This window comes from Marmota marmota, unplaced genomic scaffold (assembly GCF_001458135.2).
Source record: "Marmota marmota marmota unplaced genomic scaffold, marMar, whole genome shotgun sequence".
Classification (NCBI taxonomy): domain Eukaryota; kingdom Metazoa; phylum Chordata; class Mammalia; order Rodentia; family Sciuridae; genus Marmota; species Marmota marmota.
In genome coordinates, this window is record NW_026000211.1 from 18,239,945 (window position 1) to 18,312,033 (window position 72,089).

Genomic DNA, 72,089 nt, shown 5'->3' on the forward strand with positions numbered 1-72,089 from the left:
CAGCAATTCCTATCAACATTTTTGCTCATGGTTTCATAAGTTCCGGTCTATGGTGTCTGTTGGTTCCATTGTTTTGGGGTCAATGGCAAGGCAATAAGTACATCATGGAGGGGAGCTCATGGTGGAGCGAAGCAGCTCTCCTAATGGCAGAAGGAAGGAAAGAGAAGGAAGGGGCCAGGATCCCAGCATCCCTTTCAAGGGTATGCCTATGACCACTAAGCCCCACATCCCAAATGTTCCACCACCTCTCAATAGCACCACTGGCAGGTGACCAAGTCCTTAACACATGAGTCTGCGGGGGGCACTTTAGATCCACAAACTGTAGCAATACATTAACAATTTGAAATTGACTTAATTCTATTAATAATATATGTTAAAAGATTAGAAAAATATAAATCTACTCCTCTTTTAAACATATATAAGCAACTTCTGCTCTTAAATGTTGCTTTTATCATCTAATAACTTTCCATGAAAACACACCTGAAGGTAGAAAGGGGTTTGGCATTTTCCTTGCATATCAGAGGAACTTAATGTTTGTTGAACAGAATAAAATGTTCTTTTACATAGAGAGGATGTCAAATCTCATTTTTGTTTAAAAAAAACAAAAAATTCTTTTAATCATTTTAAAAATACTGGTAATGGTAATACCTGGGAAAAATATTCATTATGTAGTATCTTATTATTACATTGTGCTCCAGTCTTACACTAAAAAATAAAGGCTTCTTCAAAGAAGTTTCAAGAGACCAAGAGCTTACTAAAGATAACTTTATTGTGATTATTACATGCATTAAATATACATTATAAATGGAATATGCTGCCCATCTGATGGAACAGAGTACATTAAGATAAAAGAAAAAAGTCACAGAATAGATGGATGATACACATTAAAAAAAAAACTCTTCTCAAATACCCCAAATACCTAATTTACATATGCCACAGGTATTTTACAACATTTCTTATTAAAAAGTTTGAAAGGATGGCTCCACAGTTTACTATTATGAATTGTGCTGCTATAAACATTGATGTAAAAGAAATCAGAATAAAGAAAAAAAAGTTTGAAAGGATTAAGTGTCAGATATTCTACAGAAAGAGAAAATATTAGCATCCTGGAATAATTTTTATTCCTGGACCATTTTCTGCCCACTGGAAAAAATTGCACTGTTTTTCTTTCTCAAAAGGACACACAAAAAAATTCTTTCCATTATTTGGTCCAATCTTCAGCACTGTTCTCATGATGGAGCGCCTGCCATGGTTGCAGAATGGGAAGGACAAATCTGCCCACTAGAGAAACAACAACAACAAAAACACAGAAGTGTAAACTTTATGAGCAAGTTACTGTGATGTACAGACCAGGCCAAGGCTCGTTTGATTGGTGTCATATTGGCTTCATTCCTATTGCTATTAATTTGATTGTAAAATAGACATAAACCATTACTTGTTGCCTTTAAATAAAGTTTCTATCCTATAAGAAGCATCTCTTTTACACATGTGTTTGAATCACACAGAAAATCGTCTTAATTATGAGCTTAAAGTTGCCAAATATCTAAAGATATAGAAACTCCTTCCCTTTATTAAGAATAATTGAAAACTATTAGAATCTTGTAATAAAGTAATCACTAGAGTCCCCTCTTATAGTTGAAGTTAAAAATCACAAGATCCAATATTTGTCATAACATTAATGCTAAACTTCCTGAGTCTCTTAGGAAAAGAAAGACTGCAATAGGAACATATCCAAATTAGGCAGGTTCCGTTGTATTATTCTTATTTGGGCCTCAAGAGGGGCATGAAGGAGTCTTATATTACTGCTAACATTATTATTATTTTTTCCATTGTATCTATTAAAAGCTTCTTGAGGAGAAAATTTATGGATTTAGGAGGATAGAGTTACATCCTGTTCAGAGGTGTAAAATCACTATCAAATTTTCCCTAGGAAATTCTTAAGAAGGAAAGACATTGAAGACAGATATTTTATCTTTTAATAAGCCCAACTAGAAAATTTTTGCTCCAGCACTGAAATAGGTCAGTATTTTCATTTTTCAGTTATATATCAGATGAAGAGTAACTTGGAAAAGTGTGTGCCTTTAAGGTTTAGATTCACACTATGCCTGTGAGTCTCATAATGAGAGAAATGCAGAAAGTGAGACTGAAGGAAATCCAGATTAGTGTCTCCTATTCAGATTCATTTTCAAGGACACAATCATAGACTGGAAAGTCATAAGGAATACAACAAAATTATTTTAGTGCTATCATCTTTTTCTTTTTTCCCCCTTGGTCAAACTTGTGTAGTGGTGTTCACTAAGGTTATTGTAAATTCAAGGCATGTACATTGTTTTCCTCATGTACCTCTGTCCAATGAATCAAAAAATTTGATAGAACACTGACGTCAGAAAGAGCAAATTCTTATTTTGGATTATTAACCACATGAGTATACCAGTACTTGTTAGTCAATACCTTTCCATCTTTGTGAACCAAGGGCAAAATTTTTATGCTAGTGATTACAAATATGATATACTCTGATAGTCTAATAGCTATTATTTCTCTACTATTATTATTATTTCTCTGAACCTCTTTGAATTTTAAATTATTCAACATTCAGGTTTTAGACTGAATACTAATATGGCTAAAATATAAAGGTAAAACTGAAAGAGCATTGCTGTTTGTTACATTTTAATAACCCAAATTCAATGACACCATAGTAAGCTTGATAAATCTTACACCTACTTCAAAAAATCCACATTGTGTTTCTCCAGGCAGAGGACAAGCATAAAACTGTCTTCCCTTGTTTGCACCATCTTTCCTCACAACTCGCAGAACACAGCGGAGGTTGTGTTTACTGCATCGAGGGCCGCCATTATTTAAGGTACAAGGACCAGCTGTCATATTTGTTTGGAGTTCACTGTAATGACAGGTCATGAAATAATTACAGCAAAAGTGGTAGGGGGATCATTCACACCATTCTACTTGTACCTGTTAGAACTCTGCTTATAGGAAAAAATTATATCAAAAAGTAGGTCACCATGAACTTTAGGTAATTGTACAAACTGCCTTTTAAATTGTTTTCCAAGGTAATTCTAATTCACTTCTCAAGCTACCTATGTATCTAAAGCACAGAAATTAAATTTCTGAAGAATAAAGACAGCTGAATTGTTGTGTATCCATTACATTAAATTTTAAGTTCTCTTTCTGATATTCAGTTCTTCTTTTACCCAGTATTCAGTGTGGACAGTTTTATTTCCTCTAAAATATTCTCAGGTCTAGCTGGCCCTTGCCCCATAAAGCAAGCAGAGTCACAATCTTCTCTAATTATTTTCTCATTGGTAGAAACTCTCATCAATGGCTCTGACAAGGCCAAAGAGACACTCTTTCTACTGTCCACTTTAAAGACAATTTTCTATGCTTTTCTTTGATCAAGGCTACTATAATAGTTGCAATCATATTCTAGCAAGAAACAGGCTGCCTAGGAGAGCAGAAATGTGTATTTTGTGAAGCTAGTAGGGAAGCTTTATCTCTCCCACAATTAGAATCAAGAGTATTTGGAGGTCATTCCTGTATTCGCTGAACAAAGCTGAGGAGTTGACCTTGTACTCTAGCTGTATAAGCAGAATTTTCTCTCTGAAAAAGAGCTTCGCTATTTTTAATTTTCTATATTTTGCATATTTTAAGTCATGCCTTTATAATAGACTTTTAATAAGCCAGTTAAAGAAAAAGTGTTCACATTGATAAAAACCAGGAGTTCGGGGTATAGCTCAGAAGTAGTGTAGATGCTTAGCATGTGCAAAGCTCTAGGTTCATTCCAGCACCCAAAACAAAACAAATAATCCAACAAAACAAAACTAAAAGTTTTTAACTTTTTAAGGTTAAACAGTACATCCTTTCTTATTTGGGGGGAAATTTCTAAAGAAAAACAAATATCATTCTTAAATTATTTAAAAAAAATAAAAAATCAGTTTTCTTTTTTACCTGCTTCCTAATGCATTTTTCAGATACCTGATTTTATAATAGTGCCTCAAGGCATCCTAATTGAAATGTTCAGAGAATATGATATTTTATTTCGGATAAAATTTGTTTAAACCTACTTTTAAAACTGATGCTTAAATATATTGCTTTAAAAATGTTTGCTGGGATGGACTTAAACGTTCTGAGAGCAGTTTTCAAACGTGTTCCTATGGCAGTCATTTGTAAACTTAAAGTAACTATGGGTAATACTAAGGAAACCATTACAGATATTTAACCAGTCACTACTTTGCTGGCATATTTTTCAGAGTAGGGGTGGTGGCTTATATTTGAGATGCATAATATCAAATTAGAAATAGCACAGCTGAGTTCAATCCCCAGGATGGAAAGAAACAAACAAAAAACAACAACAAAAACAAAGCTGAGAAGTAATAAGCTTTTCTTTTCCATAACCTTCCATTTGACAAAATGCCTCCAAAAGAGGTGACATTAAAATTTTAACTCGAAGAGAGGGTGAATATCTAGACAGTGTAAGAAAAGTAGAGAGATTTAAAAATCAAAGTGATTTCATAGTGTTTTTCTTTAAATTTAAAAAGAAAAACAATTAAGATTACTAGCAATGAGTGAAATGATGCTTATTAAAATATACATATGTAAAACATAGTTTTATATATAATTTTAAAGGCAGACATCTTTAACAACAATTAATTCAACATTTTCTAATCTACTTGCTTCAACCTGGATATCTCCAGGGTTCCACATACCCAAGGAAAGGCTGCCATTGTTTACTCTTAAAGCTTCTCTGAGGAGAGGGGCAAAAGTGGAGGGTAGGATTGAGGAGGAAAGAGGGGCCTCAAAGTCTTACCTCTGGTTCATTTCTGTCTTCCATTTTGTTTCCTCCTTGGTATCAAGTTGAAGGAAAAACTAGTCATATGCTATCCTAACCTTGGTACTCAGAGTGTGTTTCACTGCCCAGAAACATCAGCCTCACCTGGAGCTCCTTAGATTTACCAGAATTAACTGCCCCTATTCCAGAACCCTAAGGAATCAGAATCTACATGTTAACAAGTTTCCCAGGTGATTCATATGCACATTAAGTTTCAAGCATGGAGTTAATGTAACCAACATCCTGGATGCCACCTGCGATCACAATCACATGGGCTCTAAATATGCACAGCTAATCTTAATTTTATGATAGAAAACATTATCTAGGATAATTAAATATTCTGCTTAATTGAGGACATCTTGGTTCCTCTTTGCTTCAAGCATTATTTTAAAACTTTCTAAAATGTAGCTAAGCATTTTCATAGGTAAGTTTAGCATAGAGAATAGTTGATTTTGATGATTAGGTCTATCATTTTGAATATGGATGTCTAAATGGCATAATATATCAGGAGTGGCAAACCTTTTCTGGTAACACATTTTAGGCTGGTGGGTTTTGTGTTCTCTGTTGCAACTACTCAATTCTTTTAAAATTCATTTGCTGAATGTAAAATTCATTTAAATTTATGTTAATTTTTAAAAAATCCTTAGTTTTATATATAATTTTAAAGGCAGACATCTTTAACAACAATTAATTCAACATTTTCTAATCTACTTGCTTCAACCTGGAGATCTTTTTCAAATAGCATCTTTATATATAAAATTATATATAAATAAAGATGCTATTTGAAAAATTTACAATTAATCAGTGCAACTGAATGTAGATATTGTCATCTGAGATTATCTCAAGGATTAAAACAAACAGAAGATAAGTAAATGACTTATCCTGAGTTGTCTGTGATTCTGCAATCCTTAGGGAGAGAAAACTTCAAAGGATGACCTGGAATCTAGAAAGAGGTGTTAGTGCTAGCACCAGTGATTAGAGATAGACCTTCCACACCACTGATGGCAGTGAGAAAATGCTATAATTTTAACAATGTCATTTCACTCTTCTAAAGCATCCTTTGCATCAGTTCAGGAAAAATTTCAACCTAGAACACATGACGACTTTGGGAATATATCACTGTGTTTTGCTCTCTATTTACAATAATTGCATCAAAGATTTAAAATTGTTTATAGTAGTTATTCTTAACTGCTTAAAAATTGGTCAATTATCTAATTTATAATCCAGGAGCTGGATAACATTCAAGTACATTTAAAGACTAATCCAAAAATATGCCTCATCAACATGGCATGCATAGTAGGGTGATGAGACTAGTAATTAAGAGAACAAAAGCCAAATTAATTACCCTGTAATTATTAACAAAAAATTTAACTTGGTATAAATTCTGAGTGGACCACCTGCTTTAATAGTATTATGTAGTGAGCTTCTGCTAGGTGTCTTGTCCACAAGATGAACACTGTAGTTGCCAGACAAGGAGAAAAATGAAATAAATGACAGTAATTTGCAATTTATTCCTTGTAAAGTAGCTAGGTGCAGAAGGGCTGCTGGGTGAATTTATTTCATCACTTGACATTTATTCTGCTAGTTGATCTTGATTGATTGTGGAGTCTCAGTCCTGGTGTTCCTATATTCAATACATTCACATGGCTGCGGCATTTCTAAGTAATACTGTGTACTGTGATTAATCATGTAATTCTATTACTAATGGCTTATGAAGATATCATTTAAATTTAAGGTTACATTAATTTTTTTTTAAATCCATGATTCATTAGCTAAATTGTTTAAGATTTTTTTTTTAAAGCACTAAGGAAATAAAAATATGCCAAGATATTTCATCTGGGTACAACGAATGACACAATATTTTAAAATGATCACTTCTACTTCTTTTTACTTAAGCCACAGAACAGAAAAGCTGTTCAAAATTATTTTCTCCTACAGAATAGCTTCTCAATTCAGATATTCTTAACTAATTCCTCCATAATTTCCATCATTGAGGCACTAATAAAGGTTAAAGTGAAAAGATATTATATTTACCCAGCAAGTTAAAAATTTGCCCACTATAGCTTAATTGAAATGTAAGTATCATGGACAGAAGTTAAATCAGTTATCATAAGAGATTATGAATGAAAGTATTTTGAAAAACAAGTCAAGAATAAATCATTGGGATTAAGTGCTATAAATTTAAAGTTGTGATAGGAAACTTGATCTAAATGCATGTATTAAGCAAAAGCTGTCTCTGAAATAAGCTTTAAGAATTCCCAGACTTTGGTCTAGGAGAACCACTTATCCACTGCCCAGTGGAGGTAATCTTCCTATTAGCAAAGCACAGCAATCTTAGGAAAAGCTAGCAATCAGAATTCCACCCAGATTTACTTTAGATTCACCCCAAAATAATTCTGTCTCCCATTGCATGCGAAGAATATCCTGCATTCACAAGTTATACTCTTTATTTTAAAATGCTGGATATATGGCACCTGCTTTTTGATGAAAAAGAAGCAGTTTGGAAAACAAAATTGTGGGCAAATATCTCTTTCTGATGGAGGTATAAATTCATATCATGGTGGTTAGGAATCCCAGATAAAGGGAGGAAATGAGATGGGGGAAGGAGGGCCAACAGAAGATTGTCCCAATATTAAGGAGCTGCCACTACTGAGAAAAGAGATGACACTATTTATTCAAGTTTCTGCATCTTGGTTAACAGCAATTGAAGTTTTCTGGAAATGGAGCTGGTAGTCTCATAAAACACATTCAATCAGGTAGTATTTATAAATGGGAATTACAGTTTTCATTTCAGATATAAAAACAGCATGAATACTTTTTGGGACTTTTTGGATGAAACAGAATACCAACCCACATAGATGAGTGAGATACAACTACGTTCTTTAACAGAAACATCACTAAAGGTATCTCAGATTTCTGTTTCTAAAATAGAGGCCACTTATTAAACTTTTACAAAAGTGTCTTTTTCAGTACTACTTTTTCACTGTAGGGAAATTTAGATGGTTTTCAACTTATGATGGTTGCACTTAGAATTTTTCAACTTTTCCATGGTGTGAAAGCAGTGGGCTCTCAGGAGGAGCTATACTTCAAATTTGGAATTTTGATCTTTTTCTGGGCTGGTGATATGTAGCAAGACAATTTCTTTTGATGCTGGACATCAGCAGTGAGCGGCTCCCAGTCAGCTATACAACTGCAAGGGGAAACAACCAATACTCAGTGTCCTTATGCTGCTAGGCTATGATTGATGTTTAGCAGGTATATTAACTGCATTTTTGACTTAAGACATTTTCAACTTATGCTGGGGATAGCAGGATGTAGCTCACTGTCAGTTGAGAAGTATTCTATATAAAAAGATGTTAAAAGGGGTATTCTATATAACAAGATGTTAAAAGGGGTTATTGGTAACTGGTATTATTATGGGCAATTTAAGCATTTTTCTTTATGCTTTTGATATATTCTGTATTAAGCATGCACATGGTCATGGTGAAAAAAAAAACAACTTTTTATAGGTGTTGGAAATCTGTTTATTTCCTTTCCTTCTCTAGCATTATAAATGAGAGAAGTGAAAGCAGGCAAATTACTACAGTGGTTTTTCAGTGTTTGACTTATATTACCAAAATCAATTCAACTTTCTTAGCAATGGATGATTTTTCTGCCTTCTAAAAACTTAATGCAGTACAAATACCTCAAAGATTTCAAAAATACCTTAAACAAAGCTGAATTCAAATATCTTAAAGACAAGGGTTAGAAGCATCATACCTGTTAGAAAATCCAGGGTCGCAACTTTTGAGATCTGGTTCTGAGTAGTGGGTTGTTTTCAATTTTTTATGTGCTGGACTAAATAATTCAGACTGAGAGCAGACCAAAGGTGATATGTTTACTTTGTTAGATAGTTGAGTTATATAGTTTGTTCTCTCCTTGGAGGGGTGCTGTGTATAACTAAGACAAACGTTTGTAGGAAGAGAGTTTTGAAATTCCCCGTCTAGTATCTGGTTTTGGCTTCTTTTTCTTTCCAAAGTACTGGATTTATTGCTAAAATCAGTTAAGATGAGAGTTGTAGTTCCAAATACAGTTTTCCTGTTGATCTTTACTTCTGTATGTGTGTTTCCAAAGCTATTACAAGGATACTTAATCAAGTTGCTAAAGACAATGGTATTTTCTTCATTCTTGAGCACTGAATCTGAAAGAAGAGATAAGTAATTCTGCAGTATTCCTAAAAATATAATATATTGACTATTTGAAACATCTTTTTTCATTTGATTAGAAAATTTCGTTCACTTTATTGCAGTGAACTTATATGTAGAACTAATAAGGCAAAGTTAGGTTGAGCAAGTTATAATCATTTTCTGGTTAGGAAGTGAAGTTTTATCTAAAATGCAAAATATTAACAATCTATAGGGACCCAGATATGGAGTTAACAAAGATTTTTGTTTGCAGTGTTTTATATTTAAGCATTTAAAGGTTATACAGCTATCAGTTTTGTTAACATTAGACAAAGCATTAAAGCAGTAGTAATTAAGAGAAGATGTCTCATAAAGCTTTAGGTTCAGAAGACTCTGTAGTATGGACTACCAGTAACGTTTCTGTCAATGACAAGGCCAAGTAAAAGGTTTATTTAGAATAAGTAAACATGAATCACACAGACTTAATATTTATCAAATAAAACATTTCAACAAAATATCCTGGGATTCTGGAATTTGTACTATATTCTAAATTGTAGTTAAGGATATATGTCTTTCATACTCAGAAAAAATTAACACAAAAACAGTGAGATATGTAAAGGCATTTGAGAATGTTGAAATAATGTGGAGATCTAAGACTGGATTTCTGAGGGTGCTCTGCTGAATAATACTGAAGAAGGAGGGATGGAAATAGGAGGCGCAGTCCCTTCAGCTATTAGCAAAGCTGTGCAAGGGGTGATGCCTGCCTTGCAGGCCCAGGGAACAAAACACAATATGACAGCTAACACAATGTAGAGGTCTTTAAGTCAAGAATGAACTTTCTCATCTCTAATTGAAAGAAAGAAATAACACTTTGAGAACACAATAGAAGCTGCATCAATGAGATGGTTCTTAATCACAGGTTTCCTCTGAGGTTTTACATTCTCCGAACGCATGAAATTGTGAGCTATAAAGAGTTATTTTGAAGGATTTCAATGAAATCAGTACAATTGTCTGGGTAAAGATTTTAATAACAAGGGTAGGAAGGATAAAGAAGAGAAAAAATTCAGCATTTTTCTATTCCACCTGCAAAGATATTCTTACAGAAATCCTCCCTTTCAATTTATGAAACACTTGGACTGAATAACAAACTCGAAAGTTGCTGAAATCTGCATAAAACAAAGCTTTATTGAATAATTCATTAGAAACAGTAGAGAACAGATGTGATCATCTCAGTTTTTTGAGATACAAAGGCACATACTGTTTTAGCACAAGCATGTTTTCCCTCCCTATAAAAAATATTCAACAGAATATTGGCATGGTTTACATGCAGAGGACGGCAATTCCTTTAAACCTTTGAGAAAGAAAGCATTTGACTTAGTGATGGAATATCAAGATGAAGCGAGATACGTACCTAACTTTCTATAAATGACCCTTTTGGAAATGCAATGAACTAGAAATCAAAATTCGGTCTTACCAATAGGTCTTGAGGTCAAGCAAGCATCACATGCCTTAGCAGAGGGCTTATTTATTAGCGTACAGACTGAACATGTCCATTGCTCTTCGGATTTCTGAGCCACCAAGTCAATAAGATGATCCCTTCTGCTAGATGTCCAACTGACTACAGTATTTCTTGTTGGCAGTTTGCTATAAAAATTTTAAAAATTAATTACTAACATTATCATTGCCTTATTCTTATACATTCTGGGTATTTTAGAATCAATTACAAAAGTATGAATACCTATTCTTTCATTGCTTAGAAGTCATAACTGAGAGCTAGATGTCATAACTACATCTTGAACCATGCTGATTTGCCATTTAAGTCAGAAATAAAAGTTTTTATTTAGAGCCAAAGAGCTATTTTTTGAACCAGTAGGAAGTATTTCACAAATATTTTAAGTAATACTTTTCAAGGCAAAACTAAAATGTTATTCAAGTAAATCAGAAAAAGAAATATCATGCAGAAATTAGAGCACTAAACATTTAGTGAGAAATTTTACATTACCTCATGTACCCTAAAAAGAAAATTCTAGAAACTCTAGAATTTCTTTTTGGTATCTGCTAAGCAAGATATGGGTTAGTTGATCTATAATAATGAAAAGAGATATTTATCTTTGTGTTATTTTTCTTCATATAAACCACTTTATATTTTCAACTTAATTATTATTAGAATAGTACACAAGCAATAATACCAACCGTTTTTTTTAACCACAAATGTAAATCATGATTTTCTAAATGGAATTCTTCATTGACCATTTATATAACAATATATGTTGTTATATAAAATGCCTTTCTACAGCTCTGATACAGTCTCACTCTCAAATGCACAGGTGTAGGGCTATAGAACACATCATGTGGTTAAGCAACCACAGCAGAATCAGGGATTTGTCTCATTATTCCAAGCATTAATATTGAAAACTCTCTTCCAGGTGAAGGCTATGTATCTTACATTTCAGAACATGAGTTCTTTGACTTTCCAAGGTGACCTTGACTTCTGTAGCATTTTCCTCCTTACATACAATTATACCAGTTTTTAAATTCAAGCTTGTCTGGTAAAATAATAAATAGCATGAGAAAATCTGAAAGATACATCTCATTATGATTCTTTTATCTTTACTTACTTTGACTTTTAATGCACTTAGTATTTCTTATTCCTATGGAACACCAGACCTTCTATAGAGTTTGCTTACCTCACCTTATACCTGCCCTCTACTAATTTACACTGAAAGACAGTATGTTGCATTTGTTCATAATTAAGTAAACACAATTTTAATGCCCTTCAGACTTTCAGTATGCTTTCAACTTTTCATTATTTTCACCTTTTCTTACGGAAGTATTTGGAAGTATTCTTTCCTATACTGCCCCGTTTCTTAATCACCCACTATTAAATTCATCCCAATCTCCACTTTGGAATGTATCAGGAATCTCAAACTCACATGTGGTAGTAGGATGAATAATGGCCTCTTAATTGTATGAGGTTATATCCCAGGAAACTATAAACTGTTATTTTTTAAAGAAAAAGATCCTTTGCAGATGCAATGAAGGATCTTGACTTAGGGAAATTATCTGGACGATTCCTTAACCTATTCACAAATATCCTTATGAGAGGCAGAGGGATATGATTTGATTTACATAGGAGAAATGGTATTGTAAAAGTAGGCAGAAAAACGTCGTGGTGCAACTATAGTCAAGGACCTTGGGCAGCCACCAACAGGTCGATTCTCCTCTTGAGTCTTTAGAGGGAGCACATCCCTGTACACACTTTATCATTGTCCCAATGATGCTGCTGTTAAGCTTCTGGCATGTTGAGCTTGAGCAAATCAATTTCTGTTGCTTTAATTCACTAAATTTGTGGTAATCTGGCATAACAGTCACAAAAAAATTAGTACAAATAAAATTCATGGATCTTCCAATCTGTAACTCTCAGTAAATGGCATGAGCATGCCCTAATCAATCAGGCCCCAAACCTAGAAGTCATCCTTAATATTTATTTATTTTATATTCCACATTCAATCCATCAGCAAATCCTACAGTCGGCTGCAGAGTCAAATTTACCATAAAGGTAATGAAGCTTATCCTTTCATGGCTTAGTGGGTTGTTCTCTACCGATCAAAGTAGGGAACAGGGAGAATGGAACCAGTAACTCTAACTGCATGCTGGAGGCCAAGATGCTACCAGTGGTGGTAATCCTGGGGATTCCAGGTGAGACTTATGTGCTGCCAGTATCACCTCACATTTGTTCATCATCCAGGGACAATGTGCCCTGGTCACATCAAGGAGCAGGTAGATTCTGTCTTTATCCTTGAGTACCAGGATCTGAACAAAAAAAATGCTGCTTCACTCCTTGCTCATGAGCCATCATTACCCAGTCTGCAAGGTCCCTCAACCCACATACCACTCCAGTGCCCTTCCCTTAGCCCCCAAACAGCAGGGTCAAGAGGGAGGAAAAAAGGGCTGAGGTTCTTAAAGTAAGGTCCTCAGGCCAGCAGCGATAGCACCGCATGGCAAGTGGGACATGCAGATTTTTGGGCCGCTCTCCAGTCCAGACCTACTGAATCAGAAACTGTGGGGATGGCCCAGCAATCTGTATTTTGACAAGGACTCAGAGATTCTGATGCTCCCTAAAGTTTGGGAACCACAGATTCGAAGTATCCTTGCAGAAAAGAAAGAGCACTTGAGGAAAATATTATAAGAAACATTAGAGACACATTACTTTCATTAGCTAACTGTGGGATAAAAGAAAGTTTTCTAATTCACTGATAATAAAAATTCAGTATGATTGGTGGTCATGTGACAGAGAAATCAAGGAGTCTGTAGCCCAAACATGGAAGAGGGCAATTACATGCTGAGTCCGGCAGTGAAGGAATGATACTCTTATTTTTCTGAAGTTTCTGGTACTTAAAAATTGTAATCTGTTATGACTTCTTATTCTAAATATTCACATGAGAACCTAACCTTTTTTTTATTTCCCTGTGATGTCTGTGCTGGGGAAGAATAAATCTGGGCCTCAGGTATGCTATGCAAATGCTCTACTACTGAGCTACATCCTTAGTCCTGGACCTAACTCTATTCATATTTTTTTATTCTTTTTCATAGAGTAGTCCCCCTAAACTGTGTAAGTTTCAAGCCTTCCTCAAATTCCAAAAATATCTTAAATACAACCACTTTTTACCAGTCATCATTCACCACCTGCACTGTTATTGAAAGCTCCTGATGCTGCTGCTTCATTCCAATAACCCTGCAGTCACTTTTTCAGAGCAGCTTGAGTGATTCCCATAGAACACAAGTCAGTTCATATGGCCCCTCTGCTTCAAGTCTTTCAGCGGGTTTCTGAGCTCACTCAGTCAATACTTTTCAAGTTAGTGATATTCTAAAATATAAATGAGTTCATGCCTGTTCAAAACATTCCAAAGACTTCATGTTATACTCAAAATGAAATGGAAACTTATTTCCATGCCCAAGCAGGCTATGCATGATATCTGGTCTGTGTCTCCTTCCTTCTGCTTTGGTGAATCATCCTTGCCTTCTTTCTCTTCCTTAAGTCAGAGGTTCTTGATTTCTAGGCTACCTTCTTTAAAAACTTTTCTCCTATTCCCCTATCTTTACAAGTCATTAGATCTTTTCAACAATCTCTTCCTCAGGGACTTAATCTGCTTATCCCATCTAGAATGAACTTTCCTTTTTATTATCTGTCCTCTATTGTGTTTGGTATTTCTTGAGAGCAGTGATCACTACTTATCATTGCCTCATATTATACACACATGTGGACAGGATTTTCTTAGAATGATCTCCCCTTGTAATATAGTAATCTATATATTCCACAGAAAGAGCTTTCTTCAAGATCATCTTAATTTTCCAGCTATCAAATCAAATGGCTTATAGAGGGTACCATCCTCTCTAACTCAGTTGAATAACTCTCTCAAGCACTTCACCACTTTGTTGCTATAGCATTTATTCTTCTACCTCTTTCATGAGATCCTTTTTTTTCTTTTGATCACCAAGATAATTAAGGTAATCACAAAGAGTTATTCACAAGGATCTCTATTGGACCTTTTTGCCTCTTCTTTGTGCTTTGCAAATATTATCAAGTTCACTGTTACCTCAGATTACCCCCAAGTGGGGAATGGGAGGGGCATAAAGTACAAGTGGAGGATCTTTGCATTTCTCAAGGGAGAGAAGATACTAGCATGGGTAGCAACTGATTTTTCTTTGTCCAAACAAAATAGATTTTTTTAAAAATGCCAATATAAATGCTAATAAAACTAAAAGAAAGTTATGCAAAAGGTTGGTATAAAGGTTTGTACAAAAGGTTTGTATAAATATACAAAAGGTCTGTATATTTAAATGTTTGTATAAAAAGAACTTGCTACTCCTATTTCAACTGAATCATATGCTACTTCATTCCTTCTACTCTACATTTTTACTCTTATAACACCAACACTTCCTGGGAGCTCTCCAGAATACATTTCTTCTGCTAAAATCAGGGGGAAGAAAAAAAAAAAACACAAACACAAACACCTTATTATCCTAAGGTTGAAGTTAAGAAGCTTAAGCCGGAAGCAGCATGTCCTGTTTTTACTTCTTATATATATGTAGAACCTAGGTAAAGTCACCTTCATGGTTTCCTGTCCCTGAGGCTCTGGTTCTTACAGCTTTTGATTTATTCTCTGAATTACCCCACTATTCATTTGGTCGCATGACCCTTTTCAACTATGTTCTAAAGATGACAACTACGCAGTTAAACTTTCTTCCCAAAGCAAGCTTACTGTATCAAGACTAAACCATCACAGGTTGTTTCATTTCTTTTGTGCCCTCTCGTTGCTCCATCCCTTCAAATACCTCTGCAGGCAGGCCTGTGTTAAGATTTGGCTTGAATCCTATGTTCATATGTGAATATACCACCAGTGTAACCCTACAATATGTACAATCACAAGAATGGGAAGTTGTATTTCATGTATGTATAATATGTCAAAATACATTCTATCTAAAAAGAAAATTAAAAACTTTAGAAAAAAAGATTTGGCTTGCAAACAACACTAAATTCTCATTAACTGGCAACTAACAATCAGCACATTTCCAAACTAGATGGTTTTTAAGACCTAAATGTCTTTTTAAAGGAATAAAATATCCTCTCCACCTATGCATAGCTCTCCAAATGCAGTGTTTTCCCTCTGTACTTGCCCATGTGCTGTTTCTCTCCCAGGAAATCCTTTTCCTTCCTCATCTTTGATGAATTCCTACTTCCTTCAACAGGAAGCTCTAATTTTACCTCTCAGAAAGATTTTCTTGTCCTTCCCACATAGATTTTTGTGTTTTCTGCTCTATTCCTCCACTGCCATTAGTGTATCCATACCAATCCACAGGTTTTATTTATCTATTTAATCATTTACTTCTCACTTCAGATCTCGAGCAAGGTGGAGACTATTCAATTTTACATTGTATTCCTGTAGCTGGCATATAGTGAACCATAATAAATTAAATAATAAATTTTAAAAATTATAAAAAAAATTTAAAAAGATTATAAAAAAAATTCTTATCTTCTCTGAAAGAAACAATACTTACATACATTATGACAACTAGCATGTAATTAAGACTCAATAATAAATGATACAGGCATTTAAAATGTGGTATGATTAATAAAAACTGGAAAATTTGGGTAGGATTTATGATGGAGTTCAGTAAACTTTTAGCAATTGAAGGAATATTTAGGTCACTGCTATTGGGCCTTCCAGACTTCAAGTTAACTTCAAGTGACTTTAAAATAAAAGAAAAAAAATTTAGTTAAAAATTGAAAGTATTTAATATTCATCAAAAAGAGGCTGCCAGTTAATGACAATTAATTACCTTATTTAGATGATAAATAATATTTGATGATTTGGAAGAATAAGAATTTTTTTAAATCTGAAAAGCTATCAATTCATGAAAAATAAATATAGAACATTAATCACCTAGTCAAATATATAAAGGAAGTCTCTGTTTGCCAGACACTGTGTTGAGTGTATGTGGCCAAATGTATACCCATATTATGAAAAATAGTTTCTTGCTCATAAAAAAAAAAAAAACATAAACCTGTACAACAAATATAATTAATTATTTAACTATTTCAGATGTCTCTGATGGTAAAATCAGGTGAAGAAGCTGAGAGGAAGGGGATATAAAGTGACTTAGAAGCAGTTGATAACAAGAGAAGGGGTAATGCAGAAAATAAAACAAGGAGCAGAGAGAGAGAGAGAGAAAAAAAAAAAAAGTAGCTTCAGGTATATTTATGAAGAAAGAAGTCAGGATCTTCATGCTGTGATGCAGAGCTCTCTACATACCTAATGCCCTCTCTCTTTTCCCCAGCTTCTGCACAGCCAAGGGATGCCATGCTTCTCTTTCAATCTGCAGTCATATCATTTTGTTCCCTTTGCTTAGTTTTCCTCCTACTCAATAGAGAACATCTTCATTTGTTCTCAGTGAACTGAAAAAGTTTTAATGTTTCCTCTAACAAGAGTGTGGTAATAACCCTCCAGCCATAAACTCTAACACTTCTATGAGCCCATAAGACAATCTTCCTAGATACTCTGTTACTTCACATACCCAACACTTGCTGTATCTTTATCACTATATCCCAACTTTCTCAGACCCATAAAGTACAAACGTCTATTATTTGGTTCTGATATTACCTGCATTATTCTTCATATCAAATATGTCACGAATTTGTTGACTTTTTAAAGTTTATGTAAGGTGCTTTTCCAGTGTTTTGATCTTCCTAAACATCAGACGCCTGGTAACCATCTCTCATCCTTTACTCTGCACTGGCTTCTTCATATGCATTTCCTATTTTTTCGTTTTCCATGTTAACTACATGCTACAGTCAAAATTACTTAATCCCATTAACCATTCCCAGAACTACTAATGATCCCTATTATTTGATTTCATCCAACCTGTAACACTAGCCTTCAATGGAGCCTTCAAAGCCTTGGCTGATATTTTTTCATTCTCCAGCATGTCTGCTTATTAATGATTCAAGTTTGGTGGCTATGCTGCCCTTTTTTGGGAGTGGTCGTTGGGATTAACCCAGGGCCCTGTGCATGCTAGGCAAGTGCTCTACCAACTGAGCTACATCCCCAGCCCCCATGCTGCTTTTTTTAAATTAAATAATGTGTACTTTCTCATTTACTTAACCAAAATTCCATTTTTTAAAGTAAAATTCAAATTGACTTTATGAGATCTTCCAACCTCTCTGTATGTATAAACCTCTAATATCCCTGAACTCATAGCATTTCATGTACTGGTAATTTTGGTTCATAATCCCATACAGAGTAGCTGTTAATCTTTCTTTTGGCATTGCCAAGGCACACTCATCTACTATCTTCTACTAAGGAGTGTGTTGGCAAAAAGGAAATAATCAGATTTTGTTGGGATTACTAGATAATGAATCTGAACTGATACAAGGAGATTCCAGGAGACCTAAAATATTACTGTGGGCCAGCCACCAGTTAGGTCAGAAGCTTTAGTCATTTTCATCTTTTTTTTTAATATTTATTTTTTAGTTGTAGTTGGACACAATATCTTTATTTTATTTATTTTTATGTGGTGCTGAGGCCCTCACACATGCTAGGCGAACGCTCTACCTCTGAGCCACAGTCCTTTTCATCTTATAAAGGGTCTTCAAACCCATCCTGTGCTTACTACCCCAGTTCTTGAATGCATAATTATACTCAGCAAAGAACAAAATCATTACACATATGTTTAATAAGTGTAATAATTTTGTTCTTTGCTGAGTATAATTGTTGTTTAATTAAGAAGACAAATTCTGAAATAAGATCCTGCTTAAATTTTATGACATATTTCTAAATAAAGCAAAGACTTCTGAAGATAGTTGCATTTTTTTTTCCCAATTATTGACTAGGATATTCACTTTACAAATTAGATTGCACCCAAGGGTGGGATATTATCACCTGATTTAGAGGATTTCTTCCTGAATTGAGAAGTGATCCATAATCAGCTTTGGTTCCTTCTGGTTCTCTGATGACATTATTTACTATTTTCTTCCAAAGATTCAAATACTTTTGAATTATGTACTCTTAAGAGTAGCCTGATATATACTTACTTATGTTTTCTGATTATTAACCTTTTAGTTAAATAACTGAGGCAAACAGTATCCCTTTAAATGAGGTTTCTTACCATATGTCAACATGTTGAGGATTTTCTTTTTGACATTGAGGACAGAAATATGTCATTCTGTTATTCTCCCCGAAGCGACATACAGTTATTTTGAAGTGGCAATGACCACAATTAGGACGCCTGTAAACCTTGCAGTGTTTAAAGACACCAGATCCTGTTTTACAGCACTAACAAAAATAAATAAATAAATAAAAGTTAAAAGAAAAATAAATATATGTTTAAACAGTGTTGCTAAGGAGTCAAAGATAAATTCTTTAAGTCGTCTCTGAAAACAGTCTGTTAAAAATTTACATATATTTGAACATAGTTCCATATAGTCTTTTCTTTTTGCTAAGGAAAATGTATTGACAAGCTTCAGTAATGTTTGTTAAATAAGATTTGTGTGACATAATTCAATCATTTTATCTTATTAGTATTCAAAATTATTCTTTGCATATCTTTATCCTCTTATCTAAATGGGACATAAAAGTTTTATATATTAAAATGTTTTTATGATTTTTAAGATTTTTTTAATTGAACATAATTATGTGGTTAGAAGAAAAAGACTAGATTAGTTTTAAATATGATTACTTTTGGAACACTGAAGCTGCTCACTCAGTTACAATAGCCAAAAACCTTATTTCTAGGGGAAAAAATTTAACAAGAGTATTTTTTTTCCTTTTTACCTTAGAGACTCACTGGAAAAGAAAAATCAAATACCATCCTAGCAGATAATATGTTCCATTTCAGAATAAATACAATTTCAAAAGATATTTTGCTATTTTCTGTGAAGGTTTTATGCTCTTCACATACAGTTAAAATAATTTTCATCAGTTGTGTGAAAATTTAAAAGCCCAGAAATAAGGTTCACCATATAAGCTGAAAATTGCACAAACAATATATATTAATTTAAAAAAGGTACTAAAAATACTCAATTTAATATGGGCAGAAAATGGGCTGGTTTAAAATAGCCCTAGTTACTCAAGGCAAATATGTAAAGCAAAATGTTCATTGACACTTTAAGTTAATTAATGAAGAATGCTACAATACTTTCTTTTCTAAATATAGTAAATATAAGAATTTGAGTATAGAAAAGACTGGCAGAAAAACAGATTTATTTGAAACACGTTGTTTAAAAGAAAAAATGCCTTTATTGAATTTTATGTATACATATATTTAACTTTTAAAATTTACATGTTAGCAAGTACTTATTTCATTCCTGGAATAGTTTTTGTGGGAGACAGAGAAATATTATTTTACAGATAAAGAAACTACACTTAAGGTTTATTTACCCAAAGTAGTCTATTTTTTAAATTAATTAATTTATTTTATATATATATATATATATATATATATATATATATATATATATATATATATCAGCAGAATGCATTTTGATTAATGGTACACAATTGCAGCACAACTTTTCATTTCTCTGATTGTACACAATGTAGCATCACACTATATGTACAATCACACATGTACCTAGAATAATCATGTCCATTTCATTCTGCCATCTTTCTGGCCCCCATGCCTACCCCCCTTTGCCCAATCACAGTTCCTCCAGTTTTCTCATGCCCTCCCTGCCATTATGAATCAGCATCCACAAAGTAGTCTATCTTTTTATATGTTCTGTTTCACATATCCAAAAGAGTCTATGCAGAATGCATAGACTAACAGCTAACATAGCTGCTCCCAACTTAGAAGAATTCAATATAATCATGGTTAGACAAACTTGGAATGACCTCTGACCTAGTATTTTAAAATATTAATTAGGCTCATAAAATGTCCCTCTCCCTTTTTGTATCTCTATACTCTTACCACTAGGTGGCTATATATAACCTTAGCATTTCTGATGCAATCAAAAGGGGAAACCATTGACATTTTACATAGCTGAAAGTTTCAACTCTTACCCTGTAAAAGAAAATGCTGAAGTCGCGAGTCATCTTCACAAGGTGATGGGTCTGTTGATCTGTTAACTGACAAACCTTAAAATGAAAAAAATTATTGAGTGTAATTTCATAATTTATTCACTATTGGGAAAAAAACACTTATAGTTCTTTGATAAAACTAAATAGATTTAAAATATATGCATATCTTCTAGAACTCTGTTTATTATATCTTTTTAGTGTCATTCACTAAACTGTAGCTTTATTTTTACTTGATAGTGGTATTGATTTATTATCCCAATGTGTTTTAATTCTAAATTCAAGTATTTATTGAATGTTCTTATCAGACATCTTCAAAGTCCCAACATTTTCTCTCAGCTACTTGCAAAGCCTTGCTGGATTTGAAAAACTGAAAATTTAAAAGGAAGAAAGAAAGAAAGGAGGAAGGAAAACTAGGCATAGGAGTAGGTGACCATCAAAGTCATAATAGGTTTTAAAAAGATATGAATTTATATACATGCATTAATATCAAAGTACTGTTGACACATGGAATAACTCAGATAGACCTTACTGGAGAATGGTTTTTTGTGTGATAAAATGGCATTAATCTCAGTGTTACCAATGCAGAATTAATTTTCATTTGGTACATGTGCTTTCAATAGTAAATCCAAAAGAAATTCTGATACCTTACTCTTGTTGTATGTGCCTGAATACACAATATGCACACATACACACACACACACAAAAAAATTATCAGTGATTATAAAAATGAAAATTGTCTAATCAACATAATCTTCCAAAAGTATTATAAATGTTCCTCATTTTTTAAATTTAAAATTTATACATTTTAAAAATATTTACTCCTTACCATATCTAAAAACATATTAAGACAAACCTTTGTATGCATACCTGTACTATTTCAATAATTATGTCTATACTCTGAATAACTAAACTTCAGAAATGCCAGTAAGTTTTAAACCCACAGGAATTATGGGTAATGGACTTTTACTAAGAGAATGCCTGGCTGGATGTAAGATAAAAAGCAAATTCTCAGTTCATCACAATACCCTTTGTTCTTAACATTTTCCATTGAGATCTGTGTGATTTAAAACAGCTCCTTCTGCTTAAAATTTTTTTCATTATTGCCACATTGAACTAATTTGTGCCTAGTGTCAAAAAACAGAACTTAATCTAAAATTATCACTACCTGGTTTCTTTTAAAACTATTCCTACTGATTTGGATTTTACCAAACCATCTAGAATGTATCTGTATAAAACAAAAAGGTGACTTTGGACTTATATAAAATAGTTTAGTTAACAGAATTAATTATTATGTAAAAATAACAGTTGATAGAAATGATTTAATTAATAGAGTTACAAATAATTTAAGTAGTAACAGAACTGGATAAAGTTCTAATGCAGAATTCTTCTCTGGAAACTGAAACACATGCATTCCAATCTCTCTGACTTCTAAGTGAGAAGTTTGAGTTCCAATCTCTCTGAACTTTCACAACCTTGCTCTATTATTGACCAGCATCCTCTTTCTATAGTTTTAGCATTTCTCTCTGCCAGTTCTTTTTTATCCCAATTTAGAAATGGGTTCAAATCTCTCCAGATATAGAAAAACAAAAACTAGATCCATCCCTATCCTGGTATTCTCTTCTAGCAGTGTAATATTTTTCTCTTCATGTTAATCTAAGCTACTAGAAGGAACAAGAACTCTGTATTTTGTTTCCACTTGCTCACTGATCACTCATTGCTTAGTCCCTGTCATCTGAATTCCATTCTTATCATTCTACTGAAACTACATTTTCTATCTTCACCAACACATATAAGTACGAATACATGAGTATGTGTAGAGTATGTGCTGAATATGCCAGATAGAAAAAGAAAGTTGTGAGCTTAAATGATTTACATATTCTACAAAATTCACTCTAAGCCCATCAAATGTCAGCAACTGTGTCCTAGATACATGGATACATTCCTGAACAAAGCAGACTTGTCCTAATCAGAGATTACATTCTGGTTAGTACAAGGCAGATTTGTTGAATAATAAATGTAATAAGTAAATATATTGTGTTTGAGAGAAATACATGGTGAAGAAAAAATAAAAAGCAAAGCAAGTTAAGGAAGATTGAGAGAGTTAAGCAGGAGAAGGAGATGCACACTGCAGTTTTAAGGAGGTGGTCAGATTTGGTTACAAAGAGAACTGGACATGACCCAAGACTTGAAGGACACCTGAAGTATGAGGAGAATGTGCTACTGCAACCCAAGTGTAAGTGTTCCACATGGGTCCCTTAATAGTATTTTAAAAAAATATGCAATTTTAAAAATACTTAAAATTTACTTTAACAGCTGGATGGAGACCACTGTCAAAGAGTGCTTCATTTTTGATGATGTTGCCTACCCCAGGCAACACTCTTTGATCCAGTAACACATCACATAGCATCCGACCTGTCTGTTTTTTAACTTCACTTTCTGCTCTTGAGAAACTAAATTTAGGTGAACATATGTCTAATTCTGCCATCATTCTTATTTTCTGTTGGCTTTCCATTGAGTTCCTATAAAAAGGAATAAAAAACACATTAATTGTTAAGACTGGCTTATAATTTTACAGTGTCATTTAAAAATAAGCTTTGATATAAACACTTTATGATAATCATGGCACAAGGGTTATTTGGGTGAACAATGAAGACCCTAACAAATTATTCTATTTGAAGCCTTCTTTATCATGAGGTTTCATCAAATATAAACTACTTAAAAACACAGGTGATGACCCAAAGTAAACCGTAAATCTAAGCTCCATAGTTTTGCAGGTAAGTATTTTTATTTTATTTTTTACCTGAGTTCTACAGATGAGTCAAAGAAACAAATCAAATCTTTGGTGAGTTGCACTTCAAAAACAGGAGAAACACCATTTTTTCTTTTACACTCAAGTGGATTAATCATGATGGAACCTTTCATTCCAAAATGAATCCTGAAACAAAGTCAAACCCATTTTTAAATAGAAATCTATCATGCATCAAACTTTCCCCTTCATGTTTTTTGGAATAAAATAAAATAAATGTTAGTCATCATGGGCACTTTTAAAGGGCAAAATATTGTCACTAATATTATATATTTTTTCCTTATAGCTTTGTATCCTTATAAAGCTAGAAGATGTGACAGTGTTTCAACCTACACATAAGTTCCTAGAGAATAACAAGGTCCCAACAATAAGCCCAAGAAAACATACTCCTGTCCTTCTTATCAGATGAAATATCTTTTATTCATAGAACAGTCTAGCATCTCTTGTTTTCTGATTCAAAGGCTTGAGATAAAGCTAAATTTAAAATGCCAATAGTTTGTGTTTATAAATTCTACAAAGTCACTAACATTCAAATTCCCTTTTTCTAGCCACAGTGGATTGGAAATGTTTACCTACTGCAAAATAAGATTTACAGTTTAAGATATTTTTCTTTCCCATTGCTTTGCGCTGAGCAATGAAACAATTTCTTGCAAAATCTTGTATATAAAGAAAAGAGAAAGAGCAACAGAAAGGAGAGAGAGAGAGAGAGAGAGAGAGAGAGAGAGAGAGAGAGAGAGAGAGAGAGAGAGAGAACACAAGTGAAAATGCTATTGTCTTCAATTCTTTTCATTTTCTTTTACCTTTACATGTATTGGGAAGAAGGGATTTATAAATATTTACGGTTAACTTTAAAGTTACAATGCAGTGATGAAAAATTCATAACCTTTCAGATTTTATAGGATTGATTAGCATGTCCAGTAACATAAGAAAAAAAAAAAGAAGTGGTTTTGTGAGGCCTCTGATGATGAAGATCAAAAATGATTCTCAAGATGAAATACTGTGTTCTGCCTTTCAAATCCATCTTCTTGTAGCTTTGTTGAGTTAATAAATATGGTTCTTTTGGCAGCAAATGTTACTGCTCTGTGCTTCTAATTCCAAAGCACCATGTTATAGTATTGTACAAGGTTAACCAGTCTAACTTTAAAAATGTGGGTTTTAAACTCTGTGTGCCCTACTATCAATCATAAATGCATTTTACATGCCCCATAGTTCTTGACAGGAAAAATGTGTGCCTGTAAGTACTCCATAATTTAGCTTATGGAGGTTCAGCCCCAGTGAAAGGTGTGCAACTGTCATGCCCAGAAGCCATCATATCTAAAATCTTTTCAGCTGTATGCCTCATAAAGTGGATTCTAAATCACTTTCCATAATGAAACCACATCCACATCAAAAATTTCAAAGGTTAAGACCCAATTCAAATGCACGAAAAGCCTCAATAAGAACTGTAAATAAAGTAAATGTGCCTTTTTTCTTGTAAACCTGTTCAATTTGAGGGAAAAATGTGCATAAAAATAACATTTTTATCTTATATTTTTATTTTATTAAATAGCCAAATGTTATAATAATGAAGCCCTGATAACAAATTTTATGTTTAGTGTTGTGTTAATTACCTTTTATCTTAGACTAAGAATATATCAGTATCATGAAAATTTTCAAGACATAGTAAGTATCTACATTGTTTTAACAACTGATATATTAGTTTTTATAAACCAGTACATAGGTCCATAGACAAGAATGAGATTTTTAAGTTTCATTTGGTTTTCAGTATTTCCTATATTTAATTAACCTAGTTAAGAAAAATATTCCCAGATCCTCATAACTTCGCTGTTCCTACATCCCATCCAAAGGTCACAGGAGACTCTGCATAATGTAATTCTGTCTACCAACTGAAGTTGTCTGGCCCAAGGGTGGGTTTTAAGCCAAACCTGAACTGGTCTCTCTAGCCCTTCCTCTGATCCTGTGACTTTGATACAATTAAGTAATGAGCTCCTGTCTTAAGCTGGATTCATGGATTTTAGACACATAGAGATCAGTTTCTTCTTAGTTTTGGAAAAGCTACGATGGGAGCTGTCTGTGGGAATATTTCCATGTGGGAATGGGTACCAGAGAAGCCAAGGAAGACCTGTCTTCAGAGAAGAAGTCTACAACAGATTTAGTGAGGAACAGACTCAAGAAATGAAGAGAGTCCTAATAGCTTTCAGTCTTTGCTTCTAGTTCTCCCTCAACCCATCTGTATTATCTTCAGCTTTCATAGATACTCCATATTCTTACAATAAGTAATTATCAAACTTGTTTGCACTGTATTTTTGTCATTTGTAGTCAAAGCTGTAACATAAAATTATGCCCAAACTAAAACTGAAATGATAGTAAGAAAATCTCTGCTAGAAATAGCCTCCTAAAACAAATTGATAAAAAAGCCCTGATCCTATTTCAAACATCACTCTCTTCTAGGCTATCATTACCGGAATAGTCTGAACATTATGAAGTACACAAAACAGCATAGACAATAGCACTGTCACAGTTCATGTCAATAACAACCACACCTTGCAAATAAGGCAGTTGCTTAGTAAAATTAGCAAGTGGTCAGAAGTGTCCTAAAGATAATAAAGAATGTTAAGCATAAACATATAAAACCTGTGGTAAACATTCTAAAAAGATTGTTAAAAGATAGGGTTTTAACCATGTGATGATGAAAAAAGTGAGTTTTACTTTTATTTAGGATACAGAAGTAAACATAGCTCCACCCAAACACGGAGAGGAAAACTTACATTATTTACAAAGCCAAACATTTACTGAAATCTATAACAAACATGAGGTTGCAAGTCAATCAGGTAGGCAAAATTCCAAAATGACAAGTCCCATTGTGAAGAAAGTCAGAAAACACAAATTATTATATCTATGGCAGGACATAGGAAGAAAAGACCACCCTGAAAAGGGGTAAGGAAACATACTGAGTGTGAGCAAGCATGACAGTTCAGAATCCCCGAGTCCCACAAGAGAGTCTGCACTCATGGCATCCATTGCTGAGATGGGCAAGAGGAGGAAGAGTCTGGGCAGGAGACCTGAAAGAGCTGCCTTTTTGTGGCATGACACCTGCCTTTATGAAGTTCTGTCTGCTTCTTGAACACTTCTCTAATACGAAGTCTTAGAAAGTCTTAAGCTGCTGTAGCAAAAGGAGAGGTAGAAAGAAAAAGCTGCCAGGACATCTCCACTGCTCATATAATCAATTTACAAGTTTTTTACTGATTTTACAAGTTTCAGCAGTCTGCAAAGGGGCAGAATAGGAAACTCCTGCAACCTGGCCCAGGCAAAGATGATTCTCTGGTGAGAGTGAGGGGGAAGCAAAAGCCACCTGTCCTTAGGGGTGAGACAGGAAATCAACGTTGACACAGAATCTTGCAATTATTGAAGAAAAATTTGCTTCCACTGAGAAAGAGGTAGGAAACTTTAGGACCCAAGCACACAAACAGAGGTAAGGTAGAGTTTATGAGAAAAGGGACAGTAACTACTAGAAAACTGCAACCCTTACACACACATGTACAGGACCTGACCAAGACTCATGCTCATCCAAAAGAAATAAGAACCTCCATGGTCACAACCATGAGCCTCTCACTGAGTAACAATCAACAGTAGTCTCCACTAAGGAAGTGGCAAGAGTAGAGAGACTCCCTACGTGACAGGAATATGCAGGATCTGTTGAGAGCTGGGAGCAGGGCAGAAATGCAGAGAAACAACACACTGAGCAGCAGAAGCAGCTGGAGCTTTGAAGTCCTTGGTGAACTTCAGGAGGCAATGACAGCCCACCAAAACCCAAACCAAGTTCCACCAACTCCTTAGGAGATCCACTCAGTTTCCCAAACTAATGAGCTGACAGAAGAGGCATTCTGGGATTCAGTTTCTTCTAGAAGTAATTTCTGGGATTCTGCTCTTGTTTTTCTGTACATTCTGTCTGGGATTCAAAGAATACAAATGTCTATACCACACGCACACACTGAAAAATCCAATATCAAGAGATAACACAGTCACTGGAAATAGATTAAAAAAATGTCCCAAATGTTGGAACTATGAGACATGTAGTGAAAGAGTAACATTAAATTAAAATTAAGATATGCATTATAGACAACCCTTTTTTATATATCAGTCATTAATATATTAGTGATTAATATATGAGATGATCTAGTATAAAGGCACATGAAGAGATGAGAAATTCCTGTCAGAGAAATAAAAAACAGAATTCCTTTAAGGAGCAGATCAGTAGACTTCACACAGCAGAGGAAAACACACAAACTTGAAAATAGATGAACAGAAATTATCCAAACAAAAAGACAGGTATTCTTTAGACATGAAAAATATCCTTAGTGTTTACTCCAAAGTCTCCAATTTCCCTTTTGCTTTCTGTCTGTGGACTCAAATTCAACTCATGACTGTATTCTTTATGTGAGATAGACTTCCTTTTACTTTTCTGTGTTACAGGTCTGCTGGTGTTGGATTCTCTTATCTTTCTTTATTTGTGTGTGTGTGTGTGTGTGTGTGTGTCTGTTTGTTTGAAAGTTTTTATTGTACCTTCATTCTTAACAGATATTTTCAGTGGGCTTAGAATTCTCAGTTGAAAGGCTTATTGTCTATTCGGCAATTTAAAGAGGTTGTTCTGTCTTGCGGAGTTTCTGATGAGAAGTCTAATGTGTTTTTTAACTTTGTTCTTTTGTATATGATGTTTATTTTTATCTGGTTGCTTCCTGGATTTCTTTTGATCTTTGGTTTTTAGCACGTTGGTTGGGTATATGTGAGAGATATTTGTTTTTATTTGAAGTTCTTTTGAGTTTTTGAGTCCAGGATTGGATAAGGAAAATTTCAGGTCACTGAACTCTTCAAAAGATGTCTTCTGCCCAATTATTTCTTTCTTTTGCAATTCTAGTTAAAAGTATGTTAGACCATTTGACCTTGTTCCACATCTTCATTAATTCTGTACAATTCTTGGTCATTACTTCTTCTGTTTTCTTCCTGGGCCTCCAAATACATTAGAACATTTAATACTGTACCAATATTAGATCTCCACATGCTCTTTGAGAAAATCAGGAGGGGAAAATTCCCAATTCATTTGGAGACCAGCCAAAATTAGACAAAGATACTGAGAAGAAAATAAATCCACAGGCCAATATTGCTCATGAAGACAACTGCAAAAGTCCTCAATAAAATAAATCCAGCAAAATATAGAAAGGGTAATATATCATAAAAAGGTAGAATGTGTCCTGAGAATGCAAGTCATTCAAAATTCAAAATTCAAAAATCAAACAGTATAATTCAGCATATAGTACAGTGTGGATGTGAGGTGTTCCCCAAAAGCTCTTGTGTGAAACAATTCAAGAAGGTTCAGAGGAGAAATGATTGGGTTATAGCCTTAACCTAATCAGTGAATTAATCCTTAATGAGATTAACTGAGTGGTAACTGGAGGCAGGTGGGGTTTGACTAGAGGAAGTGGTTCATTGGGAGTGTGGCTATGGGGGATATATTTTGTATCTGAAGAGTGGAGACTCTCTCTCTGCTTCCTGATCGCCATATGAGTTGCTTCCCTCTACCATAATTTTCTGCCATGATGTTTGTTCATCCTCATCTTGAACTCTAAGGAATGAAGTCTGCTGTCTGTGGATTGAGACCTTTGAAACCATGAGCCCTCAAATAAACTTTTCCTCCTCTACAATTATTCTGGTCATATCTTTTAGTCACAATGGTGAAAAAGCTGACTAAAATACCATAGAAACAAACAAGAACAGCCATGTACTGATCATAATACATGCAGAAAAAATACTTGAAAAAAATGTAATATTCATTCATGATTTAAATTTTCAACAAAGCAGAAATAAAAGGAAACTTTTCCAATCTAATAAAGGACAACCATAAAAAAATCACTGAGAATAGGCAAAGTGTACAAGTGGCACAGAGAAGGTATTTATTACCCTAAAGTATTTAATTTAGAATCTTTATCACACTTCAGTCCTTCCTAAAAAGTTATTTAACAGATTACAAAAAATATATCTAAGCTATAAAACCCTTTTATAATTAGTTTATGATAGGTCTCATAAAGACATCTTAGCAAACTAAGAATTGTTGTATCATCTCTCGCATATCATATTAAAGGTTCATACCATTTAAACTTCAATGAACTACAAAAGTGATTAAGTATAAAGTTTATCTAGAATGGCAAAGCCTACAAAATATTTCAGGTATAGCTTCTGGTTTGAGTATGAATACTAAATTATAATCCATTATAAATCACAAAATTACAAAAGTATTTTGGAGAGATATTCATTAAAAATATCTTATAAAATAATAGGCCAAAATGTAACAGCTGTATCCATTTTGATTGAAAAATAACAGCTTGCAGAGTTGGTAGGTCTAGATGAGTAGACATATAGATATATGTTCATTGTACCGGCAATATATGTGTCCAAAGTCAATAAAGATTATATTTGGCAGTGGAATCCTGAATGCATTATTGTATACTTTTTCAGTTTATTCTAGTGTTTGTTATGTTTATAACAAAAAATTGAAAATGATTTTTGCCTTGCTTTAGCTGAAGAGTTACTGTTCAAAAACAGGAAAGCCGAGTGCGGTGGTGTATGCCTATAATCTCAGCAGCTTGGGAAGCTGTGGGAGGTGGACGGAGAGTTCAAATCCGGCCTCAGCAATGGCGAGGCACTAAGTTAGTCAGTGGTTAAGCACCCCTGAGTTCAGTCCCTGGTACCTACCCTCATCCCAAAAAAGTATAGAAACTACTAACACCACAACTGTGCCCATAAAATAAATGTGTATAAAATAATTTTTAGTATTCTATGGCACTATTATGAATACTTAGATACCTCATCTGCTAACAGAAGCAATCACATTCTAATTTGTATTTTTCTGAAGTATGGATTTTTACATGGCAGATTTCCTTAGAGTGGACTGCACCTGTATTCTACTTTATAAACAAATGAATCCCAGAGGATTCACAGCCTGCACATTGAAATACACATATCTTATGATTAAAATCCATGGGCAATTTTCATCATGAAAAGCTTGGTATTAAGGGAAAACTGTAAGAAATCTGTAAGCATGTTTCCTGCTACATGCTCTCTAAAATGCAGACCTGTGTTCTGGGTAGAAAATAAGTAATAAATGAACACTAAATTTCTCTGTCAGGCTCACAGACCTGCAGCCTCACAAAAGGATCACATTTACTTGACAGTCATCCATTCCCCTAAGAAGCATAGGTTGGGAGCACAGGTTTTAAGCTTATGTTATGTTATGAAAGGGGATTCAGTTGATTTTAAGTTGTTGAGTTTAGATTCCAACAGCTGATCTGCCACTGACCTTGAATTGTTACATAAAATAGCTGTTAAGGTTGCAGGAAACCAGAGGCAAACCATTGCATTCTCTTCCTATCCTTATCTGGAGATAGGTACTCTCCAGGGATGGTACTCCGTTCATGTAGTTTGAGGAAGTGATTGCCCTTGTTTGGAACTTCATGGGACACTTACTGACAGCTCTGCCCTGAGAAATGATTCCTTCCTTATCAGTCTGGTGGAGAACACTTGATAAAGCCTCCTTTTCATCTTACAGAAATAAATCTGCACCTACCATCAGAGAATCAATAACATATCAATGTTTTCAACTATGGTGCATGGATTCCATTGTGTCCTACTCTGTCCAGAGCTAAGGGTTTTCAATCACATCAATCTACAACAGCAGTAATGTAACCTGCAATATATCATTACTGCATGAACCAGTAGGCATATGCTGATGTTATCAATCCCAGACTAAGAAAAACTATGAAGTGACAATGTTGTCCAAGGACAGCAGCTGCTGACAATGAAGAGAGAACACCTCAAAGGAAAAGCAATTACATCAACCTGAAGTACTCTAAATATGTGGTAGATGAGATGCAATAAATAACAATCATAGAGTCACACCATCTCTTTGTAAGCTTTATTCACCTTCAGTTAAAAGTACAGGGTCTAATAACAACTCTTTTCTTTAAAGAAGGTGATAACAGTTCAATACCTTAAAAAAAAAAAAAAAAACACTAAAGAGGATTTAAGGAAGCAGGACCCATCTTTATAGTTTGCAATAGCTTAGGCTAAATCCAGAAAAGACGGACTTAGATTCAATAGACATATTAACTCATAGACCTTTTTCATTTTCCTGCAAAAATTAAGTAGGTGACCATGCATTGCAATTACATACATTTTGACACTTTTCATCTTTAAGTTAATCAAGCAGTAGACTGCTTATCCTTTGCCAACACAGTAGCCATGAAATTCCATAAGAACTCTGAAACAATGGAGAACCTGTTATTTCTGAGAAAGTTTTTGAATTCAATAAGTTCCCAAGTTCTGTTGAAGGTTTCAGAAAAAGAAGAAAGACAGAAAAATACAAAAAAATCTAGTGATACATTTAAGCCAAAGTAGGGCCTGTCACAAATATAAATAACTGATGCTACTGAATGCAATGAACATTTGATGACAAGAGGGGAGATAGCAGTGCAGGGAATTTGGAGAATAGCAAAACAGAGATGTGCTGCACTAATGCATCTTGGGAAGCCCTGCTAGCCTATCCATTTTTTTAAAAGAAATAAATTGACTAGCCTCCAAGTAATGATGACATCACAATTTATTCTTCTTCTGCTTATTGCTTTCCAAGATAGAATCTCAACCTCTTATATTAGAGCTCTCTTAAACATAGAGTACTTTCTACATGATTAAATGTGACACCTGGCAAACTGTAAGAAAAGCCTTCTACACATCCTTTAAATAAGAGTGATAAGATGTATTGTACAGGTTTATCTTACCGTAAAGCTTTTGGGCCAAAGTACATAAACAGCTCCTTCCCCAAAGTTTCCACACCACTGTAAACACATCCATTAAACAGTCGCAAAAAATTCTGTCTGGAATTTTTATTACTATTCAGTGCAACAGCCTAGAAGAAAATATACACATAAATGCACACACGTGTATGAACTCTAAACAAAATTATCATTTAATTCTTAAATGTATTTATATTACTTCATACCCAGGTGCATTCCAATGAGAAGAATAAGTTCCAACAAGTCAAGTAATGTAATCAGCTGTTTACATACATTTTGTCAAATTACTATGCAGTCATTTAAAGAGAGCGGCCAAAAACATTAAGTGAAAAACGGTAATTGGCAGACAATCAAAAGGAGTTTCTTCCAGGATCATATAGATGTGTGTATATGAAAATAAAGCACAGGAAAACAATGTGAATGTTGTAAAACCAGCAAGTGAAATATAGAGTCTTCCATTTCCAGAAGAACAGCCAAGTTCTCAGACAGAATATTTGAATAAACACCGCCAAAGTGATGTAAAATACGAAAACAAAGTATTTTTAATAGCACTGATGAATTCTGAAGCAAGCAAGGAATCATAAGGAGCTGAAAGCGAAATAAAAGTAGGAGAGAACCTTGCAAACAAGGTAAGCAGAGGCCTGAAGCCAGCTTTGCCATAAGGGCAATCATTAGACCTAAGGAATGTGACAGCTTCAGTGTCCACAGCTTTATGCCACAGGTCTCCTGAGAAGGGTAATCTAATTGGACACCTACCTCACTTTAACCACAATGTTAAAAATGAAGGGGAAATAAACTCACTTTCACTTTTCTCTGTCAGTCTTGCAAAACCAAACAATATATTGTGAGGGTTACAATATATGTACTGAATACTATAATAAAATCAAGGAAATTATAAACATAAATATAAAATATAAGTTCTTCTATGGAGGAAGGACAGGAATGGGATTTAGCTTAGATATTGTTCATGTCTTAATAGGGCATATGTATACCAGTGTTCTGTATATAACTTTTTATGATTTAGCTATGTTTTAAAAACATTTAATATTCATTCAAAATTTAAAACTTATAAATTTATAGCTACTATACAAAAACTTGTTCATGTAAATATATCCATACATTAACTCTTTATCCAAGGAAATCCTCATCTCTTAACTTCTTTACCCTTTTTCTCAATGGGCCTAAGAATCCTGAAGATTCTAAATGAAATCGTGGAAGGTAGGAAGGGGTGAGGGCAATGTCAAGGAGGTTATTATAAAAGAGCTTTGGATAGAGAGCCTAGAAGAAAGTCATGACTATTCCTTAGCTTAAGGTGGAATGATATTGCTCAGGAATTCTCAATCTTTTGGTTTAAAAGCAACTGCTATTGTATGTGCTTGAGGTGATATATCTACTCTGTTCCTTATTTTTATAAGGTCAGCCCTTGTTAAAAAAAAGATATGATGATAGATAGTGTTTAATTCAGAGAGATAACAGGCTGATTATATATATTTAAAGACTGAGAGTAAACATTATTCTTCCACAAACCTACTCGGGACTATAATAGTGACACCAATGCCAGAATTTTCCAGCTGCCTAAAGTTCAGGGAACTTTAAAGGGCTTTGTATCCCTCCTTTGCATAAGTACTGTAGAATTAATCACAGGTTTACAATGGCCAGTAACTATGCAAGAATAATTAAAAGTGGCAGCCTTCCATTTCTGCTCAAATCATAAGAATCTGTGGGGGAGTCTAGCATATCCTCAGAACTTCTGCCTCTGATTTCTCTTTCTCTCATGAACTTGAGAGCCCATCAATGAACACCAAACACTGGCAAGGCAGGCTGAGTATTTGGTGAGGGAAAACATAATTCCACATCTGCCTTGCTTCTATAAATGAACCTGTTAGAGCCCTGACTTGAGAAGCAACAAGAGTCATGATGCTTTTCTGCCTCACAAGGGACTTTAAGCCACTTAACATACACTTCAAGCCAGGTATAGATTACAACAGCAGGTTTCAAGGTAGGTTTCCATGACAACCAATTAGCATGCACAAAGTCCTTATAAAACTAAACAGGACACTTATAAAATGATTATACAGAGTTGGTACTGATCTACCATAAGTAAACTTTGCCTTGGTATAAGATGAAGTTTTATATTTTGGGGACCTTAGATTGAAGGTCTTCTACATTGATTTATGAATTAATAGCTCAGAATCTTGTTTCTCTACCGCTACAATGTCAGCAACTTTTTAGCCTCCCCCAATATTATTTATTAGCAAGTGGTTTTAATCATGCCCTTCAGCTTCTGTCAGGGCTCCCAGAAAAGACTGTGAGATGAATTTTACCATTTTTAGTATGTGTAGCCACCTTCCCCCCACCCCGCCCCCTCCACACACATACACACATTCACACTCACACATAGCTTTCCTTAGTCCTTGGTTAGAAGGGAATTAGCTACTACTTTTATCATTGTGTTTTATTTTCCTTTAGTCTTTTAGTTTTCCAGTTCACATCACAAACTCAACATCTATCCCATATCTGATTGGCTGATTAAAAAGTTTTCTTTCAGCTGTTACATGATCATCCAGCCCTACACCTGACTGCCCCTCTTCCCTTCCTCCCAAGATGGAAAACCACATGACTAGTTTGCTCTCACTGCTTGCTGGCTTCCTGCCCAGACCTGCTTTCCTCTACTTAGTTCTGACTTTACCATGTTTTAGGATGATCCCTTTCAAAGAGACAGATAAGGTACCCCTGAAATAAACAGTGCTGTCACAACACCTACTAAAACAGTAAATTGAGTCCCAACTGTCTCATTACTAAATTAACAACAGATAAGACTGTACATCATTTTAATAAAATCTCTAGAAGCCAATAGCTATAACAGTTCATGTTATTTACTTGACTGTGTCTACAATACAGACATTCTCTGACCACAATCTTTCCCATTAAAAATGGATCAAAACCAAGTATGGTAGCATATGCCTGTAATCCCAGCGACCTGGGAGGCTGAGCCAGGAGGATCGAAAATTCAAGGCCAGCCTCAGGAACTTAGCATGACCCTGTCTCAAAATTAAAAATAAAAAGGGTTAGAAATATAGTTTTCAGTGGTACAGTGCCCCTGGGTCAAGCCCTAGTAAATCACACAAATAATTCATTGCTGTTTAATTAGATTAATTCATTTTAGAAAAATTTATTGATTTTCTACTGTGTGTGAGGTTTTGTTCTAGAAGCTGAGGATGTCAATAAACAATTAAATTCATCCTACCCTTAGGAAGGTTATCTTCTAACAGGTGAAGAGAAGGCAACAAACTTAAGAACACAATATGTCAGAACATCTGAAAAGAAATCCAGATGAGAAAGAGATCAAGATTGGGGAGGGGAAACAGTGAGCAGTTTGGAAGGGCAGTCACAATTTCATTGGGAAATTGGCATTTGAGCAAGTTTTACATGAGCTGAGAGAGAGAGCCATAATTCTGAAATGGCAGAATTGGCAGTGTGAAGGACCTGGAATCCTGTGGGCCAGTGTGGCCATAGCACAGATAATAAGAGCAATATTAGAGATTTGATTTATGGGTTATGGACTCCCATGGGTTCTTGGGCTGTCTACCAGAACAACCAGATAAAGCCACATTAGCACAGGGAACAATGTTTTTTTGTTCTTATGCAGGGAGATCAATCTCAGACTGGTTCAAATGAAGGAAAATGGTACACAGCTTTTATGGCATCAATGGGTAGGCAGAAACCTGGTTTCTTGCTGATGTCACAGGTAGAAGTTGAGTTTTAGTTTCATCTGTGCTCTTCTACATGTTTGTCCATGTGTCTCAGTACCATCTTAAGTCTCTACCTGGGAGTATGATTTCTACTTGGGGGTGTGATTTTTACTATGCTAATAAAGGTAACTACAGGTTACTTTAGTGACCATCTTATGCATGCATTTGCCCCTTAACACCTGAATTTGCTCCTTACCATCTGAGAGAGTCTCCAATATTATTTTCAGAACAGAACAAACTATTATCCTCTCTCACTGGGTCGATTTTAATGAACTCGTTCTTGGCTTTCACTTCTTATTATCTCTGCTGACCACATACATAGTCTTTGAAGGTTGAACTGATGTACCAACCTTCTGACTCCAGGTATGTTCTTAATTCCATAGCCCTAAAGTCTGGTCTACATTTTAACTTCTGATTTTTTGGCATGTTATTTTTTTTTTAATCTCATAAATTGAGAGCTAGATTAGCTTTCACAATAGGCTAAGAGTGAGTAGCCAAAAGGATACAATCTAAGCAGTCACTTTTTCTCTGATAGTAGTCAAACAGAAGAAAAAAATGATCTACATTATTATTTTATATATACTCCCTGGCTGCTGACTAGAATTTTGGTTGAGGGGCTAAAAGCCAAGAAAGTACTTCAAATACTACTGAAAAATCCAGCCAAGAGATGGAGAGCTGGATCAATGGAGACAGTGAAAATTGGTCATATTTTTAAACATATTTTGAAGATAAGACAAAAAGTACTTGCTAGTGAATTTAATGTGGGAAGAGAGAGACATGGGTTCAGAATAATCTACTTTTAGCCTGAACAGCTTAAAAAGAGAAATGCCATCCAATAAGATGGGGAAGATTTGAGTAGAACACATTAGGAAGGGAAAAATAGCAGTTTTAGACATGTTAAAGTTGAGATGTTTATTAAAAGAACTGTCCAGGGCCGGGGTTGTGGCTAAGTGGTAGTGTGCTTGCCTAGCATGCATGAAGCACTGGGCTCAATTCTCAGCACCACATACGAATAAATAAAAATAAAGATCCATCAAAAAAAAGCTGCAACACTGGATGAGACAGGGAGTATATGTAGATAAAAAGGGTCACGGGAACTAGGTCTGGGGCTCTCCAGGGGGAGAATCAGCAAAAGAACACTATTAAGTCAGAAGGAAGGAGGAGGAAGCAGCAATGGTGACTGAGAAGGCAGACTGCAAGGTAGAAGCAAAACTAAGCAAGTCAGTATCTTAGAAGCAAGTGAAAATCATGTTCCATGTAAGAGGGTATGTCAAGGGCTTCCAACAAATCAAGTGAGACGAAGGCTGAGACTGGACTACTGGATTTAGCTATGTAGTAGTAATTAGTGACTACAGTTTTAGAGAAGCCCTGGTGGGAAAAAGCCTGGTTGGAGGGTCCCATTATCAAAATGCCAAGGTTTAATTTATCAAGAGCAGAGTTGAAACTTCACCCATAGCTGATGCTGAGGAGTACTTTTCAAACCTCCTGGCAGGATTAAGCCCTCAAGCCATCAAAGATTGTCTTGAAGCATTTATCTACACTGTTAACTATCAGAAATTTTATAAAGATCTAAACATGGAAAATTTGGCCATTTAGTAAAAGAAAATCTCAGTGGATGGTCCTTAAAACCTTTATGGTTACAAGCCACTTATTAACAAGACAAAGGAGAATAACTGTCCTTGTAAATAAATCCTGTTGTGCTTGGAAGGAATAGTCCAAAGATATAAAGGCCATTATACTTAAAATGCATGAGACCATTATATATCTTTACACAGCTGCCAGTGAAAAGTGAAATATGCTGTCCTGCCTGACAGAGCCCCAAAGAGGACCTCAAACCTAATCTTTAAAGGTATAAAATTGCCTTACCTGTTCTACTGGTGTTTCACCTATGTTCCATAATTGAAAACAACATAAATATGACCTCAAAAAAGAAAAATTGAAAGTCATGAAATTAAGGGCATACAAATGCTGAAAAAGATGTTTATGGCCCAATGAATATGAATATTATAACACAGCTATTGGCAGAAGGACAAATGGAAGAATGGTTATAGGTGGAGAAATACTTGCGTTTCACTTTACTTGAATCTATCAAATCAATTCTGTGCAGCAGAAGCTCTTCCAGCTACAGATGCTGTGTGACCTTGGCTTAAATATGTTCAAGAATTAGTTTTTTAAATACCTGATGAGGTGTTTGGGAATTGAAATGAAATGCTGGTATAACCTCATCCTTGCTTACATATATAGTTTGTAATTCTCTCTGGTTCTAGGGTTTTCCCTCCTGGGCAGCTGAATAATATTGAGACATTCTACTCGTCACACTTAGCATACCATTTTCTAAACCATGGTCATGGTATTTACTACTCTGAATTATTATTTGTGTGTGACTTGTATTTCTTCCCTATCTGTAAAAGCACATTGGGGGCTGTAACTTATGTTTAGCTAGTATCTTCAAGGGCTTTACACAATGCCTAGGGTTCAGCAAATGTATGTAGGATTAAACAGATCCCTTCTCTCTTCTCTTCTAAAACTCAGTGTAGCTTTAAAAAACAGGCTCACTGTCTCCCCCTACCATAACCATCTTGCTTGACCTGTTCTAAGACTTCACAGCAAAAAAATTCTACTGGAACCATGCGTTTCGTCTTTTTAAAAAAATCTATTAACATCTCTCAGTCCCTTATTTTCACGTGATCTGCAATGGAGTAAGATTTAAATATAAGAGGACAAAATTCTCATAACTATTGAATGCTACATGGAAGTAAAATACCACATTTACCAGAATTTCCCATAAATTAAAATGTTTAACGAAAAGAGATTGAGGCATGTGCAGCAACGAGTCCCAAAGCACCTGCTTTGTGTGTGTGTGTGTGTGTAAGAGAGAGAGAGAGATGTTTATTTAGCACTAAACAGCTGCTTTAAAAACACTGTTTTTAATACTACATTTTTGTTTGGAGAAAAATTGAAAAATTACAGGTAAAAATTATTTAATTTAGTTGTCCATTATTCAGGAGCTTCACTTAGATACTATTATTTCTAAAATGAGTTCTACATACCACTTGGGACAAAATAAAAATTTTGCCAATCAATATACTCTTCACTTTTTTTAAAAAAATTCCATTTTAGTGGAAAATTCTGATATATCAGTGATGGCTTGTTTCACTTATTTTGTGAGCTACTGTGTATAAACAGGGTGAGGCTTTTACAATAACCCTAAGATTTACAGGCTATTCCCTTGTCCTACTATGGGATCTAGGGTTATCACCTCATTCTACAAGCTCCTGATGCCTAGACAAATTCAAAAATTAATTTCCACAAGCCTATTATCTTTTCTGTAACTATACACAATTGCCCAATATATACTTGACTTTCTCATGTTGACCCTTATAATCCTGTTACTGTATTATTTGAACATTTCAACCTTTTTATTTTCTGAAAGAGATGAAAATCTCCTTTGCCTCAATTTTAAGTATGATTGAGTAGGGTTCACCTTCCCATTTTCAAGTGGCTTAATAATATGAAATCTTCAAAACAACATATATTTTCAGAGACAGCACATGATTTATTGCGCTGATTACCATTTATCCTGCCTATCCATGGGTGAACAAGGAAGATGAACTTTTCAGAGCAGAATAAGACTTTTTCATAGATAAATGTTTCAACTTTACTACAGTTACATATTTTCCCCACAGAGAAGAAAATGTCTTATATTTTCATATCCTCTCCTCATCCTTCCTCACATGATCTTTTCTCCCATAATATAACAATTCTCTTAATCAGAGATCACTTATCTGCCAATCTAAACCATCAAAAACCCTAATTTTAAAATGGTCTCTAAGCTCCAAACTGAAGGTCATTAGGTCTGTATACTCTATAGTTTTTAAAGACCAGGTCCTTTGAGCACTTATCCAGAGACATCAACCGAGTACAGACCCTTTATAAGGGTAGAGACTGTTCCTGAGGTAAATGGGTCTGGGGGAAGCCTTGATGTAGCAGAGAAAGGAACAAGTTCCAGGATATTTACTTTTTTGCAAGGCACTAAGAGTTTAATATGTCCTCTAATTTAATCCCGACCACAAAAACTAAGATGGGGCTATAAGAATCTTCAAATTGGAAGTAAAAAAGAGTATAAATTAAAAACCAAGTTGATCAGATGTTTGTTTCTGGACAGCACACTGAACAATATTGGATAAAAAGCTACAATGACCTCAGAAAATGACCTCCTTTAGATTGCTTATCTGTGAAATAATGCGATGATATGTGCTCTCTGTTATCCCCCATTTCATGCCATTATAATTCTGGATACTGATAATGATGATTCTATGTCACTAAGGAGAAATAATTACCAATAATCCATCTAAAAAGGCAAAAAAGTATATAACGCATGCTATATACAATATTTGGAAATTCCTTTGGCTACTTAAAAAAATTAGCTTCATTTAACTGGAAAATGAATTTCTGTGAATTAATTCATTCCTTTAAATAATGGCAGTAGAATGAGCTATGATTTTTTTCCACTTTGGAGAAGGGGAAGGTAGGAGAAAAACTTATTATGAGGTTTCATTATTTTCATGTAGTAGGCATTTCCAAAACAAAAACATACTCATAAGGAGTATGAAATTTATTTTTAAATCTGTAATCATTTTGCACTATTAAAAACTTGGTTCTTCTCCATATATTCACTTTTATTAAATCTTAATCTGTTCATGATACTCTGATGTACAAAGATGAAAATAGCTAGAATGTTAAATGCATGCATCAAATGTTAAGAAGTCATAGGAATAACCAGGAGATCATGTTTCAAATGAAATGAATGCTTATAAATAAACTGTTTCATATCCTATTTTGAGAAAGGAGATTGAAAACACATGCAGATTACACACTGATTTCACTAAAATATTGTATCCACCCAACAATTAAAATAGGAGGATTGACTCTTCAAAGCTCATTAGCCAAACACATTCATTTACATTCCAAGATTGTTTCTTACCATAAGGTTCTACAAGCTCCAGCAGAGTTTTATGCAATGTGCTTACACAGTTGCATAATTTTTATGCTGACAAGACAGTAGATCAAAACTCAGAGAATAATAGAGTACATACATGACTGGCAGATGCTGGGATCTTGTATAGCTAGGCTTTCTTCTTCAAAATGAGGATTAGTTGTCATAGGCAGAGATACATTAAAGTGTGTTTTCTATGAACTTTAAATTGGAACAAAGAGAAATGCTATAAGACAAATAGTAACTGGTCATGATGACAGTATCTACTGCAGTACAGGGTTTGCATTTTATTGTTTGGTGGGGTTTTGGAGTGATGACTATCTGAAATTTAAATATTTGATTTTAAGTACTCAATTTGTAAGTTTTTCATGTTCACTATAAAAATATAGCATATAGTTCTTATTTTAAAACGATGTTTGAGAAAATGAATCATTCCAAGCCAGTAGCAGAAAACATTTAATAGCTTTAATTTTTTGGCATATATGCATAGAAAACAGGCTCATCTGTTAAAATAATGATCTTGCAAGAAGTTTGTGACAACCTACCAAGTTTTAATGAAATTTACTATGGATCCAACATCCCTCTCAAATGCAAAAGACTCTTCAGATTTACAAGGGTTATTACTATCATTATTATTTGGGGTATTAGAGAGATTGAACCTGGAGTGCTCTCCACTGAGCTACACTTCTACCCTCTTCCCCTTTTTTTCATTTTGGGACAAGGTCTAAGTTGCCCAGGCTGATCTGGAACTTGTAGTCCTTCTGCCTCATCCTCTTGAGTAGCTGGGACTACAGGCCTGTCACTGTGCCTGGTTATTATTTTTTAGATCAAAGTCCTAGAATGTGAAGCGATGGCAGAATACTTAGAAGTTTATCAAGACCCATAAGGATATTATTAATTCCACATTAATAGAAGCAGACTTCTAATCCTAATCACAAAGATCTCTTCCAATATGTAGATTCCTCTATTAAAGTATCAAATATAATAGCTATAAATGCAAGTCTGCAGCATAGTTAAGAGTACAGGTTTTGGAGTGAGAAAGAAGAAAGATCAAACCCTAGCTCAATCCTTTACTACTCATGTGATCATGGGCAATGGGTTTAAACTTACTCGGAGCCTCACAATTCTCAGTAGAATCAGGTTAATCCTTTTAGGTATTCTTTCTCATGACTAATGATATTTAAAAACACCTCATGCCTTGCAACCAGAGAAATTCATAATAAATTTAAAAGGAAATGTTCTTACTGTTTTGCCTAAATTATAATGAGGTGATTATTTAAAACATTACATTAGACTCTTACAGCAGGAACCTTATCTTATTCATACTTAAATCCCCAGGAGCTAGCATAAGGCCTAACACAAAATACAAAATGTTGAATCATGTAAATTACGACATTGATAAGAATATTCATATCATATTCATTGCTAAGCATTATGGCCTGTACTTTTGAAAGAGTGATTTTTTTTTCCTCTCTCATTTAATCTTTACCATCAGCACCCAGTCCCAGTTCCTCACCTGAATCACTGCAGTAGACTACTGCATTGTCTGCTCTGGCTTTTCTCCAGTTTTTTCTTTCTTTTCAAAGTGTAAATGAATCTTGTCACACTTCAAGGACTCCCATGGCTCTTATGACAAACACAGAGTCCCTAGTCTCATCTATAGTGTTCTCTGTGATCTGCCTTCTACCCACCAATCAATATTATATCAAACCACCATCCCTGCTTCATTCTCCCTTTTCCATCCACACTGGTTTTCTTTTATTGCTTCATATGCTAGAAGCTCTTTTTCTTTGTTCTGAGGCCTCCCTTCAGCACAGGTGCTATCTCCCACTCACCCCTTCATGCCTCAACTTTGTTTCATTCCCAGGGAAGCCTTCCATGAACTAAGTCCTTTTAGAAGCATGTCTCTCTCCTACAGAGAACTTATCAACATATATTTCTTTATGCTGTTCTTCAATGAACGTTTATGTATCTTCCCAACTACAACACATGATACGCAGGGGAAGTGTTTGTTTTCACTCTCCAACGTGCCTTCAGTATTCAAAATTTTGTTGAATGATTTTTATAAACATTAATATTCTTAAGAACCATTAAATTTCATCTCTACAGCACCCTGAAATGATTTTGAGAAACGTGATAATTAAAAAAAAAAAGTACAGAGTACTTACTGATACAGCAAGTCAGAGTAAATAGAAGGGGAACTGGAAGAAGATGCAAAACTTTTTCAAAGTTTGAAAAAGTATTTCCTCAGATTTAGAACCTCATTTTTTTTCAAGTCAGAAGCATATGCTAATTTCATAGCTGGCAACTTTTTTTCTTTCCAGGACCAAAGGCTATGGGGAAGCTTTGCAGGAGAAATTGAAGTACAGCACAATATGCATGTATCCATGAAATACAATCATCCACACATCTGAAGGGCTTTAAAAGTATGATGGCTTAATCAGAATGTTTTCAGTACAGTTCTAAGTTCTTACCAAATGAATATTCCACCATCTGCAATGAATACCTGAGTGGCAAGAAGTTGTGCTACAATTTACTTTAAAAAGAAAAAAAAAAATTCATTTAAGGGATCCAGAACTGGGTTTGACTGCTCCTTCATTAGATGGTAATATTGAGTAACAAGTTAGTGTCAAATTTCCTATGTGTTATTTTATAATTATTTGTTATTTGTCACATTATGAACCAACTGCAGAATATTAGTCAGGTAAGAAGCTCGGATTTTACGTTTAAAGCTTATTAACTTAAAAATGTGAAGAAAAAGCATGAGAGGTTGCTGAATAGTATTAATAGTGGAAAAGGCAGCTGTAGACCTAAATAAACCATTTTTTTCCTGGGTTGTTAAAAAGTTACGCAAGGTGACTTTGAATAAAACACCTTCAAATCGATTCTATCCGCTCAGGCATAACAATCCAGGCGCTCTAGCTAGGACCAACTTCTCCTTCCCATAAAGATAAACGTTGGAAAACGCGGGTCTCCAGGGAACTTGGACCAAGAGAAAAAGATACGGCACTACTGATGCTGGAAACCTGGGAGGGATTTTATTCCATTTCTCTCGGCATGCTCCATGGTCAGTAATTGGAGTAGCTCACCTGTGAAGAGATCTGGACCCTTGAGGCTGCCTGTAACAATGCGGGGCTCTCCAGGTTCGGCACAGCACTTCCCCGCACATCTATCACCGCCTGGCCTGGGAGTACTCGCGCCCGAATTTTCTCTCCGTTCAGAGTACATCCTGGTCCTTCCACCATCTCTGTACTCTGCACTTTGGCCCCTAGTTGTAGGGCCTGAAGAGAAAACAGCTGCGCAACTTTATTTCCGCGCGAGACCTGACTGCTTGGAAAGGAAGTTCAAATCTCCCGCGCGCGTCCAGACCCGGCCCCGGCCCCGGCCCCGCCCCGGCCGGGCCCCGGCCCCGCCAGGCCCCGAGGAGAGCACCCCCTCGCGGTTGGGCGCGAGACGCTCCCTTGTGGCGCATGCGCCATTGCTCACGCCTCAGGCTGGCCCTGTGCATTTTTGAGGAAATGCCATTGAGGTGAGTGTGTACTGTGGAACTAGGCTGAATGAAACGAAAGAACAGAGGAAATCAGGACTTGAGAACCTCCACACTTATCTTTTTTTCTTTAAGGTTTTGCCCCTGTGTTTGAACTGTCCCGTTGGCACACATTTTCTGACCTGACCCTATAATCTGCCCTAAAATCCAAAGCTGTCACTGTCTGGCAGGCCTGTGTTGTTGTATACCTGTCCTAACCTAAGTGGGATAAGAAGAACTGAGGGGAGTTCATAGAGCAGACAGCTTTGATTTTTTTTTCTCCTATAGGTTTATTATGTTTTAGAAAAAAAAAAAAAGAGAGCTTTATATGTCAAATATATATTTGTATCTGTTTTTAAAACCTTCATATAGTGAAGTGAGCCTTACCCAAATCCAAGCATCCATTTTGTTCCTGGATGTCCTGAGGTGAATGCTGTTTAAAATTGTTTTGTAAAGGGTAAGACTATGTAAATTTGAAGGCAATGCATACCTTTTCAGATTTACCCACAGCAAAGACGAATACACACATAAATATATGACACTACTTTCTTTCCACAGCTCCCAGGGTGCTCTTTTTGCACATAATATATTCAACAAATATTAACTGAAATTGAAAAGGTTGGACATTTTAGTCCTTAAATACCTTTTCTGTTAGTTACGTATATGAGTATGTAATACATACATATATATGTACATATATAATTCTTTTGAATTAAAATTAAATGCTTTTAGAAGGCCCTTCTAAAATAAATGTTATCAAAATTGGGTAATTTGTTAAATTTCTTTTTTAGTAACCTGTGTTTTCCTGAGGAAATTGGACCAACTATATGTATGAGTATGGGTATCATTTGTGTAAATTTTTATATATATTTATCATCTTGTAGTTAGAAGACATTTTTATTAATATTTTACAGGGCTGGGGTAAAATTAATAATTAATTAATTTTTATTAATATTTTACAGTGGCTCATGCGGTAGCGTGCTCGCCTGGCATGCGTGTGGCCCGGGTTCGATCCTCAGCACCACATACAAACAAAGATGTTGTGTCCGCCGAAAACTAAAAAATAAATAATAAAACTCTCTCTCTCTCTCTCTCTCTCTTTAAAAAAAAAATAATATTTTACAGATGAAGAAACCGAGTTTTCTATGATTACATGTAGGGACTAACACAAATATCAAAAGAACCCAAGTTTTCTAACTCATCAGTATTCTTTTCACTAATAACACAGTTAAGTGTTGATGAAACAGAAATATCCAAAACATTAGATAAAACAGCTTTCTTCATGACCTCAAGTAGCCAATATACAGTATATAGGTACATAATACTAAGGAAAATTACTGGTGAGTGGAAGAAATTGCCAAAAGGATGTGAATAGGAACTAAAAATAAGTGTGAATTTTACTTCCAAAGCTTTTCATTAGTAATAAACATAATGTTTATTCTCTCTGAGGCACAAATTCAGGCTCTGGGGTACACAGTGACACAAAGGAATCTTTGTACACATAGAAATTACAATGTAGTTAGAGATACTGGTATTTTAAAATATAACATACAAATCTCATGCTTGGTACAAAAAAAAAGACATAGATCGTAGGGAAATTCAGTGAAAAAATAGTAGTTAGAATATGCCCAGAAAGAAATGGGAATTGAGTGGCTACCTTAAGATTTAGGGGTGCTAGACCAATAGAAAGGAAAATTAAGGGAAATTTTTGTAAGGCAAATATGAGAAGATATGTGATTTGATAGACAATGATTAATGATACAGTGTCAAGCTGGGAAACAATGGTAGACAATATTGAAAACATTCCTAGGAACTATATTGCAAAAAATATAGGATAAGGAAAAGTAGAATTCATTTTCTTGGGACAGTAGGCAGCTGAATGAAGTTTTTGAACAAGTATAGGGATCTGAGTCATGAATTCACAAAACTTACTTACCGAATATCAAAACCAAATTTGGTAAATGACTTTTATTAAAGTTGCTAAACTGAAATTCAGAGGTCCATTCCGGCTGTGGAGAAGAACTCAAGGGTAGTTTGTATCCCTATTTGTTTATTATTCATTAAGGGTAGTTACTGATGGTAGGCGGGTAGAGTTTCCTGCAGGATGCCAAGTTGATATTGCTTCAAAAAGTCCTTCTTACAAAATGTAGTAATTATCCCAGATACTAGTGCTTCTCTGTGCCAGGCATTGCTCAAGGTGCTTTACAAATACTGACTCTTCATCCTCATAGCAATCCTCTGAGGTTGAAACTATTGTTATTCTCATTTTTTCAGTGAAGGAACTGAGGCACAGGGAGGATGGGTAACTTGCTCAAGGTTATAGATATGGGAGTCAACTAAGGAAGCCACAGCCTTTGTCAAATATTTTCACCAAGATCAATCATGTTATACTAACTCTAATCCAAGTATTTTAAACATCTTAAGAAATTATGGATTAGAGGAAAAGAAAACCTTTTAGCCTTGTATGGGGATTAAAAGTCTTCCTTCAACCCAGTATATTATGACATACTTTGGATTATAAAACTTTGTTGGTACCCTTTCCTTATAAGGTCTGTGGGCAGATATTTAATTGGAATGATAAAAGTATACTATAGGAGGAATATATTTAATTTCTGTGTTTTACATAAATTACCTGAATATTTTTAACAAGTACAGAGATCTAGTCTCTCACAAAGCCCTCTTAATTTGAGCTTTGAATCAAGGAAAGTGTCTTCAGTGAGCATTATATGCAGGTGTTTTCAGTAGTACTTACTAAAGCGTCTCCAGTTTCTAAACATTAAGAGAAACTTTTAACATTAGACTACCAGAAGAATAATAAAATGCACAGCAACAGAAACCATTTTAACACTTTTATTGTTTGAAACATATACCTAATGTTGGAACTTTGCAAATCAGTTGGTTTTGTTACAGTGTGAAGGCTGGGAATGCCCAGGTGACAGTTTTCTACCTGCAAAGTCAAAATTGAAATTGCAAAATCAACCATGCTCTTCTGATAAGGAAACTGCTTTGACATACTTAGCCTTTCCGTAGTGTTGTAAAATCAATGATTGTTTTAATTTTAGCTTTGTTTTGCCAAATTCTCATGAAAGGAATTGTTTTTTCTAATTTAAGTTTAAACATATTAAATAAGTAAATAGTTTCTGAGTATCAACCTTAATTTTGAATCAAATAACTGAATAATTATTAAATACAAAACAACTGATATAATCTCTTTTCGAGATTCTGTTCAGGAGAAAGAATGGAAGAATTAATTTCTTTTCTGTTTGAAATAGAAAGCAAGGGAGTTATTTTCTGTCATGATCTTAGAGCAACAGTCTTCATCAGCCTCAGACACTGGAGAATGTATTCAGGTTGAGGACTGAATTCCATCACTAACTCGGTCATTCAAAGGACATTTGTGGATAATAGTATATTCTAGGAAGAACACTAGACACCCTAGATGAAGAAAATGGTCAAAGTTCTACACAACTCACAGACTAATGCAAGGAAAAGAGGAAAAAAAACCGCCAACTAAATCTAGTAGAGGTAACTTTCCAAGTGCTCTAAGTGTACATTCCCAGACATTAAAGCTAGATTTTGAGGATTTAGGTAGAAGGCAGAAAAATGTTTATAAAACAAGGAGGGTGTGAGAGCCTCTTCTTTGGGGGAACTACAAGAATATCTGGAGGACAGTAGAACAGGGACAGATGTCGGATAGGAGAATAAGCAAGACAGGGAAATAACCAAGAGACATAAGTACAGGCAGATGATGAGAAATCTGATATACCAAGAGGTGTGGTCATAATTTTGAAAATAATGGGGAAGAATAAAGAATCTAAGCAGGAATCTTAGAGAGATTGGTTTTGACAAGATTATCAGAATAGAATGAATATTCTCAGCTTGGGGCAATTTTGTCTCTCATGTGACATTTGATTCCAACTAGGGGAAGGAAATCTGCTACTTAATCTAAAGGGCCAAGGGCAGGGATGCTGTTAAATATCATACAGTGCACTGGACAAACCACCATAGCCAAGAATTATCAGGCCAAAAACATCAATTGACCTACATTGAGAAACCCTAATGTTGTATGCTAAGCAGTGGCCTCCCAAAATGTGTTTGTGTTCTAATCCCTGGAATCCTTGAACATATTTCCTTACATTATAAAAGGGACTGTGCAGGTATAATTAAATTAAGAATTTTTAAATGAGGGGGTTATCTTGCATTATATAGTTGGGCCCTTGTCTTTTAAAGAAGGAGGCAGGATGGTCAATGGCAGAAAAGGTAATGTAAGGACAGATCAGAGTAAGTAGAGATGTGAGATGCTATACTGATACCTTTGAAAATGGTGGAAGGAGCCCTGATCCAAGAAATGTCAGAGACCTCTAGAAGCTAGAAAGGGCAAGGTGACAGAGTCTTCAATATAGCTGACAGAAGGAATCAGCCCAGCTGCCACCTTAACTTCTGTTTAGTGACCCTGATTTTGGACCTTTGACCCCCAGCACAGTTACAGAATAAATGTATTTTCTTTAGGGTACTGGATTTGTGGTAATTTTTTACAGCAGCAATAGGAAACTAATTTATCTGGTTTGGAGGATGAATAGACAGGAAGCAAATATTGACAGGGATATACATGAAAGAGGTTGACCAGAGAGAAGTTAACAGTGTTGCCAGGCACTTATCTGAACACTGGAAACACAATATGACCAAGACAGAAAAAAAAAAATTATCACTCTCAAAATTTATAATCTAGCAATTTGTATATGAGTTTTTGTTATATTCTAGAAAATAGTTATTTTTGTAATGCTAATTTTCTTTCCCAATCCATCATCATATATTAACAACCTTTTTCTGTCCTGAATAAAAATTTTTAATTTGATTTATTTAAACGTATTAGTATTTTATACTTTCTTCCCAAATCCATGGTCTTCCCAATATCATAAAATATCTTCTGACTTTTTTCTGTGAACTTATATAGTTTTATTGTGCTAGACTGAGTTTTGTTTTATCTACTTGCTTCGTTATAGCAGTGTTATTAACTCCATCCTTGCCATGTCTTCCTTTAAAGGATAGACTTGACCATACTATTGTCAGGACAGGCTCTTTGACTACCTTTGGTCAATGAATGTGAATTCTTTTGTCTGGTGACAAGTTTGCAAGTGAGAAATAATATCTTTATTGTTAGAAGCCACTGAAACTTGGGATGGTCTGTCATGTAGCATAACTAACAAAGATTTGACAATTGCTATCATGTGCAAAGTTCACACTTTCACATAAATCTGTTTTGTTTCTTCTGTTTCATTTGTCTATGTTAATTGCTTATGCAACCCTTTAGCTATTCCAGAGTTGTATCTTTTGTACTAAATCAGTTAATACAAGTAGACTGTCTTGCTCAGTTCTGTGAGCCCTTCAAGCAAATATTGAACATTAGGAGGTAGGTCATAAGAACTCCCTTCCTGGGGCTGGCGATACAGCTCAGTTGGTACAGTACTTGTTTTGCATGCACAACGTTGTTCTGGGTTCAAACCCCAGGACCACACACATACACACACACACACACACACAAAAAAAAAAATAATAATAAAATAAAGAAAAAAAAAGAAAAGAAAAGAAAGAAAGAAAAAGAAAAAAAGAAAAAGAACTCCCTTTTTACTGCTGTTGAAAGTACATGAGGCCTGGAACTTGCAACTGGCATCTAGAGTCAGGGGCAGTCTTATAGAACCAAGTCTTAAGCTGTGGGGTACACAACTAACTCCAGATTAGTGTCAGAATTGAATTGAAATTTGAACACCCAGTTGGTGTTCAGAGATTCACATTATTCATTGGTGTGAGAAAAACAACAACCCCCACACCCCCACCCCCCATTTGGTGTCAGAAGTGTTCTGTGTATGAATTCAGATCACAAGAAAAGAAATTCACATATACTTCCAGTTTTTGTAATTAAATAAATGTACAATTTTATTAAAACTTTCTACATCTGTTGAGATAATTTAACCTGTATTATAACGAGTGAAATTTTGATCAGAAAACCATTGTAACATTTCTGCGATAATTCCTACCTATTCATGTTGTATTATTAATATATTTTTAATTTATTTGGCTAATATTTTATTTAGTACTTTTTTTTATCTGTGTTCAAAAGTGAACTAAGACTGTTTTTTCTTTCTTTTTTAAATTGTTCTTATCCAATTTTAATATCAAGGTACCAGGCTCATAAAAAGAGCTTTTACAAGATAAAGATTGTCTGCTTCTAAATGTTTGACTTATCAACCTTTAAAGGACCCTATTTTAACTTAAGTATAAGGTATTTAATTAACAAGGACAAAAATGAGGCATACCAAATATGTTGTGGCATTTTCTTGTGGAAGCTGATTTAGTCAGTTAAATATTTTCTGTAATTCATCATAAGATAAATGAGCTTTAAAGTTTCACAACAGAACTTTAAAATTCATAGTATTTGGCAATTTTGGAAGAGATTAAGAACATTAGTGTTTTTGTGTACTTGCCCCCTTTGACAACAATGTTTTGGTTGCCAGCCATTTTAGATGACAGTTTCCCCCACAATTCCTGTCAAATTATTAATGCAAAGAATTTAAATAACAATGTCAATACAAGCTATATTTTGGGGCCAAGTGGGGGTGGAATTGAAAGACTAAAAGGGGTCAGGACCCAGAAGGCAATTACTATGAAGATTAGATTTCTGGTGGGGGCCACAATTGTTACACTTAGAAGATACATGAAAATAATCATTCTTTAAAAATGAGAATTCCCACTTGAGGCAAAGGGGCAAGTGTTATCTTCCTTAATTAAGTCTGAATGTGGGGGGAAGTGCTTAATTTTCATGAATAGCTCCCCTTAAGAAATGAAGCTGAAAACAGAAATCTTACTAGATTTCAGCTAGCATTTTATTCAGGGTCATAATCACTTTATACCAAGGAGCAAAACTGCAAGAGGTTTGCAATTTTTTTTTTTTTTTTTTTTGTATTGTAGATTGAACACAGGGCCTTGTGCATGCTAAGCAAGCACTCTACCACTTAACCTCACACCCCCAGTCCTGAAATCTTTTTCACGTGCACACCCATTGCCATTTTTAATGATTGCTAGTTTGATATAACAAATAGCTAGAAAGCTCTGAAGACATAACAACCTGTGTGCTGGTTGTTAGAGACAGCAATGCATTTGCAGAAGTGGAAGCAAGGGACACAGTAGGAGGTGATAGAGAGCAGGAGGGATAGAAACTAAGTTAATTCCTTCTGGATACTACAAAGAAGAAAACATGCAGAAAAGGTCTTGTGTCTAGGAATGGGCCTGGGGTTTTTAAACCAGAAATTCTTGAATCATATCATTATGCCACATTATCAACTCTGTGGACATTCTAAGTTCAGCTTGATTGTACTGAGGTATTATTTGAGGCAAGGTAGCACTGAAATTGATAGCTGTGAAATGACAGCAACAGATGGACCTTCCTAGCATGAAGTGATCAAAGGGATGTGAAAAGTTTAAGCAAAAATACTCCATCCTGAGCTTGACAGACCATATAGAAGCAGGTTATATCATTAACTAGAGGTCAGATATAAATGTAGTGAGCTTGTTTCCTTCTCAATCACATTTCTATACCTGGGAGATAACTTGTCAGCTATATATGTATCCATCTCTACCTATGTAATAGCACAAGTAGAAATCTTAAAAGGTGGCAATCAGGTCAAATTTATTGTGTTGTCTTAATGAGAATGTAGTTGTTAGAATATAGTAAAGTGGATTTATATTCCTAATAGAAGGGTCAGTTTCAGCAGCCAAAGAAAAGATCACTCCTTGTTTAAACTTTGAGCATACAATTTTAATCAGTGACCAAAGTCAACAGAAAAACTCAGTCATATGTAATTTATAGATGTCTTGGCAGTTATTCCAAAAAAGAAGAACAATATTTTGAAATTTCTGATCCTATGCAGAAAGGGTTCAGGGTTCATTTGCTAAACCTCAACAAGGATTCCTTGGAATTTCTTATCTAATTATGATTAGCTTGGGCCTAATTTGAACTAGTGATTAAACCACAATAAGTTTTATTTTCCATTATTAATCTCTGGTGCTTGACAAGTTTATCAGACTCAAACTTTTGTAGTATTTCAAAATTCTGGACTTTTTTGCCTATTTGCTAAATCTTAACACCTGGTTTTTTTCTGTTCCACTGATTTCATTTGTGAAGCAATTGAAAATGGTAGCATGTATGTGTTTGCATGCCTACCTGTAGGTACACACATGCTTTGGAGTCCTTAAGGGATAAGCACTTACCTTTGCAAAATATTCTAATTTAGATTAGCAAAGCGGAGAAATACTTCATCCTATTCATGTATTAACTCTCAAATAGGGCATCCTGAGGCATATCCTAAATGCCGGCTGGAATTACTGTCTATCTTAGATGTGGAAGTTTGTGTCAGTAGACATTTATGTGACAGCTTGATTATAAATGGTTTTGATTAATTCCTCAGCACATGCATGTTAGAACTTGCTTCTGAGGTTGAGTGCTGATGTGAAAGGGATTAGCACTGCACATTGGGAATTCGAAACTACCTCTAAGAGAAGGGTTAAGCATAACATCAACTCAGAAAAGGCCAAGGCATTTACAGAAACACATTTACAGAGATTTCAGATATGAAAATAATTTTGTACAAATTTCACCTTGGTAATGTCTTTCAAACTCTGTAGGAAGTTGAATTGTTTTACAGAAGGGCAGTCAACAATCTCCCTCAATAAAGCCTGGACTTAATGTTTCATTTTAGAAAAAGTAGTGATATTTCAAAGAGAGAAAACCACTACTTGGGAGCATTCCTGATTACCAAAATAGTGCATAATGGGGGAAAGTTCCACACTGAGTTCTTTGCATGATAACACAGAAACTTTTAAAGTTTATTCTTTATGGAAACTCTTGTAGAAGGGTGAAATGGTAACTCTTGGGCAGAAGATTGAATCTAGTTTCTCAGAGACTTATGAATTTCCTGACTTTTAGGACTAGGGGTTATGTTCAACTTAATATATTGTAAAAAATGACGATGGTGTCTTTAAAAAATATTTTAAATCCATTTTCTCATATATTAAGTTGGGACATGGGTAGTCAAGGTTGGTGTAGTGGCTTCATGGTATCCACATCCTGAACATAATCCCAGAAGTTTGGGAGTCTCTGAGGCAGGAGGATTGCAAGTTCAAAGCCAGCCTCAGCAAATTAGCGAGGTGCTAAGCAACTCAGTGAGACCCTGTCTCTAAATAAAATACAAAATAGGGTTGGGATGTGGCTCAGTGGTTGAATGTCCCTGAGTTCATATCTTAGTACCGAACAAAAACATCCTGAATATAATTTGTCTTTTACTCTTTAATCCTAGAGTTTTCTTCATGGTTATAAGATAGAATCCTCTACCTAACACTAGCCTCTTTTCTCTGTTTCACACAGGAGGAATAAAGGATGATATGAGGTAGGCTATTGCCTGTGTCAGGAAGGCAAGATTATATAGGAGTTCCTAACAAATTTCAGCTAATTTCATTACCCAAACCATGGCATATGGGTAACCTTTGCTGTAGTACAACCTGAGAAATATGTGTTGGGTTTTGTGTTGGTTTTGGTTGTATTGCCATTAAAAATAAAATAAAAATACAATGAGAATGGATATTAAATAGGGACAACACACTCCACCACTATTACTTCAATATATTATCCAGTATCCATTATGAATTTTGGCAGGCACCTGTAACATATTAATTGATTTTAGTTTCATAATTCATACCTTCTTATCCATGTTTTGCTTGGTTAGAATTAGATTTTGTGCAAAATAGCTTTAGTGCACGGATTTGATGATATCAAGGAATAATGACATCCTGAGAGCTTGTTACTGAAGAGTTACTTTCTCTGAAGTGCTCCAGAACAATAATGAAAATCTAATTATTACATGCAGAAAGGCTAGGAAGCCTAATGGATATGATATGTTGATACCCCAAATACCAAAGTAAAAAGTGGTAGAAGAAATGAAAAAGAAATAGACAAATCCAATGGAGATTTTAACACCTTTAATCAAGTGCATATGATTCATTTCCAAGATAAACTATATGTTGGGAAATGTTCAATAAATTTAAAAGACTGGATGTTAACAAGTGTTAACTGGTAATACAGAAATAAATTAGAAATTACTAACTTACTTAGAAAATCCCAAACATTGGAAATTTCAGAACTCCCTTCTAAATATCAAATGAATAAAAAAAATCACAGAGAAAGCAGACTTAATTTGAGTAAAATTATAATGAAAACACAACCCATGTTCCTAATGCAGTACTCAAAGAATGATTCTAAAATTAGAAAAGAAAAAAGACTTAAGATTACCTACCATTTTACCTGCAGAAGGTAGAAAGAAGCAAACATATAAACTCATATACAAAAGGAAAAAAATAAAGATTAAGAGTGTAAAAGAAGAAATATAAAACAAACAATGGAAAAATTAACAAAGGGAACAGCTGATTCTCTGAAAACATTAATAAAATTGATAAAATTATAGCTGTATCGACAAGGACAAAATAGTTTAAAAATATAAAAACGTTACTTTCAGGAGTAAATGAGGATCTTTTTTCAATAATGTGGGTATTAAAGTTCTTTAAAAAACACAAGTTACCAAAACAGAAAATCTGAATAACCCCATAATAACTAAGTTGTATTTATCACCATAATTGTTCCACAAAAAGAACTTGAGTCTCAAATGTCGTTAGTGGTAAATTCTGTCAAATGTTTAAACATTTTTTAAAAATATTTTTTAGTTGCTGATAGACCTTTATTTATTTATATGTGATACTGAGAATAGAACCCAGTGCCTCACACATGCCAGGCAAGTGCATTACTGGTGAGCCCAAGCCCCAGACCCAAATATTTACGAAAGAAACAGTGTAACTCTTACAAATATTTAACATAAAATGGAAGAGGAAATAATTTCCAGCTTTTTCTATGAGGCCTTGTATGTCAAACCTAGGATTTGATTTACCCTACTTACAATCTAATATACTAGCCTGTACTGTTTCATAAAGTCTGGCAGAAGTCTTGAGACTCCTGGATCACAGATAAAGGATTTTTATTACTTATAGGTAGCAAGCAACAAGATAATCAACATGTTTGTTTTATTCCCCTCCATCTCAAATCCTATAGGGGTGACCCAAAGGGCCCATGTGGGTGCCAACACATGCAATGAACCACATTACAGGAGAGGGATTCTGAGCCTGGAAAATCCACTGATTTGTGTCTGTATGGTAACCAAGAGCCCTGACTGAGAAATATGAAAAAATGGTTTTGATTCTAGTCAGTTATTGATCTCAGCACAGGATAAGTCACCTGTATTTTGGAGTCTCTAGTTCATTATCCATGAAATCAGAGGGTTTGGAAAAGGTTATTTCTCAGGCCCCATAGAACTCTATGACTTTAAATGTCTATTACCATGAACTAAAGAAGTTTGACAAATATAGCCTTAAATTATTCTATGTAATGGAATTAAGAGCATGAAATTAAAGACAGTGAGTTTCTTTGGCAAGCTTTTGATCTTAAAAAAACCCAGTTACCCTCTATTTTATGATTCACATGTTATCTATGGATCTCTAACTTCCTGATGTTTTTATTTAATGTTTCATGTTTGCATTGCTAATCTTACAGTGTTCTTTTCTTATTTTAAAAATAATCTCTTGATAGTGAAAACAAATCAATAAACCTAAGTGTTTATGCATATGCAAGTGTCTAGCAAATATCTAGAAATATGTACACATAAATGTATATATGTAGTATGTGTATATAAATATATGTGTACATGTGTATAGACTGACAAATATTACTAGGGTAATAATGTAACTTTTTTGACAGATTTTGTATAGCTTCCTTCTGAAAAAGCTGATATTTTCTTTATAACTACTTTTGCTATTAGAATAATGTCAGGTTACAGAGAAATATTCACTATAAGCACAAAGCTACTAGTCTTCTTAAAAGGAGATTTGAAAGCATTGAATTTTCTTAATCCGACAATAAAAATGATATTTAACTCATTAGAATTAAATGGCATCAAATAATACTTTGTTTTAAGCCTCAAGTTTTTAAAGTATAAGGAAAACACGCATCTCTGGTCTAGTTCAGGATATTTATTATAAACTTTGAATTTATTTAGTCCAATCTAGGCATTGTTTGGCATTACACTGTGGCGTTAAGATATTTTGACTCCCACTTGCAATTAAGATATACCCTCCCTTCAATTAGCCTAAAGATTTGAACATATTCTTTAGGTTAGCATTTCCCAAATCATGTTTCACTATTGCTCTTTGAAAATAGCATTCTACAATAAACAAATTTTTAGGAAACACTGAGTTAAATAAAGATAAAATTGATTTATTTATTCTGTGTGTAGTAATAAGGGTCTTACTAAGCTGTTGTTCTTTGTGGACCTCCACAGGAGAAACATGAAACTCTGTTTTCCAGTTCTCTTTGATCACTGAAAATTGTGTCAGGAAACACATTCTGGAAAAACTATTTTGGAATCATCAAAATAGTTGATTATTTAATGCAGTTAGCAGAATATCTACCTAATTTTTCAAAAGCTCTTAATTTGTCCTTTTTAATATTTATCTACTAAGACAATTGTGTTGCCTTGGCTGTACTGTATTTTTTTTCCTCATTTAGCTGAAAAGGCAGAGAAGATAAGATTACCTAATTGGGAGCTTGAAGCCTTAGAGGCACAGCGAGGTTTAAATGGTTAAGTGGTTGAGTAGGAGATACATAGGCAAGGATCAAGGCTAGTGGAGAAAATCATCAGTGCAGACTTTTCCAGGAGGAATGTCAAGGCAAGATGAGTATATATGGCAGGGTTGACATACGTTTAATCATAGTAGGACTTGAATCACACATGGGTCTCAGCACCCAACTCCAGGGACAATCTGAGTCTTAATATTCTGCTTTGTTCTTGAAGCAAAGCCTCTTCTTTTTCTAATTGGTGTTTCAAAATGTTTTTCTCCAGTGAGGTCCAGGAAGACTTTATTTATTGATTTATTTATTTAAGAGGCAGCATTTTCAAGGCAATCTGCCTGAGCAGGCAACACTCTCCTTTAGGTAAAATTTGAACCCAGAGTTACTTCTGGGATAAGTAAGGGTGGATTCCTGGGGTCCTTAAATTTCTCTTTATCTTGTTCTTGCTGGGTAGTCTCCTTTCACCAGATTCTTGACAAAATAAAAGCTCCCTTCAGAGCTTAACCAATCCCTGTCAGGTTTCTAAGCCTCTTATAGTTTAAACTTATACACATTCTGCCAGTAATATATATTGTACATAACATCATGTCTTTGAGCTATAGAAAATCTGGCAAACAGTGGCATAAACACAGAAAGTGATAATTTTTCTCATGAATGGAGTGTTGTGTCCATAGGTAGTTCAGAGCTGCTGTGGTTGAAAGTCATCAAGAAATCAAATTTCTTCTACCTCTCTATCTTCCTCAGTATGTAGACTTTGTGGTTGCTAGGGTCTGAATATTTGTGGCATCACCAAATTCATATGTAGAAACTTCTTTCTTTCTTTCCTTACTTGGTTCATAGTTGTACATAATGATACGATTTGTTGTTACACATTCAAAAGTGCATACAATATAATAATGTAATTTGACCAATATCATTACCAGGACTCACCCCTGCCACCATTCTACCTCAATCCCTTGGTTCCTTTCCTCTACTGATCTCCCTTTGGTTTTCACAATGACCCGCCCCCTTCTTTTTAATTTTTAAAACCATTTTTATTTGTTCTTTTTAGTTGCACATGACAGTAGAATGTATTTTGACATAGTGTACATAGATAGAGTATAACTTCTCATTCTTGTGGCTGTACATGATGTGGAGTTACACTGGTCATGTATTCATATATAAACATAGCAAAGTTATGTCTGATTCATTCTATTGTCTTTCCTATTCTCATTTGCACTTTCTTCCTTTCATTCCCCTTTCTATAATTCAAGTAATTTCTGTCCCCCCTCCTTATTATGTATTAGCATCTGCATATCAGAACAATCAGCCTTTGGTTTTTTTGGCTTATTTCACTTAGTATGATAGTCTCTAATTCCATCCATTTACTGGCAAATGCCATAATTTCATTCCTCTTTATCAGTAAGTAATGTTTCATTATGTATTTATACTACATTTTCTTTATCCATTTATCTGTTAAAGGGTCCTAGGTTGTTTCCATAGGTTATCTATTATGAATTGAGCTGCTATAAACATTGATGTGGCTGTGTCACTATAGTATGCTGATTTTAAGTCCTTTGGGTATATGCTGAAGAGTGGGATAGCTAGGTAAAATGGTGGTTCCATTCCAAGTTTTCTGAGGAATCTCCATACTGATTTCAAAAGTGGTTTTACCAATTTGTAGTCCTACCAGCAATGGATAAGTGTACCTTATTCCTTACATCCTTGCTAAGATTTATTTACTTGTATTTTTGATAATTGCCATTTGGACTATAGTTTTCATTTGCATTTCTCTAATTGCCAAAGTATGTTGAAAATTTTTTTCATACATTTGTTGACTGATAGTATTTCTTCTTCTGTGAAGTGCCTGTTCAGTTAATTTGCCCATTAATTGATTATTTGTTTTCTTCATGTTAAGTTTTTTGAACCCCCACATCACTTTTCTTTTCCTTTTTCCTCTCTAGCTTTCACAAATGAGAGAAAACATACAACCCTTGGCTTTCTGAGTTTGGCTTATTTTGCTTAACAAAATGGTTCCATCCATTTTCCTACAAATGACATAATTTCAGTTTTCTTTATGGTTGAATAAAACTTCATTGTGTATACATCCCACATTTTATTTGCAAATGTAGAAACTTAATTCCCACTCAAGAATGTTTGTTTGTTTCTTCTGCTATGTGAAGATGTTAGAAAGTACCGTCTATGAGGAACAGGCCTTCACCAGACATCAAATCTATAGATATCTTAATCTTGGACTACTCAGCCTTCAGAGCTATGTGCAATGAATTTCTGTTGTTTATAAATTATCCTTTCTGAAGTATTTTGTTATAGCAGCAGCCCCATCTTTCTTCTAGTCAATACCTTATTTGAAAATAGAACCTGTATTGGGCATATCTCATGTACATAAAACAACTTCTGTGTTTTTACATTCAAGCTTTCTGATACAAATAAATTGCAGAAAATATTTTTCCTAGGAGAATTTAGTATCTCTAAGACAGAACCTTTAAGAAAAAAAATGTAAATAAGATTTCAGAGCAGAAATTGAAAATGGTTTCATGACAGACTGTCAGCATTTTATCTGGGTCACAAAACAGGCTATTTCCTGTCTTCTCAAAGCCCTACACTTCTCAAATCACTGCCCTGTAACCCAGTGTGTGGAAACTACTCAGTCAGTGCCACAAAGGCGAGCAGCCTCCCTCCTCCAAAGTGCATGGCATTTTGTTAATGGCTCTAGACACTGATTGCAGGCCCTGGTCTTGTTCATCATTGTCATAATCACCATGGATTATATTTTTGAGTGGCCACAGGGGGCATGGCGCTGTACTCTGCATAATGTTTACTGTCCTATTTCTGCTTCCAAATCATTACAAGTTTTTGTTCACACTGAGCTTATCTCTGATTACAAGCAATACTGTCCATTGCTGCCAGCTAACTAAAGTTAGAGCTTTTTTTTTTTTTTTTTTTTTTTTTTTTTCTGTGAACAGTCCCTGAAGGAAACTGATGAAAAGTGATATTACCACTTTTGGGCTAAGTTTTTTTTGTCATTAACATATTTACTCACCATACATACTACTAAGTGCTGTTTTGTTTATTATGTAGCCCAGTGATGAAATTGTGGAGTAAAAATAAATCCTACAGTAGTATCTGGCGGAAAAAGCAAAAGCAAGTATGTATCAGCCCGAAGAACCTAGGTTCTAACTTATCTTTCAACTACAGTGTCCTACCTTGAATAAATGTTGTAATATTTCACCATGAGGCTGCAAAACTCAACCCTCATTAGTGAACTCAGTTAAGCTTAACATAATCTAAAAAGACACACCTTTTATTGACAGCAGCGGTTTTAAGCAAGGAGAATAGGTGCTTTCACAAGGTAAACGTAGGTACTTAAAAACTCTAACAGAATTCAGGAATAAGGTATGTATTTTCTTCAAAGTATATAATGTACTGTGTTTTCTTAATATAGTGGAACTAAAATCACATTATATTCTTGTTCACTATAGCTTATTTCCCCTGAACATATTTACATCTTTATTCAGCTTGCTTACTTTATGAGTCCTCCATCATATTAATAGTTTTTTTGAATAGTTTATCCTTGCTCTTAACTCTCTGTTCTGGTAGCAATTTCTAGTGTGATGTTGTATTTGATACATGCTTGCTTTCTTTTGTCCAAAAGCTTTCATAATTTTCACACTCATTCACATCAGCCTCATTTTTCTTTTGCATTATTTCTGAGTACTACTAAATGCACACCTTTTTTTCCTGAGTATGTTTTAGAGTCCTCTGTCTTCTCTCTGTATTTTACAATTGCAGATGGCTTTTCTATAGCATGCTTATTTTGTCAATGTCTATACTTGTTAAGCCTTGATGTTCACACTTAAATGATTCACTAAGAACTTGAACATTTCAGAATATAATAGCTATATAACATAATTGTGCCTTCTATTTCATATGTATGAATTTTATTTCTAGTAATTTTACCTATAATGATTTTAAACTTTGTTAAAACTAAAAGAAATTAGAATACCTTTTGTGTGTGTTCTTTTTTTTAAAAAAAGAATTTAGTGTAAATGAACTGCTCTTTTCTTTATCTGTTCTCAGTAATGGAAAGTATTTATATTAAAAACTAAAGCCCAAATATGTTTCATTAATCTCTCCTGCTTCTTATCCCACACTCCCTGGCCTTTAATCCACATTTCCCTCCTGGTGACATGAGATATACCTCATGTTTGAAGCTTTCAAAGCTTTTTTCATTAACCTCATACTGTCTTGACATTTAGGCATTGACTTTGGCAAGAAAAAATATTTAGTAATGTAATATTTTGGCACATGTACTTTCCTATGATTATATGGTTAGTAGAAAAAATGGTCAGTTATGTAAGTAATCTGATAGAGACCAAAACTAGAAAAACACATCCAAAAGTACTTATGAAACAAATAGATTAAATGAAGAAAAATAGGATTACATCAAAAAAGGAAAACAAAACTTAATATAAAGAAATAGTCAAATAGCAATAGCTATTTAAAAATACATGGGAATTAACATCAAGTTCTTTGCATATTTGTGTGTATGTGTAGCATGGTGGTAGGTACTGAACACAGGGCCTCTAATTTGATAGGCTCACACTCTACTATTGATCTATGCCCCTAGTCCATGTTTGCATATTTTAAAATCACAGAATCATGATATAGTTTTTTTTTCTCAATTTGAAAGAAAATCAATATAATTATCAGCAATAAAACATGTAGCAGATGGGACTGGGGTTGTGGCTCAGTGTTAAGGCGCTTGCCCAGCATGTGTGAGGCATTCGGTTCTATCTCAGCACCACATATAAATAAATGAATAAAATGAAGCCCATCAACATCTAAAAATATACATTAAAAAAGATGGCAGATACTGAACAAGGTAACCTAAGACTTCATCCTACCCATGTAATATTAATAATAGGAAAGAAAAGGATCAGGATATACAAGTCTAATTTGGGCACAGAAGAAGGCAGTACTAGCTGGACATGGTGGAGCATGCCTGTAATCCTAGCTACTTGGAAGGCTGAAACAGGAGGATTGCAAGGTCAAGGCCAGCCTGCGCAGCTTGGTGAGACCCTGTCTCAAAATAAAATTTGAAGAAAGGGGCTGGAGATCTGGCTGAGTGATAGAGCACTTGCTTACCATGCATAAAGCCCTAGGGTCAATCCCCTGTGGGCCCATCCTGGGTATCTTAGTCTATTTTCTACTGCTATAACTGAATGTCACAGAAGGGGTGAATTATAAAGAATAGAGACTTATATAGTTCACAATCCTGGAGTCTGGGGAGTCTGAGAGCATGGCCCTGACATCTTCATTTGATGAAGTTTGCTTGCTACACCATAGTATAGCAGAGGACATCTTATGGTGAAACAGAGCAAGACATCCACAGAGAGAGCTCACGTGTATATCAAAGCTGCTCCCATAATAACCTATTAATACATTAACCTATGACGGATGGATCCATTCAGAGGGCAGACCTCCCATGACTCAGTCACCTTCCAAAGGTTCAACCTCCAAATTATATTAACATGAATTCAGGGATTAAATTTCCAACACAGGAATATGGAACACGTTTAAATCATGTTAGTGGATAAATTTGTGAAGTCAAAAGAGGACAAAAAATAAGGTGTTCATACTGGGTTTGATATAAATATATAAATCCAAATGTAACAATCTGTATTGTTTATGATTTTGAAAAGTAATTGATGATTTAAATTAAGGCTTAAAAATATCTCAATTCCACATTTCTTTAATAGATAAACTGTTCCTTTACTTTTTTGAATAATTTAAAAATATTTGATATATAATTAAGTTTTGCTATACTGTTTCCTTGAATATGTTTTGGCATACTTCATCAGCGATCTAATTTGATGCATGATGGAGTTGCAGCATCAGGCTTTTGAAGTCCTATCCAAATTTTACTGCTAGTAAGGCCTTTGTCTTAACTGTGTCTTTGCACTGAAGCAGATAGCAACCCAACCTGAAAAGGATGGATCAAAGTCTAGCAGGTGGAATGAAGTAAATTTCTCTATCACCTAGAATTTTACTTTATATGTGAATCTCATATATTTTTTAAAAAAGCCTCTTAAGCTTATGTCTATATGCATTTTTCTTTTAATTAACTCAATGTTGAATAACCCTTTTTGTTATTTATTGTCTGAAATGGAATTGGTCTTTTCTGTTTATCTCAAACACACATGTAGTCTTACCATAGTGGCCAGCATATGTGGATTGCTTTATAGTTTCTCAAACATTTCTACTTTCATAAGGCAAGACTATGGCATCTTTTTCCTGTTGTGTTCCCAGCAATTAGTTTAGGACTTGACTCAAAAAATATTAACTAAATCTAGGAATGAGTGCAAGCATTAACATATTTGATGCTCACAAACAACACAAACAATATTACTCCAATTAGAAAAAGAAGGAGTTAGACAGATTGAGGAATATTTTACAAAGTCACAAAGTTGATAAACAATAACACCAAGATTCAAACCAGATCTCCTGACTTCAGTTATTCTTAACTGCTACTTCTGTCAAATCTGTAAAAGTGGTTAGAGCTGACCTATCAAGACACTCTTTTTCAGAAGATTTTACTAGGAATATTTCATACTTTATCTCTGACTCTTTTATGATATTTAGAGCCCTCAAACAGTCTTAAACTTCCTTTGCACAAAAGTAGCAGAAAGGCCGATTGAGAAACCTGCCACAGATTTTAATGGGCATCTGTAGAGGATTAAGGTCCCCATAAACATTCCAGGGCACTCCCCAGGGAGTTTGGTGGGATAGTATACCAAAGTGGCTCAGAAGTTCCATGGTTAGGAACATTTTTGTGCTGCTAGGCAAGTGTGTTATCTGTGGACTTTAATTTCTAAAGTCCAAGGAAAGAAAACATTGGTGATGGAAACTTTCTCTGGGCCTTTGTCTATAGAAAGAAAGCTAACTCATCACAAACAAAACATTTCTAAGAGAGGAACAATTTTGTTGACTACATTTAAAGACAGAAACACACAGTTCCTAAATGCAAGTTCAGTTTCTAAGGGACAGTTTTATTCTTTTTTCAGAAATTCCTATTTTTTTTCTTGTTTCATTTTGTTTAGAGGCATTACTTAGTGTGCCTCCTTTAGTCAATACGAAAAAGAAGAAAAGAATAAGGCACTGAATGGTCCTCTGATGGTGTCAAAGAGCGGGTGGATGTTGTCTCTTGGCTATAAGCAGGTATCTTAGGTAATACGGGTAAAGATTTAAAGTCAGGCTCAAATACTCTACAAACACTGACTCAATCAGATTGATTCAGATTAAATGTTTTCTTTTAATTTTTTTTGTTCCTAGATAATATCCATTCTCAAAACTGATTTTAAGAAATTCCTTTTAAAGTGCTGAAATCTCAGTAATAAAATGCTAATCTTTTACATTAAAATTGGATTAAATTTACTTAAAGCACATAATCTTGGATTCTATTATTTAGCATAGGAATGTCTTTTGAGAACTATGGTTTTTAAAATTACTTTCTAAACTTGGCCTATTAAGCGTTCAGTGTGTACATAGTTTTGTTGGGTTTTCTCTTTCTTCCTTTCTCCCTTTTTTTTTTTTTAAAGATATAGGGTGGCTCTTACTTTTTTACCCATGCTGTATAAACTCCTGGCTCAAGTGATCTTCCTGCCTCAGCCTACTGAGTAATTTGAGTAACTGGCACTATAATCACATACCACTGCACCTGGCTTTTTGTTGATTTTTTTGACAGAAGACATTAATAAAATTTAGCACCAAGTCTAGCAATAACATCAGTATCCCAGGATATTTGCAAATCCTAAGATGTCCTAACTAACAATGATTCTACTTAAGATTCTTCTACTTTATGATGCAATGAAAGCAATATATACTCAGTAGAAATGGTACTTTGAATTTTTAATTTTGAGCTTTTCCTGGACTAGTAAGGTGTAGTTTGATACTCTCTGGGCAGTAAAAGCAAGCCACAGCTCCCTGACAGCCATGAGATTACAAATGTAAAACATATGTGACAGTGTGTAGTAAGTTATGATGTTCAGTAGGTTAAGTATATTAAGTGTATTTTTTTACTCATACTATCTTGAACTTATGATGACTATTGATACATAACCACATTGTAAGTTGAAAAAGTTTGGTGTACTGTTTTGGCTATTTTGCATTGTTCATATATTCCCTCAAGTGAACATAAATACTGATACTTTCAATGTGTATAAGTTCTTGAAAACTGTGTGATTTTCCCAGTTTAGCTAATAAGTTTATAAGTGAACTTGTATTATTTTGTATATTTTATACATATATATAATACAAATATATGTGTGTATATATATATTAGTATATTTGTATTATTTTATATTTAGTATAAAAATTTTAATACTGAAATTGCAAAAAAATCTTTATGGTATTCCCTAGGTTAAAAGAAAGCATTTCTTTAAATTTAGGGTTTGCTTTTTTGGAGGTATTCTACCAGATTGTGAGTTTTTCCAAGAAATATCTCCTGTTATTTGTGTTGTGCTAACTGAATGGAAAATACTTAAGCCAATTAAATCACACGTCTGCTCAGGTCTTGACATGCAAGGGTCAGTTCTAGACTATGGACTATTTTTGTTTGCCTTGCAAGTGAAACAAGCAAAAAAATTTTATATTCTTTTTAAGGGTTTGTAAAAATGTCAGAGGAATATGTATCAGGCTACATGGCCTGCAAATCCTAAAATATTTATGATGTGATTCTTTGTAGAAAAAAGTTTGTTGATGAAATGATCCATCTTTGTTCTTTTTTTAATATTAACATTTAAAAATTTTTTCTAATTAGTTATACATGATAGCAGAATGCATTTTTCACTCATTGACTCATTTATTTTCTCTGATTGTACATGATGTAGAGTCTCATCATTTGTACAATCATACATGCACTTAGGGTAATGATATCTGTCTCATTCCACCATCTTACCTACCCCCCATGCCCTCTCCCCTTCCCCTCCTATTTACCCAATCCTCCATTCTTCCTATGCCCCCTCCCCTCATTATGGATCAGCCTCCACTTATCAGAGAGAACATTTGGTCTTTGGTTTATTGGGATTGGCTTACTTCACTTAGTGTGATGTTCTCCAACTCCATCCATTTACCTGCAAATGCCATAATTTTATTCTCTCTTAATGCTGAATAATATTCTATTATGCATGTATACCACAGTTTATTTATCCATTCATCTATTGAAGAGCATCTAGGTTGGTTCCACAGTAGCAGCTATTGTGAACTGAGCTGCTATAAACATTGATGTAGCTGTGTCACTACAGTATGGTGATTTTAAGTGCTTTGGGTATGGACTGAGGAGTTAGATAGCTGAGTCGAATAGTGGTCCATTCCAAGTTTCTAAGGAGTTCCCATACTGCTTTCCAGAGTGGTTGCACAAATTTGCAGCACCACCAGCAATGTATGAGTGTACGTTTCCCCCTGTATCCTCGCCAATACGTATTGTTGCTGATTTTTGCACATGCCTTAATCAGAGTTCAGACCCATTTTTAGAGTGAGATTATCTAGGGAGGGAGACTGTGTTAATTGCCTATTCAAAATCATTCTACTTCTCTCCTATAAACAGAAATCTTATTGCTGTTTGGTTTACATTGTACTAGCTCTAGGGATGGAACATGATACTTCAAAGCTAGTTTTGATAATCCCTTTCATTTTCATAGGTGATTTGGCTAGAGTAGCATGTGACTATCCTGAAAGACGAAATATCAGAGAAATGACCAGGGTGATTTCTGAGGAAGATTTTATTGCTTCTCTAAGTATAAACATAGAATAGAATACATATCTTTACTTCTGCTCCATTCTTTCTTGCTTGGGACTTCGTTATGTGAAGATGTGTTTTGCATCTTTGGCAGTCACCTTTTGACCATGAAGAAAAGTATAAACAAAAAGAAAAATCATCAGGATACTGATCCAACATTCTGTCCTTGTTGTGCTGGTAGCCTAACCCTAAGACTACCTGCCTCGAGTCTTCTTGTAGAATGATAAAATTTTATTTTCTTTTTTATTCAGGGCATTGTTAATCCTGTATTCTCATACTTGCTCCCAAAATACCCTAATAAATTGATTAATGTTTGAAATTCCCTCTAATAATGAGCTTGCCCAAATTATTGAAATTTTGTGTGGACAATGAGCTCTCTTAAATGACCTGGAGTCCTGAGTGAAATTGTTGTATTATCTAGATTGGGATTAATGTAATATGGTATTGCACAGTCTTGGAAGTAGCTATTTAGGTTCTAATTTGTCTAAGAAAAGTGGCCACTTGGAGAGCAATGTGGATTTGACAGTGAAAAATCAATTTAAATTTTATCTGATTAAGAAATAAGTGTCTGTTCTTCTGTGTACATGTATATATTCTGCATGAATGTAGAATGCATGTACTTCACTTAACTAGATGTTCTTCAGAATATATTAGACTAGAAATTTAGGGAGATAATGCTTTTGGTCTGTCAATAATGATGTCACAAATCCATGCTATAAAGCTCCTGTTTTTGAATTTCATTGCAAATGCCCAGTTTTCTTCCTCAGTGCTTGACTCAGAATGGCCAGAAATGCAATATTATTGTGATATCATTTTGCTTTTTCTTTATTTTGATATCCCAGCTTGGTAAACTGCATTTTCACTGCCATTTAGGAAACTTCCTAGGGCTTTTAAGTATAGAATACTATTCTTTAGACTTCAGTTGACTCTAGTCTATGTGTACTATTGAGATTCTGTTACAAACTAATATACATTTAGTTTGAGTATTTTCTGAGGCAATATTTTTGTTAAGATTATATTTTTCTCATTGGGCACATGCCTGACCTATTCATGGCACATTTAAATAGCACATTTGGTGGACTTTCTATACTGTATACCCATTTGTTTCTGACTTGTATTACCTTCTCTTATTGGTTAGTGTGTTTATGGAATTTAATGTATTGTCCTACCTTTGTCCATTATTGCAGACTTAACTACTTGTTAGAGGTTTATAACTTCCTTGCCCCTACCATCCTACTTTCATATAACAAATTAATAGAAAACTTCTTTCTCTACAGGAATGAAGGGCTACATTTCCTTTAGTGAAATTCTATCAGGTAGCTAGTACTTTACAGAATAAAGTGCATTCATATTTCCTGTTTTATTCTCACACAAAGACCATAATGTCAAAAGGTGTTGTTTTTTGTATCCACTTCATGTTTTAAAACAGGGGCTTGGAAAGTTTAGGAGACTTGCTCGGTTTACTCTTTTTTGAAGCAGTAGATTCTGGCTCTAAACTTGGGCCTCCTGACTCTAACTCCATGCTAGAAGTAGGGCATTTGAACCAGCTTTGTTGATGTTGTTGATATTGTTTTGTTGTCATCTTTTTGAATGACTTTAGGGAAAACATCATTTTGAAATTGAATTTTTGTCAGATGTGGTCAATGAGGCTAGCTGACATCTGACATCTTCACTAAAATCAGTGAGGCTGTTTCAAAATTTTTGCATCAAGTATGCTTTTTAAAAAAGTAAAGAAAAATTATTTACCACATATTAGAAATGTATAAAAATATTTGGAAAATGTCTGAATGCTGTGAACAAAATCAGTGTCGTAGACAACTAAAAAGACAATTGGTATAATGTATCTGCTGTCAATGTTAATGGAAGATTATAGTAAAATATATAAAATGCCCTAGTTAATTGATAGTGCTCTCTTTCTTTGCCTGTGTTCTCAGGACATGGCAGAATTCTGCATACCTAACTCTCAGGCTGTATTCATGGTCCTCATATGTACAACATTCATTACATTTTAATTAACCTCAAGACTCCAGTTTACAAGGCAGAGCTGGGCTCTCTAATTATTTTCATAAACCTAGTTATCTTGTAAGTCATGAGAGGCCATGGCTACATCTCACACAAACAAGCATGGGTACTGCAAAATTTAACAAAGTACTAATTTTCTTTTCTTTCATTCTTTCTTTTTTAAACAAGGGTTCTCTTATATATTGTTTAATTTATATTGAATTATATTGTAGTTAACTCTGGAAACAGGGATTAATTTTTTTTGTACCTCTTTAATCTATCTATCTGTCTATATTTTTAGAGTACATTAAAGAAAATATGCCCCAAGGCAGTATTTTTCATCTTTATAATGTATGTGAGATATTAGTCTTGTTTTATCCTATAAGGATAGTTAAGACTGGGAATTGAATTCACTGTTACATGCTGGCCTTGATAAAGAAGGCTCAGGATTATCCTCAGAATCAAGGCTTCATTATTGAGATAAAATGAAAGAGACTTTACTGCTCATTATGTAATTAAATGCAATCATTATTATGAAAATTTTCCTGCACAGCTGTTAGGCTGAAAAAACTTTTTACATTATCAGTAATCCCTTTATATTTTTGACATGATTCATAGCTCCTCCTGTATTCCCTGGTCTGAAAATGAAATAGAATTTGAAACCATCATAGGTAAATAGCGTATATTTTGTGCTTTAATATTAGTACTTTAGCTTGTTTTTTAATTCAGTGAACCATTCTAATGGCTAAAGTACCATGTCTTCATAATTTACCTACTCAGTGACTCATAGATAAAGGGTCAAGTAGCCCAACAGGTCATAAAATAGTCAATTCAATTTAGTCTCAAACTTTTAGTCAACTGAAGTAGTAGCTTCCAAACAGCTGTTAATTAAAGCATTCTAATGTGCTGCATATGTTGGAGTGGAAATAATGCTGTGCTTCAAGTATTTCCATGGTTAGGGACATGGGATGACCTAACTTTTTTGGCTATATTGGACAAAAATTATCTAATTATATTTATTGGTATTAAAATGTGTTTTTAATCTATATTTGAGGTTTGTCTTCTAGAAAGAAGTTCCTTCTTTATGGGAATCCATTTTATTCTTTATTTGAGGGCATCTTGGTCTTGAGAAGTAGTTTATGTCTAAGAATTAGACAGGAGTATCTTCTGCTTTCTTATGGTGCCCAAATCAGGCTTCTACTTACAACCCTAGGGTCTGGTGTTTATTCAGATGAGGTAGAATCCTAGTAGTTCACCTGATGTGTCCAAGGGATGCATGGTTAATTAGGAACTACTGAAGATCCCTACAGGATAATTTATTCTGATTAGCTTTCTGTCTCTGCTGCCTGTGTTTGTAATGATGAACACCTTGTTTCTAGTGGTGAAGTGCTGCCATTTAGTCTTTTTCATTCTGGCCTCTTCACTAAAATCCATAAGCCCATTTCAAGGGAAGCATTTCCTATGTAACCTAATTACATTGCAGTACCTTTCAAGGTACTAAGCCAACTAAGAATATATATTATTAAAAACGTTTATTTTATAAAAATTTTTATTTGAAAATAATTTAAAATTTACAGCAAAGGTATAAAAATAAGCAAATGCAAATATCAATGGTATACCTTTACCTAGATCAATTTCTTAACATTTTGCTCCATATGCCCTGTTATTTGGATTCTCTCTCAGTGTTTGACAATAAATTGTGTAACATATTTGTCCTTTACCACTGAATAATGATTTCCTAAGAAATAAATGTATCTCCAAGGAGGAGATTAAGCACAAAATGCAGGCTTACATTAAGGAATACTGGAAGGTCAGATTTTAGTTGAGCCAACAGAAATGACTTCTTCAATCAAGAACAGATCCATAAGGGACCTGTTACATTGAGATAACCATTGAACTTGGATCCAGTATTGAGAGGCTGATGTCACTACTGTTTCTGATACAACTCTCTATAAAAACAAAACAAACAGGAAAAAGGACACATGGTGATGAAGCAGAAAATCTTCAAATTTCCATGATGATGTTACAAGTTAAGAAAACACCAAAAAGATAAGACAATGGTTTTGGCATTACTTTCGCTTAAATTTGAGGAACATAATTTGCATGTATAATTTCAGTTACAATGAGCAAATATTGTCAACTATTACCCTAGATCTCAGTTAGCAATACATTGGAATGTAGGTTGAACATGCTGGTTGATATGGCCCAACAGTAAGAATTATCATACTCAAGTACAATCCAACTAAGCCACTAATCTGTTTTGTTTTTGGTACTGGGGATTGAACCCTTGGGAGCTTTACTACTGATCTTCATCCCCAGTCTTTTTTATTTTACTTTTTAAATTTTGAGATAAGATCTTGCTAAATTGTTAGGGCCTCAATAATGGGCTGAGACTTGCCTTGAACTAGTTGTCTCCCTGCCTCAGGCTTGCAAATGGATGGGATTATGTTGTATACCACCATGCCAGGTTTACTAATTTGTTTTTAATGAAAATTATAAGCAATAAATATTTGGTTATATTTTCATAGTACTTATAAACCATACCTGATAAAACCATAAGACAGATAATTCTGATTTCCCTAGAATGGTCTATGACACAGAGAATTCTCCTTCTCTTTAATAAACTTAAATTATGAAAATAAGTGACATCCAGATTATGACTAAAATGAGTTTGATGTTTAGTTTTATATATAATGGTAATGCATTTTTCTTATCCAATAAATATTTATTATATTAACATCAATTAATCAATAATTGCATATGAATCATTAATATATTTGCATTTCAGGCACAGGGAGACCATCCTTATCTTTCAAGAGTATGGCATGGAAGATATAGCCCACCTAGACTAAGTAAGAGTATTAATCTTCTCATTGAAGTAATTAGGGCAAACTGAGTATGTTGTTCATATGATATACTGTTGACTACTAGCTTAATGTATGGCTAATTTGATACATTTAAAAATATAGGTTCTGATGTAAGCATGTCTTCTTCATACAAATTAATAAGAAAAAATGAAAAATATACTGTCAGTTAATTGATTTTGATGTTTGGGGAAATTCCTTTTAT

At 34.5% G+C, this 72,089-nt stretch overlaps 1 protein-coding gene across 1 annotated transcript; it reads right to left on the minus strand.

Moving 5' to 3' along the window:
• Positions 1-779: 779 nt before the first annotated feature.
• Positions 780-44,343, minus strand: Neil3 (nei like DNA glycosylase 3). Its single transcript, XM_015486193.2, has 10 exons — positions 44,066-44,343; positions 32,214-32,341; positions 23,380-23,514; positions 22,885-23,098; positions 20,562-20,636; positions 18,670-18,836; positions 10,478-10,647; positions 8,600-9,020; positions 2,722-2,896; positions 780-1,281 (listed from the first exon to the last, which is right to left on the minus strand). Exons 1-10 carry the CDS (start codon positions 44,219-44,221, stop codon positions 1,099-1,101), a joined length of 1,824 nt encoding a protein of 607 aa, XP_015341679.1. The 5' UTR covers positions 44,222-44,343; the 3' UTR covers positions 780-1,098.
• Between the last annotated feature and the right edge of the window lie 27,746 nt (positions 44,344-72,089).

Coding starts and splice junctions, on each gene's coding strand:
- Neil3 (XM_015486193.2), bottom strand. CDS start 44,221: ATGGTGGAAGGACCAGGATGTACTCTGAACGGAGAGAAAATTCGGGCG. Junction 20,637..22,884: donor GTCTCCATCCAGCTGTTAAA/GTAAATTTTAAG, acceptor TTTCATTTTAAG/GTTTGTCAGTTAACAGATCA. Junction 2,897..8,599: donor GACCCTGGATTTTCTAACAG/GTATGATGCTTC, acceptor CTGTCATTACAG/TGAACTCCAAACAAATATGA.